The sequence below is a fragment of the Lolium rigidum genome, chromosome 5 (assembly GCF_022539505.1).
Source record: "Lolium rigidum isolate FL_2022 chromosome 5, APGP_CSIRO_Lrig_0.1, whole genome shotgun sequence".
Lineage (NCBI taxonomy): Eukaryota > Viridiplantae > Streptophyta > Magnoliopsida > Poales > Poaceae > Lolium > Lolium rigidum.
The window spans coordinates 141033576-141104339 of record NC_061512.1 but is presented as its reverse complement, the minus strand read 5'-3'; the positions used below and the strand labels follow the sequence as shown (position 1 = coordinate 141104339).

The following is a 70764-nucleotide window of genomic DNA, read 5'->3' as shown; positions in this document are numbered from 1 at the left end:
CTTATGAAGATTATATGCTTGCAAATTACGAGTTGGGAGTTAACACAACCATGCTTTCATGGGGAACGCTTTCAACATTGCACTTATTCATATTTAGTTGATGTCATGTTCTTGTTTATGGATGCCTAGCGGTGCAAAATAAAATGGAAACTTGTAAGTCCATGGAGTTTGTATATGTGTTAGAGAAACGTCTGGGCCGCTAATCTAAGCCATGCATCATTCATGGTGGAAATTTACAGCGAACCATAGTGAGCATTCTATGACGCATCTTCAATAAAATAGCTATGCCCATAGTAAACAAAAGGATTGTTGAGATGCTCATTATCTGTTTGTCTTGTCATTTTGGCATGGAATTGCTCCTATATCGGCATGAGTACTTCCATATCATGGGGAAGGAGGTACCTCATTGGCGTTCTCGATGATACATGTATACTTACAATGACAAGAACTTATTTGGGACCTAAGTTTAGTAGAATGAGGTTAAGGTACTCGTATTCAAGGGGCACAAGATTTTCAACTTTTTGTCAAGCATATAACTCATATTTTCCCTCACAGTAACTTTAACCATTCAAGATGCTTATGATAGGAGTAATGAGAGCTCAAAGCTAATGAGTACCATACTTTTTTGAAAGTTTATAAAACTTGTTAATCTTGCTTCCTTCTACGAAGGACCTTTCTTTTGCTTTTATGTTGAGTCTTCATCTTCTTGCTTTATGCACCAATTAAGAAAGCATTATTTTCATTTTGAGTATAATGTGCATAGTCCAAAAATTTATTATTGATTGAGTCATGATTATTATATTGCTTGTTCTTAAATTACTTCTATCTAGTCACCCTTTGAACTTTGAAGGTGTCCTGGAATTTATGTTTTGCTACTCCATAAAGGACAAGCTGAGTACCACTTTGCTATGTTTGCTCATAAACAAATAGTTGCTTTCAATGCAAAATTATTCATGATCCTTTGTTTGAGTTACTTCTCATGTTATAACATAGTTGCTAAGTTCTGTTGTTAGAATTATATCTATCATGTCTATGATTAGAGTACTTTGATCCCAACTCACAATGCTTTTACAATAACTTGATCAAGATTGTGTTGGTTGCATGTCACCTCAAAAATTATTTTTGTTATCACTTACCTACTCGAGGACGAGCAGGAGTTAAACTTGGGGATGCTGATACGTTGCAAACGTATCTATAATATATTTTTGATGCTGCAAGATTGTTTTACACCAATTTCTATATATTTTGTTTACACTTCGTGGCACTTGTATGCATTTTCCGGAACTAACCTATTGAAAAGATGTCACAGTGTCAGTTCCCTGTTTTCTGCTATTTTGTATTTCAGAAAAGTTGTACAGGAAATATTCTCAGAATTGGACGAAACAAAAGCCGAAGATCTTATTTTTCCATAACTAAGAAGAAGTCCAGAGGGGGACGAAGAAGCGCCACAGGGCGGCCAGACCAGGCCTAGGCGCGGCCCAGGCCCTAGCTGCACCTAGGGGTGGTCTGGGGCCACCTGGCCTCCACCGACCTCTCCCTTCCGCCTGTAAGAAGCCTCCCGATGCGTGAACCCGAAATCAACCAGCCTCCGTCCACGAAAAGTTCTGTAGCTCCGCCGCCGCTGAAGACAAGATCCGGGGGACAGAAGTCTCTGTTCTGGCACCCTGCCGAGACGGGGAATTGCCCCCGGAGCCATCTCCATCGACTCCACCGCCATCTCCATCGCTGTTGCTGCCTCCTATGATGAGGAGGGAGTAGTTCTCCCCCGAGGCTGGGGGCTTTACTGGTAGCTATGTGATCTATATATCTCTCCATGTATGATCTTTATGTGATCATGAGCTTTGTAATATAGTTGAATAGGTAGATGTTATTCTTCAACTATTGTGCTACTCAAGTGGTTTTATTATGTGATCTTCGGGGACACCTTGTCCAACGATGTGAAGGTGACACCGTGCACACCATGTTTGTTTCTTAAGGTTAATTTATAGAAATACTTATGAATTGTGGTGTCTAGTTAGTACCATCTTTGTATGCTCAAAGTGACAGCGTGGGGTCTCAAAGATTGGAAATGCGAACTTTAAGGAATGCTTATGCAGCCCTACACAGTGAATTTGTGTTTATTATCAAACCGGAGAGTGGTTCAGAGTAGCATAGTGAAGAAATAATATCTATGTATTCAATTATGGTATCATTTTTGAGAGTGTCCACTAGTGAAAGTTTCATCCCTAGGACTTGTTTTCAAGCATCGAAACACCATTTAGAGCCAGTTCTGCTACATGTTTGCCTGCTGCCATTTTTATTTCTGATTGCAATTACCACTCATAATCATCCATATTACTTGTATTTCACTATCTCTTCGCCGAACTAGTGCACCTATACACCTGACAAGTGTATTGGGTGTGTTGGGGACACAAGAGACTTCTTGTATCGTAATTGCGGGGTTGCTTGAGAGGGATATCTTTGACCTCTACCTCCCTGAGTTCGATAAACCTTGGGTGATCCACTTAAGGGAAACTTGTTGCTGTTCTACAAACCTCTGCACTTGGAGGTCCAACACTGTCTACAAGAATAGAAGCGTGCGTAGACATAAATAGGCGCCTTGCATCTTCTCCTTACCCATCTATCCCTTCGGCTAAATCTCTCTGTGGCGGTGCATCGTAAAATCAGAGGGGGCCTCCCTGGAATTCTCTGCTTTGATGAGCATCTCCTCAACGCCCTCCAAGTCGATGGTGCTACCAACCGTCGGCTGCGATGGTGCGAGCGTCAGGCATCACTACTGCGAGCAGCGAGCGGAGGTTCTCTCAGCGGAGGGCGTCGCTGCTACCATAGGCCGATGTTGTTGCTCACAACGGCCGGAGGTGCTCCCATCGGCAAGCGTTGTTGCTAAAACAGGTCGTTTGCGTTGCTTCCAGTGGAGGGCTTCCATGCTCCCAGCGGTGGGAACGCCATTGCTCCCATAGGCTACATGACGACGGTGTTGCTACCAGCGGAGGGCCGTGTTGCTTCCAGCGGCGAGTGTCGTTGCTCCCAGCAGTGTGTTGTGGAGACACAATAGGTGGGCGAGCGAGCTGCGACCGGTGGATTCTGGAGCTACATAGGGACGGTGGTGCTGGAGCTGCCATGGGAGATCGCTGGAGCTGCAAGAGTCCAGGAAAGGTGCTACACAGGGAGGTTGGTGTTGCTACCATGGAGGGCGGTGGAGCTGCAACCGAGCATGGGATGTGCTACAAAGGGAGGGTGGCATTGTTGCTATGGGAGTGAGCATGAGCAGCGAACGTGCTGCCATCTCAGGACGACGGTGCTTCACGAGGCCAAATGAAGTGCTACGAGCCAGAATGGACAAGGTGCTAGCCAGCGTCTCGGTGCTTCAATCAGAGAGGGTGGTATGCTGCGAGAGCCACCGATGGTGGTGCCAACTGGCAAAGGACTCTTCGTCGTAGTTCAGGGTTGTGGTAGTACCGGTTCGGGGCGTGTGCCCCTGCACCTGGGGCTAGGACAGATTTCTTCTCCATGAGAGGACGAAGGGGAAGACGAAGTGCGGGCGATGTTGCGGGAAGACCAAGTCCACCCACGTGCGAAGAGAAAATCGACCTCAGTAACTTTTCGATCCATCGGCTCCATAGGACGATTACAGAGCCGAGGATCACACTTTTTTTTGATAATCAATAACGCATATATTTATAGTAACAAATAGTACATGCTAGAGATACACGAGCTATCTCCAGCAATTACGAAATAAATTATAAAACATACTAGCAAATCTTCGAGGTCTTCAAACTCTTTCTTCTTTCATGACAGAATCTTATACTTTCTTGAAGACAACCAAATACAGATAACAAACAATAGATATGTAAATACCAATGAAGGTTCTCCCATAATTTTAGTTTGGACCGCAATGCCAAGGTTGCGTGCACGCATGCAACCATTAAAGTAGTCAATCAACATTGGCAAGAGTATCAACACCAGTATGTGAGGAAATAACAACCGACCAGCCTTGTCGACACCTTTGTAGAGCCGAGAGTACGAATCACCATTGTCGAGGACGTAGCAGCCGGGACAAAACCTGCGATGATAATACTACTCGTGGCAACCATGAGAAATCCAAAATCAACCTGTCAAAGCAAGATCTAAAGGCCCAAACCTAAAGAAGTGTAATCTTCCAACACCACTATTGACGTCAACAAGGAGATCTCGTCGTCGAACGAAAGACCGAAGATCACTTATTGCAAACGATGCCATCTCCAATGAGGGTAAACCAACAAGAAGAAGGCTACCGAAACTCTAACATAAACTACTCAAAACACTACTTTTATTGAAAACTCCACGCATAGATTGGGTTCCCCACTCCTCCTGATGCCGGCGAAGCTGGCCGGAGGAGTGGAAATCGATCTATGGAGGAGGCTGAAGTGGAGGCGGCTGGTGTTTTTCTCAGAACCGGCGGCTGAGTCTCTTCGGCCGAGTCCCGAGGATCACACGTTTTGATCCCCCGGGACACTGAGCAGTGCCCATAGAAAAATCCGGCAATGTGGCATGGTCTATGCGATGCGATGGATCTTGGGAGCTCCTCTATGCCGACCTGGTCGGCGGATCGACCGGACGCTCACATCCGCGCCGCCGTCGCTTAGTTGGGTCGTGGCCCAATAATAGCATGTATCTCCTCTTTCATTTTTTCATTTTTTTATTTTCTATTTTTTCGGCCCTTTCTGTTCTCTTTTGTGCGTTTTCAAAATTCCAAAAATAATCTAAACTATTTTGAATAATTCTATTTTTTAAAAAAGTTAAACACTTTCGAATTTGAACATATTTTAAATTTGAACTATTTCAAAATTTGATTTTTGTTTTCATGAACATTTCCCAATTTTTATTTTTTTTCGAATATGAACGACTTTTTTAACTCGAACAATTTTCAAAATTGAACGTTTTTTCTAATATGAAGAAATTTCAAATTTAAACATTTTTCGGATTTGAACAATTTTCAGATTTAAACATTTTTCAGATTTAAACAAAAAAGAAATATAAACAGAAAAAAGTAAAAGTAAAATGAAACAAAAATAAAAAAATAAAAAAAGAAACAGAAAATGAAAAGGAAAAGGAAAAAGGAAAAAAACCAAAATAAGAAAAAGAAAACAAAATACCGCGCGTGGGCGGGGTGGGGGGGTGTGCGTCGTGCAGTAACTGCCTAACTGGTCGGTGTATAGGAGTTGCCATGGATCACCACAGGCCCACCACAGGCCCAGCAAGCGTTGGAGAGCAGCCCAAGCCAAACTGAAGGTACGCGGGCTCGGAGTGGCTGCACGGACCGACGTATCCAGCGCAGTTGGCCCGCTAGCTTTGTTCAAATCACGTGTGCAGGCAACTTTTGTTGTCAGATGCTTCATAGAATGTTCTTTCCTTAACCCAGTCATTTGCATCTCAAGCTGCCTAGAAATCTGTGCCCTCGAGGGGTGATCCTCGTGACAACACGTTTCCTCTGTCAGTGTCACTACATAGGAAAGTTCCTGGCTAGCTTAGCTAGAGCAGTAAGGAAAGGCAGAGAGTTGTATATATGTGTTGCCTACAGCTAAAAGCTCAAAGTGCCAAGATGCAAGCTCAAAGTCACAGCTGCAGGGCATTGTTTATTTCTCTCGCGGAAGACCACTGCTAGCTACTGATGAAAAAGCATGGTCAGATTGATGAAGAAACCTTCTTCAGCTAGCCGCTGTGGATGCTGAACTGAATTTGACAGGTTGATGCTGAAAAGTAGTGGAGGACTGCTTCGTTGGGAACTCTGGTGTACATATTGAAAATAGTGCTACAAATTAATTACAGTTAGCACTGTGCCGATTCTTTCTTTGCCTTTTTTTTGTCCTTGTCTACTACAAAAAAAAATAGCCAACGTTTCTTTCCAAAAAAAAGTGTGAATCCATATGTTGCGTGCAGCAAAAGAGCACGTACTTGTGTTTCGAACATATTTCTCCTACAACTTGTGCACCATGGTGAGTCGTGATCTGTATCTGAATCCGGTCTACTAGACAGTGGTGAGTAAACTTTGAGGTCCCAGAAAGCTATAGAGGTCCTAGCTCTTTTCTTCCCACCTTCCCATCAACATGGTGCACACGATATTCAGTAAAGTATAGCAGACGAATATAGCAATCAACTAATCTACCCTCCTAGTGACAGTTGTCACCACACCTGCAAAATCCACGATGAGGATGGTCATGTCATCGTGGTCATGGTCGTGTGCCCTAGCCTGACAACGAAGCCCCCAGCCAGCTAAATCCGGTGGCATCACCAAACTAGAGAAACGAACAGAGGTTTTGTTGATCCAGTGGCAAAATGTCCGTGTTAGCCTACAAAATAAAATAAGTTGCCTCCTTGTGATCAAAGGTTTTGTTGATACGGCCAACTATGTTTAGGCTTTGATGAAATTTTATGTTTGACATGGAACTTAAACAGAGCCTGAGCTACACATAACACTTTATTTGCAAACACTCAAAATTCATATTTTAATTTTATTCTAGAGATAACTAATGATATACTACAATGGTGTAAAAAATTATTACAAACTACTTCATATATATTCTAGGCTACACAAAAATGACAAATTTTACAATGAATAGTGCATATTTCAAGACTATAAATTTTTGAGATTTTGTCACTTTCATGTAGCCTAGAATACAAACCAGTTTGCATTGCGATTTTATACCATTGTTTTAATTTTTTGAAACTTTGAAATACGAATTTTGAGTGCTTAAAAATAATAAAAAGCCTAGAAAACGGCACACTCGTTTGATATGTCCCTATCAAGTTCTTTTAGATGAAAGGGTTATATGTCCCTAACAAGTGCTACACTAGTAGAAAATCTCTCATCAATACCGGTTCCAGAGGGGCATTCGTACCGGTTGAGCAACCGGTATAAATTATCCGGCACTAAAGGCCCCCCCTTTCGTACCGATTGCTTACGAACCGGTATAAAAGGGGCCTCCACGTGGGCCACCAGGAGAGCTCAGGGCCAAGGAGCCTTGGTACCGGTTGGTAATACGAACCGGTACCAAAGGTTCCCACCCGCGGCAGGGAATTTGCCCGAATCTCTGCCGCGGCAGAGAATTGAAGTTTTAGGGTTTTTGGAGGGGTTTAGGGATATCGGTTTGTTTCATATCGCGTCGATGCACCGTAAACGCGTTTGGGTTTAGGTGGTACATGAAGATCAAGATGATGCATAGCAAGTTGGTGCATATAATATAACACACATGTAATTGCATAAGATCGCAAATTAAGTAGCACTATGCATGAAGATCGATCTTCATGCATAGTGGTACTCTCCGAGGCGTACTCTATATATGTCTATTACATGTAGCATAGTGGTACTCTTCGAGTCAACTATATATGTAACATGTACATCTTCATTCATAGTGGTACTCGCGAATGGTGGTATGACGTCCCGAAGGAAAAATCCCGCCAATTCCTCGCATATTGCTATGAAGCGGTCATCGATTGAGAGCTTGTTCCGCTTTCTTGCCAACTATAAAAGAATAAGATACAAATGAATACATGAAACAACTATTACTGAAACTCAGCACAACTTATGATAAGAAAACAAATTTGTGAATACTGTTTCCGTACCTCTTTATTTCTTTCATTATTCATTCTCTCGCTGACAATTCTGCGGATGTACTCGCAAACGAAGAATCCACAGAGATCAGTCCCTTCTGGTTGTTGCGGGCATTTCTTTACAAGAATATAATTCAATTAAACAATAGTCAAGTATGATAATTAAAGGTGTGTGGACCTAGGTAGTACTACTTACTTTCGCACGCCATCGCAGCTTCGGTGTCCATTCATGGGACTTATCTTCCTTGATGAAAGTTTCCCATACGCTGTCCGACAAAACAAAATGCATAAAAGAGTCATCAATTAGTTCATAGCAGGAAATTAACGAAACAAACCGATAAGAATTAAAATTACCTTCTGAGCATTAAATAACAAGACAAGTATAGTTCCGATTTTTTGCTTAGTGAGTCAAATACTTCAACTTCTCCAATTTCCATATTGATGACGAGAAGAATAAAGTGAAACCTACGCACGTTTAAATATGTAGTGTCATATATATAAGTCATTAGTTAAAATTTTGACATACGGTGAGCAAAATATAATGTGTTATAAGACAGTAAGACTCACTCGAAGTTGTAAGGCCAAATTATAAGCTTTTTATCACGTTGTCGCTTCAAAAACCTTAGCAAAGTCTCCGGTGTATCCTTGTTATAGAGGGGATCTTCTATGGTTTTAACATGCATTGTGTGCGGGTTAATGAACCCAATGTCTGTGATTTCGTCCCTTTTGCATTCGAGCATCTTCGATCTGCATAATATAGCGCACAAAAGATTATAATCTGCAGACAATGAACGAGCTGAGCTAAAGACTTCTCAAATTAAATAAATAAATCACTTACAGACAATAGCAACTGATGATTGATTTGTCGAGGGCCCGGAGATTGTATAACTGAAAGAGTTCGCCGAAGTCAACGTTGACACAGTATTCCTCGAAGTAGTGCTCTTCCCTAACTCGCACCATGATAGTCTCGATCCCTTCCTTTGAGGCATTAAGGTACCACGAATGCAAGTTAGCATACATGTTGGTACCTTCCTGAGATTCTCGACCAAATCTTTCCCTTGAACAAATTCATATGCTCGTTCAGCGAAGGCGTAATCAGTTGTGTCTTGTCGAGAACTTTGAACGGGCTTCCCGTCAAACACCTTGAGAGGGGCGACCGATTGAACGGGTTGTTGTCCGAGCTGGTAGACTTGGTGTATCCCTTTTATCTCCCTGATACCCGATTGAACGGGTTTTGTCGCCTCGATCATCTTGTCATACGACCTTTCAATAGAATGGCATAGTCAAATGGCGGCGATGGTACAGGGTCATATAGATTCTCAACGGTACGCACAACTTTCACCGGATCTAGTGTCTTCTCGAAAGGTATCTCTGGCACTTTCGGTGCAAAAAAAATTTTCACCCGGCCTCAACGGCTTCCCTGTTTTCCTCGACACTTTTTTCCCAAGGTAACTTCTCAATGGGCGGCTGTGATTTCTCCTTTCTAGATCTCTTCCTGGGCGGCGTACCGTTCCGCTTAACGGACGCTGTCTTACGCGGAGGATCTCGAGATGGTGGACTCACGCTGGGGTCCCTCTCAGGTAGGTGTGGACTTGGCTGCTCACGAGGACCGCCACCAGGAGGAGTCGATGGCATTTGCTGCTCATGTGTAGGAGTCGGTGGCCTTTGCAAAAGGACGACGTACTTCTTCGGCCATAGGGCGAAACCGTGCTTGACATCGGCCAGTGTCCTCTCATCTTCACCTCTAGGAATATCAAGCTCCACTGTTTCAAAACCCGGAACAACTTCATCCACCCCGCACGAACACAACCAGGTGGAATGGGCATATGATGGTGCATTGCTCCATCTTCACTTGGGTACACATAGCCGACCGCCACCTTAACGGACGCGGTCCTGAATAACATATGTAGCGCGCAATCTGTCTTCTCCGTGACATAATCCACGGGGTAGCTTCCTCTACATCCGTCAAGATGCGAGGAACCGACACCGCTTCTTCGCCGAGATGGGGCAGCATCGGCTTGTGGATCCCGTAGAAACAGCCGGCCGATCGGGTGCCCTCTCGATTTTTCTCAAGAGCCTCCACCCTATTTAACAATTCCGTTAATGTGTCGACGTCCTTCTTCTTCTTTCGCGAACGGCTTCTATAAGTGTCAGCGCTGTCCGGCCACGCTTCCTTCATGGTGAGACCTGGGCGAGCTCGTACCCGTCCAACGTGTTCGGGGTTCCCCGCAGCGAGTGTCGGCTCGTCATTCTCTCGATCGGGAATGTACTCTCCCTTTCCGACCTTTTCAATTGCATCTACAAGCTTCGGTACAATTGCCTCAATTTTTTCCTTCCATTTTCCCTTCGCAACGATCAGCCCTGTCTTTGGGTCCAACCCTGCCCCATGAGCGAACAACCAGAACTTGGACCGTTCGGGCCAGTCCCATGTCTGTGGAGTGATTCCTGTATTCATCAGTTTATTTTCAAACGTTGTCCACTTCGGAATGACACTCTTGTAGACACCTGACCCCAAATGATGCGGAAGTTTCTTCTTTGAAGCATTTTCGGTATTTTTCTTCGATCGGGACACAAAAGTAGACGATTGCTTATACCTCTTAAATGCGGGCCAGTGATCTTTTATCTTCACTAGATTATCATCGAATACTGGATCTTCATTCTTATATTTGTCCCATAAATTTTTCTTCCGAGTCCGGAATTGTATGGCCATCTTCTTCCATGTCCATTCCTTGACTTTATTCTTCTGGCCTTCCGTCATGTCTTCCGGTAGGCTGAACTTTGTCAGTAGCGTGTCCCAAAGAAAAATTTTCATCGTGTCGTTGACATAACTAGCACCACTCTCCACGTTCTTCGGCTTATGCCACTCTTGAATGCTGATCGGTACATGGTCCCTAACAACAACTCCAGCTTGACTTGTAAATTTGCGGCAAAACTCTTTGGGATGCTCTGGTTCACCATTAGCCTTGAATGCCGTGAGGGCTAACCTGCCCTCGCCCTTTAGCACCCGCGTCGGGCCTCGTTTTGTTCTAACAGACTTGCTCGATGATCCAGAAGGCTAAAAGAAAAAATTATTCGTTAATAAGTGCAATACAAATAACTGAATGCATCTAGGGATGAACATAGACTAATTGATACATAGATATACACCTCCCCGGAGTTTGTGATGGACACTTCATTGTCTCTTCTAATTTGTTCAGACTCAAGTCCCTCGCCGAAATCATTCAGAAAGTCTTGGAACTCGTTGTCATCTCCATCGGGTTCCGGACCACGGGCACTCTCATAGATCAATTTCTGCACCGCTTCTTCCCCCTCCTCATCTCGGACGAAGGTGTCGTCCTCCATACCTCAATGTCACTGCAAAATTAAGAAAGCAATTGTATTTCATTCATCATGTAATGATCATATACCAGATTAGAAGAGTGTGCGAGGGTTTCATACATAGCAAAATTAAGTGGGGTGTTCGAATATAGCAAGAAATAGTGGAACACCCTCACATAGCATTTAGTTCTTGTTACAATTTTAATTTGGCCGAACCAGAGATGATTTCAATGATGCATGGCATGATGATATTTGAAATCCTCATGTTTTTCTGATGCAATAAGATATAAAGTTTGTGCAAATTGGAGTTGTAGAAAGAGAGTTATGAATATAGCAAGTTTTATCATTTTAAGCCCAAATTAAAATGTTGTCCGATTTTTAGTTGTTCAAAAGTTTAAACAAACTTTATATATGGATAGATCATGTTTTTCTGATAGTCAAGGATATCAAGTTTGTAAAATTTGGAGTTGTAAAAGTGTAGTTTTAAATACTTTGAAAAGTATCCAGATTTCAAATTTTTAGAAACAACAAAAAGAAATAAAAAGGGTTTTGGTTTAAGCCGATGCGTGAGGGGGCAGGGTTGCATCCAGAGCATGTCGATGCGTGCTCTAGGCATGCCGGTCACGGCGAGGAGCGTCGCCAAGTTGCTCCCGGCGGCGCACAAGTAGGGGTGACGTCGGAAGGCGGCGTCGGATGGCGGCACGTCCCGCCCGATCGCCCATGCGTTGACGCGAGCACCATGGTGCCCACGGGCACGTCGTAGCCGAGGATGTGGCAGGGCTCTTGGCACTCTCGCAGAACGAGCAGCGGCACCTGATACGTCTCCGACGTATCGATAATTTCTTATGTTCCATGCCACATTATTGATGATATCTACATGTTTTATGCACACTTTATGTCATATTCGTGCATTTTCTGGAACTAACCTATTAACAAGATGCCGAAGAGCCGATTGTCTGTTTTCTCGCTGTTTTTGGTTTCAGAAATCCTAGTAACGAAATATTCTCGGAATTGGACGAAATCAACGCCCAGGGTCCTATTTTGCCACGAAGCTCCCAGAAGACCGAAGAGGAGTCAAAGTGGGGCCACGAGGCGCCGCCACCATAGGGCGGCGCGGCCCAGGCCCTGGCCGCGCCGACCTGTGGCGTGGGACCCTCATGTGGCCCCCCACGTTGCCCTTCCGCCTACTTAAAGCCTCCGTCGCGAAACCCCCGAGCACCGAGAGCCACGATACGGAAAACCTTCCGCAGACGCCGCCGCCGCCAATCCCATCTCGGGGGATTCCGGAGATCTCCTCCGGCACCCCGCCGGAGAGGGATTCATCTCCCGGAGGACTCTTCACCGCCATGGTCGCCTCCGGAGTGATGAGTGAGTAGTTCACCCCTGGACTATGGGTCCATAGCAGTAGCTAGATGGTTGTCTTCTCCTCATTGTGCTTCATTGTTGGATCTTGTGAGCTTCCTAACATGATCAAGATCATCTATCGGTAATGCTATATGTTGTGTTTGTCGGGATCCGATGGATAGAGAATACCATGTTATGTTAATTATCAAGTTATTACCTATGTGTTGTTTATGATCTTGCATGCTCTCCGTTATTAGTAGAGGCTCTGGCCAAGTTTTTGCTCTTAACTCCAAGAGGGAGTATTTATGCTCGATAGTGGGTTCATGCTTGCATTGATACCCGGGACAAGTGATGAAAGTTCTAAGGTTGTGTTGTGATGTTGCCACTAGGGATAAAACATTGATGCTATGTCTAAGGATGTAGTTGTTGATTACATTACGCACCATACTTAATGCAATTGTCTCGTTGTTTTACAACTTAATACCGGAAGGGGTTCGGATGATAACCTCGAAGGTGGACTTTTTAGGCATAGATGCAGCTTGGATGGCGGTCTATGTACTTTGTCGTAATGCCCAATTAAATCTCACTGTACTTATCATGACATGTATGTGCATTGTTATGCCCTCTCTATTTGTCAATTGCCCGACTGTAATTTATTCACCCAACATGCTTTTATCTTATGGGAGAGACACCTCTAGTGAACCGTGGACCCCGGTCCATTCTTTTATACTAAAATACAAATCTGCCGCAATACTTGTTCTTTACTCGTTTTCTTGCAAACAATCATCTTCCACACAATACGGTTAATCCTTTGTTACAGCAAGCCGGTGAGATTGACAACCTCACTCGTTTCGTTGGGGCAAAGTACTTTGGTTGTGTTGTGCGAGTTCCACATTGGCGCCGGAATCCCTGGTGTTGCGCCGCACTACATCCCGCCGCCATCAACCTTCAACGTGCTTCTTGGCTCCTCCTGGTTCGATAAACCTTGGTTTCTTTCTGAGGGAAAATTGCTGCTGTGCGCATCATACCTTCCTCTTGGGGTTCCCAACGAACCTGTGAGTTACACGCCATCAAGCTCTTTTTCTGGCGCCGTTGCCGGGGAGATCAAGACACGCTGCAAGGGGAGTCTCCACTTCCCAATCTCTTTACTTTGTTTTTGTCTTGCTTTATTTTATTTACTACTTTGTTTGCTGCATTATATCAAAACACAAAAAAAAATAGTTGCTAGCTTTACTTTATTTACTATCTTGTTTGCTATATCAAAAATACAAAAAAATTAGTTACTTGCATTTACTTTATCTAGTTTGCTTTATTTACTACTGCTAAAATGAGTAATCCCGAAGTTGAAGTTCGTTCATTTAAGCAACAAGGGGGAGAATGTTTAAAAGATGCTTGGTATAGAATTAGTGATGCCCATAATAGGTGCACTAAGAAACACTCCACCACTATCCTACTCAGGAATTTTTATGTTGGTATCTCTAGCTGGAATAGATATGTTCTTGATTGTCTCGCGGGAGGTAACTTCCTAGGCGCTCCCGCTTTAGAAGCTAGTTGCATTATTGAGAGTTTATTTGGAACACCACCTGTTAATGAAACTAAAATTGAACCCCCCCTTGAGGATGTTATGAAAAAATTGGAAACCATAGAGAAAAATTTTCCGAGTATTGAAACTAAGTTGGAAATGTTACTTGATAAAACTGATGAACTTGATAAATCCCTAGGAGGAATTGATGAAAGAATTAGTGTCCTAGGAACATGTGTTGACCATGATAATCAAATTGATAGGATTGGCGAACTTGAAAAAGCTATGGGAACCTTGGGTTCAACCTTTTCATCTTTACAGTTTAGAGAGAAAGCTTATGTGGGAAAGGAGCAAAAGTTTATGTATGTCTCTAAAGTGTCTAAACCAAAGAAATATTATTATAGGCCTAAAATTGACAAAGCCCCTAGTACCACTACAGATGGGGGAGCTTATGATGCTCCATCCCTCGATAACACTTGATACACACTTTCTGCGCCTAGCTGAAAGGCGTTAAAGAAAAGCGCTTATGGGAGACAACCCATGTTTTTACTACAGTATTTTTGTTTTATATTTGAGTCTTGGAAGTTGTTTACTACTGTAGCAACCTCTCCTTATCTTAGTTTTGAGTTTTGTTGTGCCAAGTAAAGTCTTTGATAGTAAAGTAAGTACTAGATTTGGATTACTGCGCAGAAACAGATTTCTTTGCTGTCACGAATCTGGGTCTAATTCTCTGTAGGTAACTCAGAAAATTAAGCCAATTTACGTGAGTGATCCTCAGATATGTACGCAACTTTCATTCAATTTGGGCATTTTCATTTGAGCAAGTCTGGTGCCTCAATTAAATCCATCTTTACGGACTGTTCTGTTTTGACAGATTCTGCCTTTTATTTCGCATTGCCTCTTTTGCTATGTTGGATGAATTTCTTTGATCCATTAATGTCCAAGTAGCTTTATGCAATGTCCAGAAGTGTTAAGAATGATTGTGTCACCTCTGAACATGTTAATTTTTATTGTGCACTAACCCGCTAATGAGTTGTTTCGAGTTTGGTGTGGAGGAAGTTTTCAAGGATCAAGAGAGGAGTATGATACAATATGATCAAGGAGAGTGAAAGCTCTAAGCTTGGGGATGCCCCGGTGGTTCACCCCTGCATATTTTAAGAAGACTCAAGCGTCTAAGCTTGGGGATGCCCAAGGCATCCCCTTCTTCATCGACAACATTATCGAGTTCCTCCCCCGAAACTATATTTTTATTCCGTCACATCTTATGCACTTTGCTTGGAGCGTTGGTTTGTTTTTGTTTTTGTTTTGTTTGAATAAAATGGATCCTAGCATTCACTTTGTGGGAGAGAGACACGCTCTGCTGTAACATATGGACAAGTATGTCCTTAGGCTTTACTCATAGTATTCATGGCGAAGTTTCTTCTTCGTTAAATTGTTATATGGTTGGAATTGGAAAATGCTACATGTAGTAACTCTAAAATGTCTTGGATAATTTGATACTTGGCAATTGTTGTGCTCATGTTTAAGCTCTTGCATCATATACTTTGCACCATTAATGAAGAAACACTTAGAGCTTGCTAATTTGGTTTGCATATTTGGTTTCTCTAGAGTCTAGATAATATCTAGTATTGAGTTTTGAACAACAAGGAAGACGGTGTAGAGTCTTATAATGTTTACAATATGTCTTTTATGTGAGTTTTGCTGCACCGTTCATCCTTGTGTTTGTTTCAAATAACCTTGCTAGCCTAAACCTTGTATCGAGAGGGAATACTTCTCATGCATCCAAAATCCTTGAGCCAACCACTATGCCATTTGTGTCCACCATACCTACCTACTACATGGTATTTATCCGCCATTCCAAAGTAAATTGCTTGAGTGCTACCTTAAAATTCCATCATTCACCTTTGCAATATATAGCTCATGGGACAAATAGCTTAAAAACTATTGTGGTATTGAATATGTACTATTGTGCTACCTTTAAAATTCCATCATTCACCGCCGCAGACCGTGGCTTGGCGTCGCCGGCGTGGGCGTCTGCGGCGGGGGCGTGGGCGTCTACAGCATCGGCGGGGGCGTGAGCGTGGCCGCGTGGCGACGCGGCATCGGCGGTGCCGGCGCCGGACACGGACTGCGGCAGGGCGTGTGAGCGGGGGAGGGAAGAAAGAAGGGGAGAAGCGGCGGACTAACCTGCAGAGCGCGGCGGACGGCGACGGTGACGGCGTGGCTGCGGACGGCGGCGCGGCGTGGCTCGGACGGCGGCGCGGCTTCTCTCTCTGTGCGTGTCGGGCGGCGTTTGATGTCGATTTGGGGATTTCCGTCCCGCGCGGCTAAGTGTAATACAGGAGAACCAACCGGTACCAAAGGGTTTTTTTTGTTTTTCTTTTTCTTTTCCTGTTTTCTTTTCTTTTGCTGTTTTCTTTTCTGTTTCTTTTTCTTTTCTTTTGCTGTTTTCTTTTCTTTTGCTGTTTTCTTTATCTTTTCTGTTTGTTTTCTTTTCTATTTCTTTTTTTCTATTTCTTTTCTATTTCTTTTATGTTTTCTTTTCTATTTCTTTTTTCTTTTCCGTTTCTTTTTCTTTTCTTTTTTTCTTTTCTTCTATGTTTCTTTTCTATTTCTATTTCTTTATCTTTTCTGTTTGTTTTCTTTTCTATTTCTTTTTTTCTATTTCTTCTTTTTTTTCTATTTCTTTTATGTTTTCTTTTCTATTTCTCTTTTCTTTTTTGTTTCTTTTTCTTTTCTTTTTTCTTTTCTTCTATGTTTCTTTTCTATTTCTATTTCTTTATCTTTTCTGTTTGTTTTCTTTTCTATTTCTTTTATGTTCTCTTTTCTATTTCTATTTCTTTTCTATTTCTTTTATGTTTTGTTTGCTGTTTCTTTTCTATTTCTTGTATGTTTCTTTTCTTTTTTCCTTTTTATGTTCCTTTTCTTTTGTTGTTTCTTTTCTATTTCTTTTTTCTATTCTATTTCCCGCCATGATGCCGCGCGTGGGAGAAAAAAGGCGGGGAAGAAAGAGCCGATTGAACTCGAATTAAAAGTACATAGCTTAACTGAAAATTAAGATACATGGCCAGATTCTACTGTTGGAGTCATTCAGTCATACTCGTGCCTAGCCCTGTAGTAGTCGCCACTGTAGTCGTCGTAGTCGCCGTCATCATTGTCGCTGGCATCGGGGTCGCGGTAGTCGAACGTCGGCGGGTGAGCACGCGTGGGCTGGGACTGAGGGTAGCGCAGGCGGGGGCCACGGTAGGCCATGACGCCCTGGAGAGTCCGGCCGCGCCACCACAGCCGACGGCGGGCCTCGTTGAAGTTCGAAGGAGGCGGGCCGCCCTCCTCGTGCATGGCAAGCGCCCTCTCACGCCTATTGATGAAGAAGCTTTCCCAAGTCGGGTTGTAGTCGGGATGCCACTGGGGATTCCTCCGCTGCTCTGGCGTGAGCTCGAAGTAGTAGTGGTTCGTGATGGCCATCTCGCGCGCCACACCTAGAGGGACTGGAGGGACCGGTACGCCTCCGACGCTTAGCAACCAGCCGGTCGGGACGCGGTAGCCCGGCGGGCAGGGTAGTTCGAGGCGCAAAGCGCCTCCGCCTCCCGGGGGGTTAGAGATACGATGGAAGCCATGGGAGAGAATGATGAGGTTTGCAGATATGAGTCTAGATGTGATATGTAAATGGAGGCCAAGCCTACATATATATAGTGAAAAAATGGCGGGGATGACGGAGGCGGGAACCGGTGGAAAGCGCGGGAAGAAAATAGGCGGGAACCGGTGGAAAGCGCGGGAAGATAATAGGCGGGAAACCTTTAGTACCGGCTGGTGGATGCAACCGGTACTAAAGGTGGTTTTCTGTCATGTAACAAAACTGTCGGTGGGATAAGGACGCGTGGGTAACCTTTAATACCGGCTGGTGGGTGCAACCGGTACTAAAGCTGTCGGCAGGATAAGGACGCCCTGCTCGATGAGATAAAGCATGTAGCGCACGACGCCCTGTCGGAGAAAGCGGCGCCGTGCCTAGCTATAAAAGGAGCATCGATACGCCATGGCAAGCAGCTCAACAAGCCAACATGGCCGGATGGAGAGTTTCATCACCATGGATGGGGAAAGGGTTGGGAAATCTCCCGTGGCGGAACTTGTCGAAGATGCCCTTGGTGCACACGCCCTATGGCATCTTCGGAAGTTCCGCCTCGGAAAAATTTCCCTGCAAGCCCGTGAAAGACTCCATCTCCTCTAACAATGTTGGGGAAAGGGTTGGGAAATCTCCCGTGGCGGAACTTGTCGAAGATGCCCTTGGTTCACACGCCCTATGGCATCTTCGGAAGTTCCTCCTCGGAAAAATTTCCCTGCAAGCCCGTGAAAGACTCCATCTCCTCTAACAATGTTGGGGAAAGGGTTGGGAAATCTCCCGTGGCGGAACTTGTCGAAGATGCCCTTGGTGCACACGCCCTATGGCATCTTCGGAAGTTCCGCCTGGAAAAATTTCCCTGCAAGCCCGTGAAAGACTCCATCTCCTCTAACAATGTCGGGGAAAGGGTTGGGAAATCTCCGTGGCGGAACTTCTCGAATATGCCCTTGGTGCACATGCCCTATATATGGCATATTCGGAAGTTCCGCCTGGAAAAATTTCCCCGCAAGCCCGTGAAAGCTACTTAACTAGTAAAACAAGCCAACCACCTCCATTGTTAATATCTTACATACAAGTAACATCATTACACGAAGTGATTTCCATATTGAGATACACAAGTTATGATCCCTATATCTAGCTAGTCTTCTAAGTTTTCTTCGTCTCGTTTCCCTTTCTTCTTATCGCGACGCAACCATGGACAATCTTCATTGTTTAAGATGATGCTTGGGTCAATTTTTACCTTGAAGGGTGGAATATCGTAAAACTTATTATAATCTTCTCGACACGTCCGTCTTGTCCTCTACTCCCACGATGTTTCTTTTTCCTGAAAGAACTATGTGCCGCTTTGGCTCATCGTATGATGTGTCCTCTTGCCTTTCTTTTCTTTTTTTCGGTTTGCTAGACATGTCCTTCACATAAAAAACATGCGCCACTTCACTGGCTAGGACGAATGGTTCGGTGTCATACCCTAGATTCTTGAAATCCACTGTAGTCATTCCGTACTGCGGGTCTACCTGTACCCCGTCTTTCAGGTTGAACCATTTGCACCGGAACAAAGGGATCTTGAAATTAGGTCCATAGTCAAGTTCCCATATCTCCTCTATGTACCCATAATATGTGACCTTGTTCCCATTGCCATCTTCTGCATCAAAGCGGACACCACTGTTTTGGTTGGTGCTCTTTTTGTCTTGGGCGAAAGTGTAAAATGTGTTCCCATTAATCTCGTACCCTTGAAAAGTCGATATAGTAGAAGATGGTTGCTTGGCCAACAAGTACAGCTGCTCGTCATCGGTGACATTCATGAGACGTGTTTGCAACCAACCGCCGAATGTCTTCATGTGTTCTCCATCAATCCAATCTTCACGTTGCTCCGGTATTTAGAGCGTAAGATATCCTTGTGTTCCTCTTTGTACGGAGCCACCAAGATGGAATTATGTAGAACTGTGTAGTGTGCTTGAGTGAAAGAATGTCCGTCCATACACGTTGTTGATTTCTTTCCTAGCGTGCCTTTTCCACGCAGTCTCCCCTCATAGCGCGATTCGAGAACACCGATCGGCTTAAGGTCGAGAATAAAGTCAACACAAAACTCAATGACCTCCTCTCGTTCCATAGCCCTTGGAGATGCTTCCTTCCGGCCTAGCACGGTTATGAACGTACTTATTTAAGACTCCCATGAATCTCTCAAAGGGGAACATGTTGTGTAGAAATACAGGACCGAGAACGCCAATCTCTTCGACCGGGTGAACTAGGAGATGTGTCATAATATTGAAGAAGGATGGTGGGAACACCAACTCGAAGCTGACTAGACATTGGACCACATCCTTCTGTAAATTTTGTAGAGTAAGTGGATTGATCACCTTCTCGAGAAATTGCATTGAGAAACGCACATAGCTTCACAATGGGTACTCGAACATTTTCCGGCGAAGCCCCCTCAATGCAACCGGAAGTAATTGTGTCATAATCACGTGGCAGTCATGAGACTTTAGGTTTTGAAACTTTTTCTCCGACATGTTTATTATTCCCTTTATATTCGACGAGAAGCCGGACGGGACCTTGATGCTACTCGGGACTTCAAAAAGATCTCCTTCTCCTCTTTGGTAAGAGCGTAGCCGGCGGGACCTTGATACTTCTCTCGGATTCAGGTTGTTTCCTTCGTGGATACTTTGCTGGTCCTGCCGTGCATCCGGTGTATCTTTTGTCTTCCCATACACGCCCAAGAAGTTTAGCAGAGTTCACGCAAAGATTTTTCGTCACATGCATCACGTCGATTGCAGAGTGAACCTCTAAGAATTTCCGATAGGGTAGCTCCCAAAATATCGACTTCTTCTTCCACATGGGTACGTGTCCGTCAACATCATGCGGAACAGATTGTCCGCCGAGACCCTTTCGAAAGATCACTTTTAAATCCTTGACCATATCATATATAACTTCCCCGAAGAGGGCGGGTAGGCTTCGTTCGGTTATCCGCCTCACCTCCGAAATGCTTTCCTCTCTTACCGACGTGATGTTGTTTTGGAAGAAATCGACGATGCCCCGTGTACACATTCTTGTTTCCCAAATAATTACTGTCGGTCTCACCTAAACAGTGTGTGCATGCATTGTATCCCTTGTTTGATCTGCCTTGAAATGTTACCAAGAGCGAGGCCAATCATTGATGGTTACAAATAACAACGCTCGTAGGTTAAATTCCTTTTGTTCGTGCTCATCCCACACGAGTACACCTTCGTCATGCCACAACTCTAAAAGTTCTTCAACCAATGGCCTCAGGTACACATCAATGTCGTTGCCGGGTTACTTCGGGCCCTGGATGAGCACTGGCATCATAATGAACTTCCGCTTCATGCACAACCAAGGAGGAAGGTTATAGATACATAGAGTCACTGGCCAGGTGCTATGACTGGAGCTCGCTCCCGAAAGGATTAAAGCCATCCGTACTTAGAACAAATCTTAAGTTCCTTGCGTCATCCGAAAATGACTTGAACTCTCTCGTCGATTTTTCTCCACCGCGACCCGTTAGCGGGGTGTCTCGAAGCATCACATCTTTCTTACGGTCCTCTTTGTGCCATCGCAACAACTTGGCATGCTCTTTGTTCCGGAACAAACGTTTCAATCGTGGTATTATAGGAGCATACCACATCACCTTCGCAGAACCCTCTTCCCGGGGGTGGACTCGCCCTCAACATCGCCAGTGGTCATCTCGCCTGATCTTATACCTCAATGCACTACATACCGGGCATGCATTCAAATTCTCGTACTCCCGCGGTAGAGGATGCGATCATTGATGCATGCATGTATCTTCCGCACCTCTAATCCTAGAGGGCAGACAACCTTCTTTGCTTCGTACGTGCTAGAGGGCAATACGTTCTCCCTCGAAAGCATCTTCTTTATTATTTTCAGCAACTTTTCAAATCCCTTGTCGAAGTACCATTCTCTGCCTTCCACTGCAGCAATTCCAGCGTGGTACCCAGCTTTTTCTGACCATTTTCGCAATTTGTGTACAACAATTTGTTGTGATCCTCTAACATTTTCTCCAACTTCAACCTCTCCTTTTCATTTCCGCAGTTCATCTTCGCATCAAGAATGACCTGACCCAAATCGTCATCCGGGTCATCAAAAATCGGCTCATCGAAAGTGGGCTCTTCTTCAGCTTCGTCTTCCCCCATTCTACTATCACCGTCTTCAGTGAATAAGGGATAGTTGTCACTATCCTCTTCTTCTTCGTTGTCTTCCAATATAACCCCTCTTTCTCCATGCTTGGTCCAACAATTATAGCTGGGCATGAAACCGTTGTCCAGCAGGTGGACGTGAAGGGTCTTTGAGGTAGAGTAATCCTTCATATTCTTACAGGAACTACATGGACAATGCATGAAACCATTCGACCGCCTGTTTGCCTCAGCCACGTTGAGAAAATAATGCATGCCATTAATGAACTCGGGATGGCACCAGTCACCGTACATCCATTGTCGACTCATCTGCATTTTATATGTATATCAAAAATCATTAAGTACACAACATCGTGGATATATGAGTGACCAACTTAATTAATTAATATTCAAGTTCATCACATAAAACTAATTGTTTTTATAAAAAAGAAGAGGGGCTCACCGAGGTGGTACCGTGCCGGCTAGGGGACGACGATGGCGATCGACGGCGGTGAGGACGGGGATGATACTAATTAAAACCTACAAAACATACCATAATTTCAGCTCAAATTGCATATAAAAAAATAAAATCCCTAACTTAGGCATTTCATCGAACACCTTGCTAGCACTAGAAAAATAGTACGAGTTAAAACTACCAAAGAAATGAGCTAAATTAGGAACGCCGGAAGGAAGGATGATATTGCTAACCCTTGGATAGATGTATGCCGTTAATCTTGTTAAAATGGTGGAGAAAAATGAAGATTATTGAAGTGTGAGAGGTGCAAAATATTTGGAAATGTGAGAGAGGATGAGAAGGAAATGAGATGCAGGGAGCTCGGGCGGGGCGGCGCGCGCTGATATAGCACATACCCTTTAGTACCGGTTCCTTATATGAACCGGTACTAAAGGTGCAGCCCTGGCCCCACCTCCGCCTGGAAAATGGGCTCAAACCCTTTCATACCGGTTCGTAACACGAACCGGGTATAAAAGAGTCTTAACGAACCGGTATTGATGTCCCACGCATGGAACCGGTATTAATGCCGCCTTTAGTACCGGTTCGTAAGGGAACCGGTACTAAAGGCTTAGATGGATGCTCCATTTTCTACTAGTGCTACAATCTGAGCAGTATGGCTAGTAAGCTGTCATGTCGCCATAACAAGTTGATCAATCTTTTCGGTTTGAGAAAATAATAAAATAGAGTACAAGATGTCAAAATGTCACAACTAAATGAGAAAATATGCCAATATTTTCTTCAATTGTGAGAGAAGTATTCCGTTTAGAAATTTATGTTCGATATGTCCCTGACAAGCTGTCATGACAATCACACCATGCCCATCTTATATTACTTAATTATTCAGACAATGACCTGAAGTCCCTTTTTTTGTCTGAATCACGTGGAAGCCGTGGCGTTATTGCGGTCCAAGTAGAAGAAAAAAACAGTAGCGTTGTTACGAAATAATAAAATTGGTGACGTGAGCAACAAAGATGACGCTAGTGTGAACAACCTAGACTTGGTTATGAACTTATGATTACAACTGAAGCATTAAAAATTCGTTCCGACCACCAAGTGCATGCGTGCACGTGTAATTACAGTCCCGAGTCAAGGTCGTTCAGATTCTGCCACCCCTAGTGGGTCTGCGTATCCGAATCGATTCTATCTGATTGGATTGGTTGAAGATGATCTTACATAATTACCACGCTAATTACTAAGTCTCCGTCTGTGATCGAAGAATAAAAATGCATGCCAAGTCTGCTTTAGTTTGGTCCTGCGTGTTGTCTTGCTGGAGGGCACGTTCATAAAATTTGTTTTGGTCTTGATTAAGAGTGATTGTATTTTTGTATATCTTCTCCATTTTTTAAGAATCATAGAGTCAATTAGGCTGGTCTTGAGTACTCCCTCCGTTAGCTATCATAGGATGTTTTAGTTATTTTAATATGGACACACGAAAATGCGTCTAGATAAATACATTTTTGAGAAAAAATAACATAAAATGACTTGTAGTACTAAATGGGAAGAGTAAAAAAGGTTTCACGGTACAAAGAACACACCAAAGTAACTAGCTGCAAGGCATTTGTACAAAGTGTACAAACGAAAGTCATAGCTGCAAGGCATCCCAATATCCTATCTTATCATGACCTTCAACCATCCACCTTCTGGAAAGATGTGATGTGGGCTTCTAGGACAGTTAAGATGTGGTATAAGTGGCATGCTGGAAATGGAAAATACATAAATTTCTGGGAGGATATTTGGTTTGGAAATTTCCCTTTAGCTACTCAATATTAGGATATTTATTTTATTTCTAACCAACAAACTCAAACCTAGCTGAGTTGTGGGATGGGAATGAGATTAGAGGTAACTTTAGAAGAACTTTTACTAGTGATATGATGAGTGAGTGGTAAGAAATCCTTAAAATAGCTAGAACTATTACCTTTTATGATGAAAATGATTAGTTGATCTGTCAATACAATCCTTATGGGGTTTATTCTTCTATCTCTTTATATGTTGTCATTAACTTTCTAGGGATAAAACCAATTTACTTTCCATCTATTTGGAAACTAAAAAATCCACCTAGAATTCAAGTTTTTATGGTTTTTTTCTCAAAATAAAATAATGACTAGGAATAATCTCAGGGCTAGAGGTATTCCTAAACCAATGGAGTGTGAAATGTGTGGTGAATTTGAAACAGTTAGGCATATTTTGTTTGAATGCATTTTTGCTAGAGCCCTTTGGGGTGAGGTTGATACTATCTTTGATATTTATGTTATAAATTTTAAATCAGTTGCTACTAGACGGCTCTGCAATTAAAGATTTGCACATTTCAATATAGTTTCTTCTGCTATCCTTTGGGGTTTATGGATAAATAGATTTTTTTTTAAATCTTGTCTTTAACAAGGTTACTTGGATTAATATAAAACAGGTCTGGAGCCTGGTTCACTCCCTTCTCTGAGACTGGAAGAAGCCTTTCAAAGAATTGGAAGAAGGCATGATCGCTCAATTCATGGACCATCTCCTTATCTAGCTAAAAGATCCCCTATGCCTCCCATCGGGGTGACTTGCACCTCCTTCGATTGGGACTCGTCCTAGAACTCAAGTTATGGCGGAAGTGCATCGTTTAAGTATCTCCTGGAGCACCCTGGTGTTGTTGCCCACTTCCTACGTGTGCTTCGAAAGTGGGGGCAAGCTTGGAGGATGGTAGCGAGAGAGCTTTCTTTAGATCTTTTTGTTGTTAGTAGTGTTGTTCCTTTACTATGGAGGGTTTTGAGTTGGTTTGTGACCCAACTTGGATTATAGTTGTTGTTTCTAGCCGATCGTGCTCTGTTTTGAGCTCTTTAAAAACTTTGTTTGGATCGAAGCCTGTAGTTTTTTCTTTCCTTTTCAGAGACTAGAATTATGTAAGGCTTCTTTTCTTATGAAATGGAGCTAGGAAGAGATCCCTTTTCATCTAAAATAATAGCTGCAAGGCACTTGTACGTTAGTCCTGTAGAATAGTATCTTGGTGATGATATGCCTTGTTGATTGGTGGTCGAAGATGCCTTGAGAGGTTGAGAGAAGCTGCTCTACAAATAGGTGCTCCATTGGTTGAGTGGGTTTTTACCTTCTTCTTTCGAGACAGTGTGGAAGAGTACTTGCATTAAAGGTAGAATCTTGTCTGGTTTTCGGTTTTCTAAAGGAATCATCTATATTAAGGAAAGAACTTGTTTGGGAAGGATTAATACTACCATTTGTTTACTGTCAATTATTCTGTTTCGAAATGACACGTGACACTTTACAAGGCGTCAGGTTCTAGCTCTAACTAGTCTTTTTGTATGATTTAAAATATATTGTTAGGATGAAATTTGTATCACTAGATTTGTGTGACGTTTTCCTCATAGATGACTTCATTTTGGCCACTAAACCATGTTTTATTGGTGGAATGACATCCTTTAAACGGACGGAGTAATAATATTTCGATGGGTCTGTCTATACTACGTTTCAAATAGTAAAACTTTACGGAACTAAACCTCACTGAAAAATTTGTCTTCTTTTTTTAATGTTGCAGTCAAATGAATATGTTACATATTTGATGTTGTAGGATTCGACGGAAGCTAAGAGCATCTCCAGTCGCGTCCCCCAAACCGTCCCCCAAAGCGATTTGGGGCGCGCCGGACAAAAAAGCGTTCCAGCCGCGTCCCCCAAAGCCCTTTTTTGTCCGGCGCGCCCCGATACGGTGTCCGGCGCCCCGAGCCCGTCCCCGTCCCACAGGGGACGCACCGGGGACGCCGGACACAACGAAAAGCGAGGCGGGCTCCCACATGTCGGCGACTATTTGCATAAACCGTTGGTTCGCGCCTCTTTCTCGTCGCTCCTTCCTTCCCGCGCCTCCCACCCCACCGCCGCCGCCGGATTTCCCGGCCGTTTGGGCGTCCGATCCGTGCTGCGAGTCAGCACCGTTGTCGCGGCCGGGGCTCCCGCCGGTCGTGCCGCCGCCGCCGCGTCGCCGGCGCCTCCCGAACGCGCCGTCAAATCCGCCCCGCCTCCGCGCACGTAAGGTGCTCGACGACTTGCCGGGTAGGCGCGATTGGTCGCCGTTTGTTGCGTCGTCCGCCTCGGCGCAATTTTAACCATTGTTTTTGCTTTAGCCATGGACAGCGACGATGAGATGGTTGCCCCGCTGGCCGGAGGACGAGCAAGCGTTCGACGACGACCTGCGGGAGCATTTGCCGATCATCGCCTCCCTCCAGGACATGCTTGACGCCGAGGCGGAGAAGAGGAAGAGGCCGCGCCGCGGAGGATCAAGGCCGGGAAGAAGGAAGTCGAAGCCCCGGCGAGAGGATGGAGGGGCATGCCATGCTGCACAACGACTACTTCGCCGACGGGGCAACACATGCCGACAATTTTCGGCGCCGGTACAGGATGAGCAAGGGCCTGTTCATGAATATCCTCCACGGCGTTCGAGAGTTCGACCCCTACTTCAAGCTCAAGCTCGACGCCGTAGGCGTTCTCGGGTTCTCATCCATTCGAAGTGCACCGCCGCCATGAGGATGCTTGCATACGGAGCACCTGCCGATACACGGGACGACTACCTTCGCATGAGTGAGTCTACTGCCATTGAGTGCATGTACAAGTTTTGCCGAGCTGTGGTGGGAAAGTTTGGCAAATACTACTTGAGAGGGCCAACCGAGGAAGAGACCGCAAGGATCATGGCACAAAATGCTGCCGGAGGATTTCCCGGAATGCTTGGAAGCATCGATTGCATGCACTCGGGCATGGAAGAACTGCCCGTTTGCTTGGCAAGGTATATACAAAGGGCGTCATGGATATTGCGAGTGTGGTGCTTGAAGCCGTGGCAGATTATGACCTGTGGATTTGACATTCTTTCTTTGGCATGGCGGGATCACACAATGACATCAACGTGTTGCGACGGTCTCCGGTGTTCGGCAGACTAGTGGAAGGGCATGCTCCACCATGCAACTATGAGATCAATGGCCACCAATATACCAAAGGCTATTATCTAGCCGATGGTATATATCCAAAATGGGCCACTTTTGTCAAAACAATCTCGAATCCATCGAGTCCGAAGAATTCTCACTTTGCTACACGACAGGAGGCTTGCGGGAAGGATGTCGAGCGGGCATTTGGTGTGCTTCAAGCACAATTTGCCATTGTCCGGTACCCTGCTCTAAGCTGGTCTCACGACCAAATGTGGGAGGTGATGCAGGCTTGTGTGATCATGCACAACATGATCATCGAGGATGACCGCAAGAATCATGTTAGGTCACATGTTGGTCCCTATGAGTGTCAAGGACCTCTCGCGGAGGTTGATCATGAGGTGCCCGCAGATTTTGCCGATTTTGTGGTCATGCACGCAGAGATCCGTGACGAGCAATGTGCATGAGCAACTTCAAGCTGATCTCGTTGAGCATTTGTGGAAGATCAAAGGAAATACCGTGGCACCTTGATGTATCATCTAGCCCTTTTTATTATATTTGATTACTTGTTTTATTGTTTGTTGTAATTTAATTTGAAAACAATCCTCGAAAACATTTTTTTTCATATGCTACATTTGATATAAATGGTTTATGTGTTAAAAAAATTATTTTAAATGTTTGGGGGCGGCGTTTGGGGGACGCGGCTGGGGAGCGACGTCCCCCAAACGCGGCACGAACAAAACACGTCCCCCAAACGCTCAATCCGGCGCGCTTTAGGGGACGGTTTGGGGGACGCGACTGGAGATGCTCTAACATCGAGTGAGTGCGAGAGAGAATATATCTTTGCGGTAATGAACATGAGCTCAATACCAATATGTTCGTTGGACAGAAAAGACAGACGGACAGCCTTTGAACAGCATGCATGCCAGCCGGGCCGCAACTTTGTGGAGCAGCAATCAGCAATGTACGGGACGGTACGCTTCTTTTCCTACCCTTTAGGCATCCATGGACCATTGTACTCTTCAAACAAAAATAGAGGAGCAAACGCTTTTAGCTGTATGTATCAGTGTATGGTTGCAAGTATGCAACCAATCGTCAGACAAGATATATATGCCAGCCTACACACGCTTCTGAATTTATTCTTAGTGGAGTACAACTGCACGACGGTTCACTGTCCAGAAGCAACCCAAATTTCAGAGTTCGCCGCTGACCCTAATTGATAATTGCATTTGGATTTCTTCTCTTGTAAAAAGAATACAGTATATTTTGATTTAACAAAAGCGCAAGTAGTAGGTAAATTAAACAGGATCGCCGGGGTTGGTGTATCCGATCTGTTGATTGAAGTACTAAGACAGGTGACCATATGTTCATATTAAAGTATCACGTGTTATACATCTCATTGGCAGCTCGAGTCAAGAAATCATACATTGTATGCGTTCCCTCTCTCCAACTAATCCTTGGTTGTTTCTATCAAACCAAAGAAAAAGAAATTCAAAAAAGTCTTTGCTTTTGCCTTGCTTGCTTCAAGGCGATTGGTTTATGCTAGTAACGTCAAATAACATTAATGTTTTGTTTATTTTACATGACTTGGCTTCGATCGCGTCTTCTTCTCTAATAATACTCCAGTCCACTCTTTGGCTTGGAGCTGGAGTAGCTGCCTAGGAGGAGAGTTCCCTCCTCACCCCCTTCCCACTTGTTTGTCTAATCGTGATGCAAGTCTCGGTCAATTCGACTATCTGCTCATATAATCTCGTTTGGCAAAAACATCCTCTCATTTGCCACAATTTACAACACCTCTTTGTCTATTCTATTCATGCAAGTCTTGGTCAACTCGAGTATATATTTTGTCTGTCCAAGATTACAAGGTCAAACCTGTACACACACCCAACAGACAGATACGCACGTCTGTTACAGTATATTGGACTGGAAATTGTTGATCCTATAACTTTTTAAAGATGAATAATTAATATTGTAATTTGGTATCTAGCTAGAGCAAGCTAGGAACTTGCATATGATGTGTCCTCAAGGAAGCCCGAGGAGACAACACACGTTTCATCTTAATAAATAGCCATACTAATATGACCGATGTGTCATAAAGGGCAGAGAGAGTTGCGTCTTGCGCAACGGGAGGAAAGCTTAGGGCATCTCCAACCGCGCGACCCAAACGGACGCGCTGGGCCGTCCGTTTTGGGCCGTTTGCGTGGCCGAACGGACACCCGGACAGCGGCCCGCGTTCGCGTGTCCGTTTGGATCGCACGCTGCGCCCAACGCGCGGACGCAGCGCATTGGTAATAAAATAAAACAGAAATGAAAATAAAAAAGGAAAAGAACAAAACATAAATTTAAACTAGTTGGTCATTAAACTTAGCCCTATTTTGGGCAAATTTTACACAAAAGAAAGCCATATATGGCTTTAAACTAAAAAAAGCAAACCCTAGCCAGGGTTTGCGAGCTCGCGGTGGCCGCCGGCGATGACTACCCCCGGTAGTACTCGTCATCGTCGGCGTCGATGACGACGACGCCGCCCGGCGGCGACGCGCCGTTCCGGCTCGACACGCCGGAGGGCACCGGGACTCCGGCCGGGGGTCCCATCGCGCCCTTTCCCGGGCGGAGTGCGCGTTCGGCGGGCTCGCCGGCCGCGCGGCCCGTGCCCTCCGCGCGGACTCCTGTCGGAGCTGCTCCTCCGCCTCGCGTGGCCGGGCGCTCCTCCTCCGCCGGGCGCGCGGCCGGCGCTCCTCCTCCCGGAGCGCCGCCCGACGCGTAGCGGCCTCCTCCCCGACGGCGCGCCGGCTGGAGGAAGGCCCACGCGTCCGCCCGGGCGTCCTCCCGGGCCTTCTCGGCCGCCTCCTCCCGGCGCGGAGGTGCGCGGCGTCTCGGCGAGGAGCGGCCATTTGGCCGGCTCGTCGAGGTCCCGGCTGCTCGCGGGACGCCGCGAGCGCCGCCGCGGCTCCGGGTCGTTCTCCTCCTCCCGGGGCTGCGGCTGCGGCCGCGGGCCGGGGCCGGGGCCGGGGCGCGGGCTCGTTGATGTAGAGGCCGCCGGGCGGCGGCCGGCCCGCCTAGCAGGCCGTGCTCGGTCGCGCGCGAGGCCGCGCCGTCGCGGATGTGAAGCACGTGCGCCGCCGCGCATCGTGCTCCACCTCGAACCACAAGTCCCGCTTGGGACTTGCGTCGCCGTACGCGGGGTCCTGCCGGAGGTCCGCCGGCAGCTCGAGCGCGGCGCCTCCGGATCTCGGCGTAGCGGGCGCGGCCCGACGCCGGGATGGGCGGCACCGGAACCCGATCCGGGCTCAGGTGCCGGCCGTGGGGAGGTGCACGTCCCCCACGGCATTGGGACGCCGGCGTCCCCGAACATCCGCGCCACCGCTACGGTGACGTAGATCCGGTCGCGTCCGGGCGTCGCCGGCGGCCCCATGGCGAACGGCGCCGGTGCGGCCGGCCGGCTGCTGCCGGCCTCGTGGTCGTTGGCGGATGGCGAGAACTCGCGCTTCGGGGCCATGGCGGCGCGGAAGCTTCGAGCTCGCGCGTGCGGCCGGAGTGGAAAGTGGGGACTCGGATAGGGACAGGTCCACTTCCCCGATCCACATTTAATAGGACCGGGGCACCGACAGTGGGCCAGCCACGCGGACGGGGCGGACACGCGAGGACGCCGCGTGCCATCCGCGGCCACGCAAACCCGGCCCGGATTTGGGCCGGGTTTGCGTCGTTCCGGACGCCGCGGCCGTCCGCTTTTGCGGTGCGTCCCCGCGTTGGGCCGGGTTTTTGTCCGGCTGGACCCATCCGGACGCGCGGGCGCGGGATGGGTCGCCCCGTTGGAGATGCCCTTAAAACTGCAAAGATACTTACCAACCATGCAAAGAGACCTAATTAAACCCATACCTGGTGGCGCACTAACACAAAATCCGCAAGGCATTTGTCATGTGGAATAAGTAAGCAACTGAACTAAAGCAGCAAGCTAGCTAAGAAGCAGCAAGCTAGCTATAGCTATAGCTTAGCTTGTTGAGGTGCGAATATTGAATATAAGTTCATGTAAAATAATGAAGCTTTACTTTTGATCTATGGATAAATATGACTAAGTGAAAAGATAAAGATATTCATCAATATCTAGTTTTCAAAGAAAGTACCAATCGTCTTTTCTTCGTTCTCATTCAATCATAGTCAAGAAAGAACAATGTACGAGTTTTTTTTTTTGTGAAATTGGGAATTTCAAAAAAAACCCGTAGAAAGACCATTTCTTCTCATCACTGAGCGAACTCTTAAAGCAAAAAAATAGATCATGCACTTTAAGAGAACACAAAATCCCACGGATGCATAGTTCCTCTTTCACGGGAGGATTTTTTGAGCCCTCCATAATTCTTACTGACATATCCTCCCATCCAAAGAGGAACCTCACTTTCCATCGATGATTTCAACATTGTGTTCTGAATGGGCTAATTATAGGATAACCAATGGATAGGGGGGGGGGGTGCTTACACCCGCACCGCGGATCAAACTCCAAATTTAACACCACCAATATCTTGTTAAAGCAGATCATCATTTCGATGAAAGGCGGCATTCTCATCCATAGCTGGCGACAATGGTAGCTTGTTAATTTTGAAACTCGTAGCTTAGGTACGCGATGGTGTTGCGTCTACATTTTTTCCAGTGCTTCTCACCAAGAAATATCAACTAGTACCTCGCAATATTTGGAAGAATAAGTGGTTGACTATATATATTTATGAAAAATAAGTACTCTCCCCATCTCATCAAGATTGTCTTAGATTTGTTAAGATTTAGATGTAACTATACACTATCTGGTGTGTGAATACATCCAAATTTAGACAAAATCTAAGAGATCTTGATGGGAGGGATGGAGTAGAAAGGGTAGATAAATAGGCAGAGGATAAATATTTGGAAAAAAGAGGGCTGTACGCAAAAAAAATCACCCCCACTACCTTTTGAAACTCCGTCGCGTCGCATGGCATCTTGCCATCTTCTTCCCCACTTCTTCCATCTCGGCCGTGACTCACCATCAAGAGTCACTCAGTCAGTCGCCTCCTCTCCCCTCGTCCTAAAAAAACAAGTTCTTTGTCTTCTCCTCTCCCCCACGCGAACAAACGCAGACGCGCAAGCGGAGCTCACGCGGAGAAGACGAGCGAGGAATGGCGGCAGTTCCCACGCGCCACTAATACAGTTGCTGAGAGCAGAGCAGAGGCATCTCATTCTCCTCAGCTCCCCGAATCCCACCTAGTCCAGGCCGGGAGGAGAAGATTCGGAGCTTTCTTCCTCGACCTCGACCAAGAAAATGGGCAGCTACGCCTACAGGTACTGCATGTGCTTCACCCGCAAGTTCCGATCCCCGGACGCGCACCCGCCGCCCGACGTCCGCGCCGCCCACGCCGCCGCGGCCCAAGGCGACGACGGCCTGCGCCGCTTCCTCGACGACGTGCAGCGGGAGCGCCCCTCCGACGCCGACCGCATCCTCGCCGTGCTCTCCGGCGGCGGCGCCGCCGGCGGGATCGCCCGCTTCGTCGGCAGGTCCCCCGCCCACGCCGTGCCCTCGCTCGACGACTTCTTCGGCTTCCTCTTCTCCCCGGACCTCAACCCGCCCATCGACAGCAAGGTTCGCTGCTCGACCTCCCTTTGCTTCATCCATTGCTACGGCCTACAAGAAGTCAAATTGATTGCTCCCCGATCTAGTTGGATTGAACTGTTGCCGATTCCGCTCGGCTTCGATGACCTCCATCTGCTCTGTCTCGCCGTGCAATGCTAGCGGTCAACGGGCTTGATTCAGCTCGTCCCTCTTTTGGGATGGGAAATGGATGAAAAGAACAGGCGATGTTGACTTAACATCGGCAGTGGGTTGACCATCGCTTTCACATTACAATCCGCCAGAAAACACATGAAAAGGGGGGCTATTTTTAGGTGCTACAAAACTACGTACCTCTTCTCACCAGAGAAAGCTTTGATTTTGTTTCCTCCCCAACAAGGCAACAACAGACCAACTAGCAGCTTGCTCTTTCAGGACAGTCATCTATTACTTGAAGTGAAAAAAAAATACAAATATGCCCCACAAATGAAATTCAGAAGGATTTGAGATAAATCAATTTGCATTTCATACCATCCTTTTGCCTTAGTGATCCTCATCTGCCAGTCAGACCTGAAGTTTTATGTAAAAATTTTTTACCAAAAAGTTAGACCTGAAGTCTCACAAAAGTAGGGCGGTGTTCCACTTATGCAATAATCTAGGCTGTTGCACAAAATGTGCACCTGTTCTTTCCTATTTCCGTCAGCTTCTATTTCTCGGTTGCTCTATATTACATTATGTCACATTCTTATTCCAATTATCTGCTCAGGTTCACCAGGACATGTCAGCCCCGATTTCTCATTATTACGTCTTCACTGGCCATAATTCCTACTTAACCGGGAACCAGCTCAACAGTGACTCCAGTGACATTCCAATCATAGAAGCATTGGAGAGAGGCGTGAGAGTGATTGAACTCGACATGTGGCCAAACTCTGCAAAGAACCGTGTTGAGATTCTGCATGGAGGGTACGAATTCTACTTCCTCAACAAACAATTTTGCTTTTATGAAATATATTTACTGTATTTATATTGCAGCACGACATTCAGCATAGTTGCATGTAATTTTGGCCACAAAATAAATATCACTTATCATTGATACCCCTTTTACAAATGTCAATCTGAGCTTAGCTCTGTTCCTTGGGTAGATAAGTTGACACTGGTGACTGCTCTTCTGAGGAAGGTAAACTATTACATGGTCCGTTTCAGAAGCATCATAGTAGTTGGTCCTGTTGTACTGCACAGTACTGATACATTTTCACCTAGAGCCTGTGAGTGTATTTGACTGCCCTTAGTGTTGAATAGTGTACACGTCCATGCTTTAAGGATATTGAGAATCGAAAGTGTTGCTACGTGATAAAGCGAATATGCCAGTGAAAAAAAATAGTGCTCTATTGATAAGGTAGAATGTAAGATTACAGGATAGATAGTTTCTCTCAGTGGAAAAAAAAAGATGATGATGTGCTTAGTATTGAACATTGTACAATGTACATGCTTCAGGATTTGGAACTTGTAGAGCCAATTAGGTAGAGTTATGGGATAACAGAAATTTTTACTTGTAAAATAATGACAGGGAAGTAACTTTGTCCCTAAACATGTCTCTATACAGGATTTGTCAAATCACCTGACCTTACCTTTTTCTTTATTAGCTTCTCAATTCAATTTTTGTTTTTTCTGTTGGTCTTCTCAAATTTGCAACCATCCTAATTTTGTGTTTCCTAACTCTTACTTTTTGTGCCATTTGAAAGGACATTGACTGCACCTGTAGATATCATGAGATGTTTAAAGTCCATTAAAGAACACGCCTTCACCGCTTCGACGTATCCTCTTGTAATTACTCTTGAAGATCACCTCACTGCAGATCTCCAGGCCAAAGTAGCTGAGGTAAAATTTACCTTTATATCTTCCTCTGCATGTGTTATGTGTAGATCCTCAATTCTGACTCCAAATTATTTTAGATGATCAGGGAAACATTTGGGGACCTCCTTTACGTCCCTAGTTCAGACACACTAAATGAGTTTCCTTCTCCAGAAGCTCTAATGAAAAGGATTATCATCTCAACTAAGCCACCAGAAGAATTCAAGGAATTTCTTAAAGCTCAGGGTAATCAGAATGAAAGTGAGAAGGCAGCTAAACTGGCTGAGGAAGTAAGCTTGAAAAGAGCAGATTCAAATGCTGACGATTCTGATGGCAAGGTCTGCAATACTTGTTCCATTTGGAGGCACGCACTCATTAGCAAAAGTAAAAAGGTCATCAAGTAATGAAATTATATCTTTTTATTGTCATGAACAGGATGAGCTGGATGAAGAAGATGACGACATTTCAGAGGAAGAGGATCCCAAATTCCAGCCAGATACTGCATGTGAGTATAGGAAACTCATAACCATCCACGCTGGCAAACCAAAAGGCCATTTGAGGGATGCGCTTAAGGTTGACCCCAACAAATGCAGACGCCTTTCTTTAAGCGAGACACAGTTGTCTAAAGCAACAATTTCTCATGGTGCTGATATCATAAGGTAATTTAAATACACCAGTAGTTGATTATATTGGATATTCAGTGCACATGAAACAATGGAAGTTTTAGGGCCAAATAACTGAAATATGACAGGTGCACTTGGGTTTATGAACGTAGGCACATCCAGTTATTCCATTATGTTGAAGTTATGCTTTATAGTTTTTAATACGAGAATAAACTGTTGGCAACAAAAATGTAATGCTAGACCAGCCATGCTGCTACCCTTACATGATATCATGAATTAAATGTTCCTAAAACACTGCGGCTACTTATGGAAAATAGCAATTGTTAAATTCTCACAGTTTCAATTGGTCACACCATACTAATCTCAAGTGAATTTGATGTCAGATACCCTGGTTGAATATTTGAAAATGGTTTATGTTCCTATTTGTGGCATTCCGATACAACTTTTCTGGGTGTGAACATTACTTTCATCAATTTATTGTCTGCTTTTTGTCCGTCAATATTCTTACCAAAAGGGAAGCTGATGCTGGACCTTGGACAGTTAAAGATCTAATTTAGCTTGCAACTAAAAGTTTGCATTGCTCCTTGAACTTGTGATAAATGTTTATCTGAATGTATTACTCTGATTTAGGTTCACTGAGAAAAATATACTGAGGATTTATCCCAAGGGTACAAGGATTAATTCTTCTAACTATGATCCAGTAAATGCCTGGAGTCATGGTGCTCAGATGGTTGCATTCAACATGCAGGTTGGTTTACGATTCTTAACTGATTCATGAATCATGGTTTCCCTGTTTTTGCTTGTTTTAATCCTCACATAGTTCAAGTTTGAGCATCACATAGTTCCTATTTGTTGCCCAATCAAAAAATAATAATCAGGATCGACAATGACTTGAGAGGATTTATATGGAGTTTCGACCAATCCTAATACAGTTATACAACGTCTCTACCAAACGTCACCTACTCAGTCGGAAAAAACTTCCCCATTTTATTCGCATAGCTAGGCAGCAGAACAATTTATAAGTTGGAAACTAATATACACCACCACCCAGATCTACCCTGAAAGTGGTATGTCACACCCGAAGTATATTGTATAAATCATCAGCCTAGCTTTCTAGGCGAAGTTAAATGTTCTGAGAGATCCTGAATCTGAGTTGCATATCTGGTTGTCTCTTAACTTACAATAGTTGACAACACATAATCATTAGACTTTGCTAATTTTGATTGGACTTCCTTTTCAGGGGCATGACAAATCACTAAGATTAATGCAAGGATTTTTTAGAGCCAATGGGGGCTGCGGATATGTTAAGAAGCCAGACTTCTTGCTAAAGGCAGACCAAAAAGGTGAAGTATTTGACCCTAAAGCAATAATGCCGGTGAAGAATACTCTGAAGGTTCGTACTATATATTTTGAAACTGAAAGACGGTACCGCAGGCTGCAGCCTAACCAAGGACACATGCTTAAGCAGGTCAAAGTATATATGGGAGACGGGTGGCGCATGGACTTCAGTAAAACTCATTTCGACGCCTTTTCTCCGCCTGATTTCTACGCTAGGGTACGTATAGTCTGGTTTGAATCTCTGGTCCACCAAATCATCCATGTAGTGGCTGATGAACAAGCTTCCACTGTGCAAAGCTGACGGGTAACGTTGAATGTTCAATGGCAATTAAACAGGTAGGGATAGCGGGAGTGCCTGCGGACTGCATGATGAAGAAGACTCGGACGGTTGAGGACCAGTGGGTGCCGGTGTGGGACGAGGAGTTCTCGTTCCCGCTGACGGTCCCGGAGCTGGCCCTGCTGCGTGTGGAGGTCCATGAGTACGACATGTCGGAGAAGCATGACTTTGGTGGGCAGACGTGCCTGCCGGTGATGGAGCTGAAGCAAGGGATCCGCGCCGTGTCCCTCCACGACCGCAAGGGGAACAAATACAAGTCTGTGAGGCTCCTGATGCGTTTCGAGCTCGTGTGAGGCTCTGCGATCGTCCTATGGTGGCAATTCATTTTAGCTTGTAACTATGAGAAGGAAATGAATGGGATCGCATTGTGGGTTGTGCTTCAGTCTGGCTGGTGTTATATGTAGGAGTAGTGAATATTATCTGAATAATAAGGGTAATACTAGCAATGGAAGCAGCAAACAGGGTTGTTTTGTTTTTCTTGTTCTTGTGTAGACAGGGAGTTTCTGTTGATGTCAATATATGCTAGAGCAGTGAGTGAAATTTTGTGCTGGAACTTTTTTTGTTGGTTTGTTTGACATGAATAAATGGCCTTTCATTTTGCAACTGATAAAATTTTAGTTTTTCTGGGATAGTTTGGGACAACTTGGTTGGTTGGTTGGTTGGGGTGGCAGATCTCAAGATGTGACACGTCAGAGGCTGTTGTTGTTATTCCTCTCCTTTTTCTTATCATCAGTCTTATCCATTTTGCTGATACACCATTGGCGGGCCCAGCATAACAGAAGGGGCAGTTGGATTGGTGGTCACCCTTTCCATTCCTTGGCATGCGAAATGAGATATCTGCTGCTGCCAAATTCTCTCCCGTAGATTGAAGAACTCTTCCGACAAAACTTCACGAGATCTATAACAAGATCACTGCTTTGTGCATAGAACAGTGATAGGGTGCGCAGTAGTTACTGCAGCACGTCAAAAAACATGAGATTTGCAGTGAATGTTCAGCAAATTTTGCATGAGGATTCAGAGGGGAGCCAGTGGCCACACGAGCAGCAGCGTTAGACGAATGAATCTGGGCGGAAAAAACAGGGCCATCGCATTTCATTTCCAAGGAAAGATTGGATTTTTTGTTCCATTAAAGAATAAAAATGATTTCTTTTTTTCTCTGTCGTTTTGGGTTCTTGCTCGCGGCTCGCCGCTTCTCCACCTCCCGTCTCCCCTCCTCCTCCCGGCCACCTCTCCCTCCTCTCTCGCCTCATCGAAACAAACGGCACAGGCTCATCCTCCGCCGCCGCCGCCTCTCGCCGGAAGGTACGGACCACCACCATTCGTGAGAGAGAGGCCCGCCGCTGGTTAACCGGTATGCGGCCGCTCGCCGGGATCCACCGCGCCACCTAGCGTCCCCACCGCAGCCGCGGCCGCGTGCCTCGTCGCGATGGCGTCCGACCAGCACCCCATCGACTCCTTCCTCGCCGCCGCCCGCGGCGCCCTCGCCCACCTCCACCTCCCCATCCACATCCCCGGATCCGACCCCACCAAGCAGAGGCAGCAGCAGCAGCAGCGCCAGCCTGACTGCCTCCTCCACCTCCACGTCGTCCTCACCAACTTCCTCCACAAGCCCCTCAGGTCATTCTCGAGATGCTTCGGCAACGACGACAAGCCCAAGCGGGGCCGGAACAAACAGTTGCCGCCCGTGGACACGGGAAAAAAGCACCAGCAGCAGCAGCAGCTGGAGCTGCTGCTCTGCATTGCGTTCGACGCCTTGGCGCACAACCTGCAGGTGCTGGAGGGCGCCTGCAAGCAAAAGGGCGAGGAATTCGGCAGCGCCGCCCTGCAGATGGATCAGTTTCAGGTTGTCAGGAAGGTTATCGTCGGTAAGAAGGCTGATTTCGATGGCTTCATTTCCAACCTGGGGTTTGCCAGGGTGGGGGCGCCACCGGCAAGCTTTGTCGATGACTCGCCGGTCTCAGCGCCGCCGGCTGCTGGCCAGGAGGGACCTGCAAGTGTAACTGGGGACAGGGAGGGGGTTGACAGTGGTGGTTATTCTGCACAACAACCACCACAAAAGTTTGCTGGTCGGTTGCTCAACATCCCGCTGTCGAATGTGGAGCGGCTGCGGTCAACCCTGTCCACGGTTTCGCTCACGGAGCTGATTGAGTTAGTTCCGCAGTTGGTTGGCAGATTGTCGACTTCTGGGGATAGCCATCCAGACAAGAAGAAGCTTTTCTCCGTGCAGGACTTCTTCCGGTACACTGAATTTGAAGGTATAGTAGCGCACCGTTTTGGTGTTTTCCGATGGGAGGTGTTCATCGTATGATACTTTACTTTTTTGTCATATAGGTTGATGATTTTGCAGTAGTTTGAAACTTACCGTTTGTAAAGTAGCATCATCTATTATGGCCGCAAACAGATGACTGCTAAATGAAACAACTATAGGATAAATGTTGAAATGTGCAAGTATTTTGATTCCTAATATGTAGACCAATCGTACCTAAATAGTTGCCTTATTCAAATAGATGACCTTCCAATATGCAGATTTAGGATCTGTGATAATCATGTAATTATGTTCATCTGATGTGTTGATATTCTTCTATTCTGCTTACCTTGAACATTTATATTAGGCTTGTGATCTTTACTTGTGCATCAGCAAGCAGTCCCATTAAACACGCGAGAACCTGGTAGTACTGTCATCCTATTCCCAGGTTTAACAAATCTAATTGGACTACTGTAATCCACCAGACACTTCTCTAATAGTAATCTAATGGTTGTGAGGGTATCAACTTATCTACAGTCAATACATCTAGAACTCCAGAGTTCAGAGATTTGCTTGATGTGGTTATTCCTAAGCTTTATTGCGTACGTGTGTTGCTGCAGGAAAGCGATTTTTTGAGGAATTGGACAGAGATGGTGATGGCCAAGTCACCCTGGAAGATCTTGAAGTTGCAATGAGAAAGAGGCGATTGCCGAGGAGGTATGCTCGGGATTTGTTACGGCGTACCAGAAGTAACTTCTTTTCAAAATCGATTGGGTGGAAACAATTTCTATCCTTGATGGAGCAGAAGGAGGCAACAATACTACGGGCATACACCACATTATGTTTGAGCAAGTCCGGCACACTTCAGAAAAATCAAATCCTTGAATCGTTAAAAGGTGCAGGCCTTCCGGCCAATGAAGATCATGCTTCTGCCATGTTGCGCTATCTAAATGCAGATTCGGAGGGATCAATCTCATATAGCCATTTTCGCAGCTTCATGCTTCTACTTCCTTCAGAGCGCCTTGAAGATGATCCTCGGTATGTCTGGTGTATCATCTTGTTCTATTAAATATTACATCTGAGTTGATTTTAGTGAACGTCCAACTAGACATGGCGATACTCTTTTCTAGCAGTGTCCATACTAAGATTGCCATTGACTTGTCTCTTCAACTTACAAATGCATTCAGGAACATTTGGTTTGAAGCTGCAACTTTGGTTGCTATTCCCCCACCTGTAGAAATATCCACCGGAAATGTGTTGAAGTCAGCTTTAGCTGGAGGCCTTGCTAGTGCACTTTCTACCTCTATGTTGCATCCTATTGATACAATGAAGGTATAGCATGCTTCAGTTTACCTTTCAGTTCAAACAAATTTGATCTCCAAGCATTTGTTTTATCAATACCTTGCGTTGACATTCAGCTCTACTAGAAAAGGATATCCTAATGACCTGAGTGACTGAGGCCAAATAGATAATATTATGTTCCACTTTATTACATATAATGTGGAACAACATCTGCGTCTTGCAGGACCATTGTCAGAACATTACAGTACAGCCTTAAAGTTGAACTCTTAGGACGTTTGACCATATGCAAATAAATAAAAGCTGACACAGATAGCATAGGTAGATCAGTCTCAATCATTCATTGTGTAGTTTAATTGACAAGGCATATTGTGCTTTGAGGTTGCTTGTCCTCTGTTTTAGTCTAGGCCAGTTCAAGTTTAATAATCTTGTTGGGAGATTTTGCAGTCCCATGGAGATTTCTCATACAAGTTCATGTCTTCTCGTATTCTCAGACACGTGTTCAAGCATCTACGCTCTCATTTCCAGAGCTCATTTCAAAGCTTCCACAAATTGGGATTCAAGGACTGTATCGAGGTTCTATCCCTGCAATTCTAGGACAGTTTTCAAGGTTTGTTCTTTTTCACGGTTTTACAAGCATTTGTCAGGAGGCTGCATATTCACATCATGCCATTTGCAGCCATGGTTTGAGGACAGGAATCTTTGAAGCAAGTAAGCTCATATTAGTAAGAGTGGCTCCAACACTTCCTGAGATTCAGGTACGCTTTATAAATTTCTACCAACACCAAATTTACCTTAGCTATATGGTGTTAAAATTTGGTACAATCCACTCTGCATCTCATTGGCATTGGGTCTGAACCTGCCTTGTCAGCTTCACAACAGAAATTTTTAAAGTTTGTCACCATAGCATGAACTCTCTAGCTTGTCTCTTACCTCCCAACCTAATCAGAAACTTGATCTGCCTAAAGCCATTAAGTACACAACCATTTTTTTTCCCTTGTCAGCATTCTGATAGTTAAGCGGAAGTTTTTCTGCATTCCTTGCATCAGAACAAGGATATTTGGCCAAAAAAAGAGTACTCTAATAATCGCTTTGCCTCATGAGCTGCTCCTTTTGCAGGTGCAATCATTGGCTTCCTTCTGCAGCACAATCCTGGGAACCGTCGTCCGTATTCCTTGTGAGGTTCTTAAGCAACGTTTACAGGCTGGAATCTTTGACAATGTGGGGGAGGCCATTGTTGGTACCATGCAAAAAGATGGCATAAGGGGCTTCTTCCGTGGCACTGGAGCCACTCTTTGTCGTGAGGTTCCTTTCTATGTCGCTGGAATGTGCCTTTATGGTGAAGCTAAAAAGGTATCCCTAATTCTATCTATTCTATATATTTTTTCACCATGCCTTGAAATTGGCATTTGGCGACCTGTTTTATGTGAACTTATGTGCCTACCTTGAGTTTCCTTCAGTTCAATATATATGGAGCTTATTATCGGCTCTGTACAGTAGATTGGAAAACTTTCATACTCCCTCCGTCCTAACTTGTCATGGATTGTCAAAATTTGGATGTATCCACCCACTAGATAGTGTCTGGATACATCCAAATTTTGACAAATCTAAGACAACTTTCATGGGACGGAGGGAGTACATCTGAAAGTGATTCTGAAATGGCAACTCGATGGAAATATGTTCCATGCATCAATGAATAAATGACTGGCCTAGACTATTTTGTGTCTTTTATGTTCTTCAAAGATGTCAGTAGTAAGGTCGATTCCAACTAGGCCATAGTTTAAGGGGTAGAACCAGTTACTTTCTTAGTCAATTCACTGTTAGTTGTCCAAAGTTGAAATGTAATTTACATCAGCTCTAAAACTTTTTTTGCTTAATGCTCTGTAATTTAGGCATATCTTGTTTCATTTGCAATCTCTTATTAATTTTCCAAAACTAAATGTATCTAACTAATGATCATGCCCTTGGTTTTGCAGGCGGCACAGCATGTCTTGAGCAGAGACTTGGAACCATGGGAAACCATAGCAGTTGGAGCACTGTCTGGAGGTCTTGCAGCGGTTGTCACCACCCCCTTCGACGTGATGAAGACCCGGATGATGACTGCCCCTCCAGGCACGCCAGTCTCCATGCAGTTGATAGTCCTCTCCATCCTACGGAATGAGGGCCCTCTCGGGCTCTTCAAGGGTGCGATCCCGCGCTTCTTCTGGATTGCTCCTCTCGGAGCAATGAACTTTGCAGGGTATGAGCTCGCCAAGAAGGCGATGATCGAAGCCGAGAGCGAGCCCACCGACTCCCTACATGAGAAGAAAACCATGGTGGGTGCAAGAGGATGACTGGTCCATCCACCCGGCTTGGCTGGTTACGTCTGTGGTGTAAACAGAGAACTAGAACCATGCAACAGAAGTTTTTGTGCCCTTGTTGCAAAAGAAACAGGACGTTTTTTTTCACAATCCTTCTTACCAAATGTTAGGTTCTTGGGTCCTTTCCCATTTGAGGATATCTTTTTCTATCTATATATAGGCCTTTTGCTCCCTTTACACCCCTGTATGTATAATAGATGACTGGAACTACAAGAGTTGGCATGCCACTCTTTCTTCCTGCGGAGCTTACTTTCACTTGTTATATTACTTACATAGCCTTTTCTTCTGATATGAGCTTTTGTAGGGTTATTTCTTCTTTCTTTCTCCCTTTCATGATTAATCGGCTGAGATTATGATGTGTTTCTTGTTTGAGAAATGGGATGAAGTCACAAGGTAAAAACACAGAAATTTATCAGATACAGAAAGCATGCGCTGAGCCAAAATGCAAGCATTTCTCCTATCTATTCTCTTCACAGAGTATCCTTGCCGCCCGAGGTGCTACCAATCAAAAGGATTGCCTCACTGTCCAGTCAGGCTCCATGGAAGGCCTATGAGCGTGCACTCGTTCACTTCGGTGGATGATTGGCGGCTCCATGGAAGGAGAGTATTCAACCTCGTCGCTTTTAGTCTTGCTTCCAAGGACATAAACTGTCAGGTTATATATAGAGGGGCGGGGACGCGTGGATTATTTCTCCATTTTCTAATAGAAAAGGCAGCGCTACTGCCAGGTTCCTAAAAAAAGAAAACTGGAGCAAAGTCTACCATGAGAAGCAGATGTGGTGTAAGCTTACCCTAGAGCACATCACAATGCAAATATCAATCACTGCTAATATCATATCAAGAACATAGAATATAAACTAAAAACACGTTCATCCATCATACTTCGCCTTCCCTAATTTCATATGGCAGTTACATACGAAAACCAAATAGTATGTCGTGCTTACGGACCAAGGACTAGTTGTTGTAGTTGTAGAAAACCCGAGCCCCTCCACCACCACCCTGATGACGACCGGGATTGTTGTTGCCGTAAATTTGGGCTCCTCCACCACCCTGATGATGACCAGGATTGTTGTTGCGATAAATTTGGGCCCCTCCACCACCTTGATGACGAGCGGGATTGTTGTTGCCATAGAAATTTTGGGCTCCTACACCATGATGATGAACATTAGCCCGGCCGTAGTAATGGCCTTGTCCAGCATAGTACTCATCATCATCATCCTCAGAATCGTAGTCATCGTCGTCGTCCTCCTCCTCATCCATGTCATCACGGATAATATTATGTTCATCCCACAGTGCGCAGGTGCAGGTCGCTTTCTTGTCCTTCCATTCTTTCCCACAGGTGTAGCAGAATTCATAGCCGCACCTGAAAGAATTAAGCAAGAATAAGATGCATCAAAAGGTTAAACAGGAAAAGAATTGGAGGCTTTGAGCATTAGGTAAATCCTTAACATCGGTAAAGATAGATATGAAAATGGCACAGCCAGAAATAGATAATTAGTTACTTACACGCAAGTCATATGGTAGCAGCCCTCTGCGAGTTCAATCATGTGCTTGCATTTGATGCACTGGCGCCACAGCTGCTGCCGTGCAAGGTTCTGTAACTTCGCATCCTCTGGACGAGCTTGGGGGTACCTTATCTTGTAGTCGTAGCAAGTCATCCTATCATGCCACGGGACCTTGCAGTTGATGCAGAATGAGCGATAGCACTTGCCACACTTTCTCAATGTAGCAGCATCAGCAACGGTGTGCCTTGAGGAAGATTCTTGCATTGGCTGTTTCATTTCACTTAAGGACATTAAGAATGAGCACTTGGGGTACGGGCAATAAATCTTTTGGGTAGGATGGATCTGTCCTTCCCTGATGTGCTGCACCATGATATCTAATAGTCTAGGCGATAGGAATATCTTTGAACCCTCCAAGGTCAGCTTTGTAGTGCAACCTTCTTGTGGACAAGCTGGGAGTGTTCCATCGAGTAGCTTAACTTTCACATGCTCCTTCATGCAGCAGAAGCAAAAGCGATGTGCGCAACCTTCAACTGCGTGAATCTTAGAAACATCAGTGTCTTCCAAGCAGATGGCGCAGGTCTCTCTTTTCTCCTTGCTAGCAGTGACAGCAACAGCTTTTGCAATCTGAGAGATCAGCGACTCTCTTGCTAATTTCATCACATAATCAATTGTGCCTCGTTCCACAAGTGAGATTTCACATTGCTTGAATTTCTTCTGTACTGACTCAACTTGATCTATCATGTCTACGAGCTTCTTCTGTTGTGGGCGCCAAATTCCAAGCATCTGCAATCCCAAAGATTAGGAAGTAAGCATAAGAGGGTATCATGCATATTTTTTCAAGCCTGTGTAGGACATCATAATAAGACCACTGATAAAGAATTCAATCACGTGCCCGCTGCAAGCACATCTTATTTTAGTCCTGACCCTGAACTGCAATGTTTTTTAGTTCTGATACTGCCACAGCACACTCTAAGCAGTCAAACATATATTGGGATTCGTGTCTAAATATGACATCTGAAAACTCAGTACAGTCTTCTGAGACCAACTACATTCGTCTGGACGGAACCTTTAACTCAATGAGTTAAAGGACGCTTTTTTTTGCATCAAGCATGAACACAAGGTACTAATATTTTTAAGCTGAAACTGGTACCATTATAATTAATAGAGAAACTCCTCTTGTGCTTTTCTCAAAGTATAATAAGCAAATGCAGCATATAATGAAACCCAAATCTGTAAACAAATAATATGGAACATCCAATCCAAACAGAGCTAAAAATTTAGGTTTACATTTAGCTAAAGAAGGGGATCTTCTTTTGGTGTACTAGAGTCTAACTGTATAGCCATGCAATAAGAACACTACATATCAGTTCTGCTATGATATAATGGAAATGGATTACGGCCCCAGTTCTTAAAAATTAGCTAAAGATAGGATTATCCAATTATGAGATGGTAGAATCATTAGATTATGGATTATGGTTCCTCCAGACGTTTCTTCTGAACATTGTATGTAACCTCCAAAATCTCAATCCATTAGTACAACAATACAGTTAGACAGCCACTGAAACTGTCCATTATCCTAAACAGCATCGGCAAAATGTATACTACAATGAGATCGATTTTTCAATGTGACAAGAACATCCTGCATTAACCAGCATACACAAATCTGAGCCCTTCAAGTAACTGCTAAGGAACAGTAAAACAGACGACACATGTAAAGATTTAGAGGTGGGTTAGTAGCTGTAGTGAAAGAGATGATAAATGCAAAGATTCAGAGGGGGTTTGCATCATGGCGTACATACATGGTTGTGCAGCGCCCTGTAATCGGTGACGATAGTGAGGCTTTGGATCCCCAACCCGACCGCTGCCTGGAGGCCCTCCGTGAGCGCCATGAGCTCGAGCATCATGCGGCCGCCGGCGAAGCCTTCCACGGGCTTCTGTATCCTGAGCACCACCTCCCCCCGCGAGTCGCAGAGCGCCACGGCGAGCACCGCGAGGCCGGGGTCCCGGTCCCGCGGCTTCACCACCTCCTTGCTGGTCATGCCCTTGAAGAGGACGCGGAAGAGGGGCTTGGTCGCGCGGAGGTCGAGGGGCCGCTCGATGTTGTCGCCGTCGTGGGCCCACCGGTCCTCCGGGACCCGGGCGAGCTCCCGCGCGAAGGCGGCGTCGTGGGCGGCGACGCAGGCGGAGGCGGCTGCCCGGGCGTGGTAGACGCGGCAGGCGTTGGCGAAGCGGTGGTCCTCCTCGGCCCGCGCGAGGTCGGCGGCGTGGACCGCCAGGGCGATCGAGGCGTCCGAGGGCTGCGGCGGCGCGGGGGCGGGCGCGGGCTGAGACGACGAGGAGGCGGCGGAGGAAGAGGCGATGGGGGCTTTGCCTTTGGAGGAGGAGGAGGGATTGCTGGAGCCGGCATCGAGGAGGAGGGATGCTTGGATGGCCTCGGCGAGCTGGAGCTGGTATGCGAAGTCGAGGTCGGAGACGGAGGCGGCGGCGGCGGAGGCGAGGGCGGTCTGCTCGCGGAGGGCGGCGAGGTCGTCGTTGCCGGCCATCATCGCCGGTCGGCGGCGGTGCGACACGGGCAAGGTGGGGGAGTGGAGTTTGGAAACTGAACGAGAGTACGTATTTTAAGCCGATATTTTAGACAGCTTCCAACGGAAGACACCTCTGTCATGATTTTGAATTAAACCACCTTAGTACCTTACCTTACTATATTTAAAAATTATATATATATATATATATCTATTTTTTAGCAATTATTTATAACCGGAGTGAGTAGTACGAACTACTGAGTGCATTTTCAGCAAAAGTAAGGGTATGTTTAGTTTTAGGCCAGATTTAGCTTGCCAAAAGTCTTATTATTTTCTATTTGCACATGAGTTGACCTACAATGGGAAGAAAAAATGAACTGAACTTGGTAGAAGTCATAGGCATGCCAAAATATTGGTAACAATCCAAACAAAGACCAAATTTTGATCATAACAAATAAATTGATAGGTTGGGTTCCGGCTACCATCCAAGCATATGATACTAGTTGCGATTTTTATGTGCAATTAAATGGAAGATGCATACACACACATACAAAACACAAGTCCACTACATAAGGCATGTTCAACACGAAAATACGTTGGTGAACCTAGGAGTAACCGCACCCTATATTAAAAAAATTAGTAATTTAGAAAAAGGTCAAAAAAATTTAAATCTTTTTGGGAATCAAAGATGATCATGTATTGTACTCGTATACGAAAGATTCACCATGGAATAACTTCTCTTGTTTACTGGGTGAAAAAAACAGACTTGAAGGTCCTATATTAAAATACTATTCACGATATATTTGTCATAGTTTTTTTTTTCCGAAGTCAATGTGAATCATTTCTTGGCCAAACAATTTGATACGAGTACAATACTAGATTATCTTTGATTCTGTTATCACCAGAATTTGACCGAGTCAGAGGTGGGCCGCGATCAAGATGGACGTGAAGAAATATATATAGAAGGAATACGTGAATCGGCCTTTTATACCAAGTTGGGCCTAATTGCCCGTGTATCTGTAACATATTAGATCGCATCTTAGATTAGAGATAGAATCTTACTCGTGCACGGTTTAGTGCACGCCCACATTAGAAAGTCCGCTGGACTACAAATATGTACCTAGGGTTTATGGAATAAACAACAACCAACGTTCAACCACAAACAAATCTCGGCGCATCGCCAACTCCTTCGTCTCGAGGGTTTCTACCGGTAAGCATCATGCTGCCTAGATCGCATCTTGCGATCTAGGCAGCACAAGCCTGCCTACGTTGTTCATGCGTTGCTCGTATCGAAGCCTTTTTGATGGCGAGCAACGTAGTTATCTTAGACATGTTAGGGTTAGCATTGTTCTTCATGCTGCATGCTTTCGTAGTGCAACCCTTGCATGTCTAGCCGCCCTTACGCCTATCTTAGGCGTAGGGGCGGCACCCCGCTGATCATAGTTTAGTAGATCTGATCCGTTACGGTTGCATCCTTGTTCTACAAGGATTAGTTTAATATCTGCAATAGTTAGGCCTTACAAAGGGGGAGGATCCAGCGGCACGTAGGGTGTCGTTCGTTGGCCCTAAGCAGGATGTTCCGAGGATCAACCTCGTGTTGGTTTTTAGGCCTTGTTTAGGATCGGCTTACGATCACCGTGCGTGGCCGCGAGGCCCAACCTGGAGTAGGATGATCCGATTATGCGGTGAAAACCCCACATCGTCGTAGATCTCATTAGCTTTACCTTGATCAAGCAGGACCACCATATATTCGGACACCCCGTCCGAATCATGGGTGGATCGGCTCTTTGAGCCGATTCACAGGATAACCTCGAGAGCCGATCGAGGCTCGTATTTAACGTTTACGTGTGTGCACCTGCAGGAAACTAAGCGAGGCATCATCCACACCTTCCTGACCGGGTATAGGTCAGGTGGCACGCCCTTGTGATAAACATCGGTGCGTGCGACCAGGAGGCTTTGCGGGCCGTCGCTCAGAGGGACTAGGGCCAGCCGCAGCCCTAGTTGTTCCCGGCTCTACGGTGTTGCCCGTCTCTGCCCGCCAGTGGGTTTCTGACGTCAACACATTCTGGCACGCCCGGTGGGACCGTCGACGACATCCACGACATCGCCATCTACATCCGAGATGGCGGAAGATACTCCGGTCACATACGCGGATCTGCTCGATGAGCTCAAGAAGAAGCATGACGAGATCAAGGCAACCCTCGAAGCCGAACTCATCGGCTCCTTCCACCGAACCCGCTCCCATGGCGTCGGGTGGAAGGGTTTCACACCTGAAGGCGCGCTCGATGGAGTAGACCTGTCCGCTCCGTCGGAAAGAACGCACCCGAGTCGCTGCGGCAGGAGATCAACTACACGGTGGCTCATTCGCCGCACCGCTACTCTGAGAGCCTGGTGAACACCTTGGAGCGTGTCGCTCTGCGCGTCGTCCAGGAAATCATGAGTCACCGGTACTCCCCGTCGGGACCGGCTCTGGGGACTTTCAAAGGAGAGATGCCGCTCCAGCCCCAGCCGTTCGCGTGGGTAGCACCGGAACTGCCGAACTCATCGGCATACGTCATCCACAAGATTGGTGGTGATCCTAGTGACTACCAATTCCTGCCTGAGCCACCTAAGGAGGTCCCGCACGGATACGCGTGCGCATACGTGCCGGACGGCAACGCCTGGGCACTCTCGAACCAGGCTGCAATAACGGCGGCCTCCGGAACGGCGGGAGGAACGTCGAGAGCCGATCCCGAGAAGCGATCGTGGCCGGCTAAGTACGCCGCCCCGACAAACCTCCAAAGCCCAGCTCCTGCAGCTTGGCTTAGAACCGGAAAAGCAAGCATGGCTGGTTAAGTATGCCACCCCGGCGAATCTTCGGGGTTCGACACCTTCAGCCATCACAGCGGATCAGATTTGTACAATTCGAAAGATCGGTTCGGTATGATGCCAAAAAGGAAGGCGTTCGGCTACACCAAGCCGTACCCCAACAGCTACGAACCGATCCCGCCGCCACCCAAATATCGGCTCCCGGACTTCACAAAGTTCAGTGGGTCAGAGGGGTCCAGCTCCATCGAGCATGTGAGCCGATATTTGGCACAGCTGGGCACGATCTCAGCGTCAGATGAGTTGCGCGTGAGGTTCTTCTCACAGTCCCTCACAGGATCGGCTTTCGGGTGGTACACATCGCTACCACCGAACTCCATCCAAACTTGGAAGCAGTTGGAAGAGCAATTCCATGAGCAGTATCATTCAGAAGCTTCCGAGTCTAGCATTGCCGATCTAGCACAGCTACGTCAGAAGCGCGGAGAAACTGTGACAGAATACATCCAACGCTTCAGGAATCTTAGGAACCGATGCTATTCGGTTCGTATAAGCAGTCGAGTTGGCAGTAGCAGGCCTTGCAACACAGCTCAAGGACATGGCCTCCCAAGCAGATTATCCCTCGCTAGCGCACGTGGTTCAGAAACTTTCAGCATATGAACAGCGCCACCCGGACCTGTACCAAGACAAGTTCAAGCGTGCAGTAGCCATGTACCTCCTACTCAAGGAAAAGCAGTTGAAGATACCTGAAGGTCTCAAATTCCCCACGGCGCAAGAGCTGAATGGAAAGCCATACTGCAAATGGCATAACTCGCTCTCCCATGCCACCAACGACTACAGGGTGTGGCGTCAGCACATCCAAGCGGCGATAGAAAACGGACGGTTGATTTTCAACCAATACGCCATGAAGGTCGACACACACCCCTTTCCCGCCGTAAACATGGTGGAGTATGCTTGCCATGCAGGGTGCCAGCCGGGTTTCATGTGCAATATCAACATGGTAGATCTCGGACACCACACTGGCAAGGATGGAGATGAGGGCAGCTGCTCTCATAGCAAAGAAACAGAGGAAGCCGCTCCACGCGATCGGCTCCGCCAAGACGGCAAGCGCTACGTAACAGAGGGAGAAGTGAAGAACATAAGATATCAACGACCTCTCTCTGATCACCTCCTCAACAAGTATGTGAGTCAGTACGACCAACGCCGACGGTCCAGCGATGATGATGAAAGAGATCGTCTGGCTAGAGAAGCCAGAAGACATCGTCGGCATAATCGCGATGAGGAGGAGCACGAGCGTTGTGCCAAGGGAAAGGCAAAGGAGCGAGACGACGAGGACAGAGCATCGGGATTGTCCTTTCTTCGAGCACTCGCTGGGATTCGGGAATGAGCCGATTGCCAACAATCGGCAATTGCCCGTAATGCAACCGGAAGAAGAAGGAGGCAGCCAACGTGTCCGTGTTCGAGCGCTTAGGACCTCTCCCGCCACGCAGCAAACGAGCTGAGTCCCCTCGGTCGGAAGATCTCGAAGATTCGAAGACGAGGGAGAAGAAGAAGACAGTACCACCGGCCAAGGTGGTGCCCCGACGGACTCAGCCGTTCCCAGAAACGCAGGGTTCAACGATTGCGCGGCCTGGAAGAAGCCGAGAGGTTATACTTGCATACTTTGAGGAAGGAAAGGCCTGATCTGGCTGCAAAGGTTCAGCGAACCCTGGATGAAGAGGGTCGTCCACGGAAAATGGAGTGGCGCCCCAAGCAAAGGAAAGCCGATGATGAAACATCGGCTGGCACAAACATGGTGCTCGTTCTTCCGACGAAGTTTAGTGCTCCACGATTACACGATGCATTCAAGGTGGACAACAGCAAGCACACCAACATGATAAAGTCAGAGATTGGGCTGGTTCTGTCTACCGGCCTGGACGAGTAACAAGAACACGTTAATGAGCAAACATGGCGAGGCTGATCCTTGTGATCGGCCCCAAAAATTTATGAAGGGACATTACAAACCTTTCATCGAACAAGCAACATGGAGGCCGATTCCAGCAATCGGCCAAAATTATCCTCACCCACCATTCTGCCTGAGTTCGACATGTTATCCAACAGAGCCGATACCATCAATTCTCTTGACAGAATCGGCTCGGGGGGGCACCCAGGTGGATAAAATACGAGGATGTGCAACGGAAGCATCTCATCTTTTGATGATGGGTACCGGAATATGGGGGCCGATGCACAGGTCGGCCGTAAAAAAATAAATTCGAAAATTTTCGAGCACAGCCGATGCAGCAGACATCGACTTAAGAGGAGTAACTGTTACGATCAGAGCGTCAAGGGAGCACTAATGGAAGAGCTCCTCAATGGAGTAGTCTAAGGGCTTAGATCCTCTCTTCAAGAACAATGCCGGGAGCAGCTCGGACGTGCGGATCAGGTCATCAGATCCACCAAAGGAAAGGAGCCGATCTGGCCGGCAAGAACTGAAGAAGGCTCGGGGGGCAGCTCACCTTGAAGGCTCTCTGCTTTGAGAAGCCGATTTATGTGCAAATCGGCTGGCTCTGCATAAGAAGCTCCCTCAGACATGATCAAGCCCAGGTCCATACAGCTAATTTGCGTATCCTTGTCTCTGTTTTGCTTTGGCTGAGACTCGGGGGGCAACAGGCCTGGTAGATGCTCTATTGAGGAACCGATTGGGGTACCATCGGCTGATCTCCGTTGCAACCTTCTTCACAAGATGATGAGCGCTCGCTAAGAAGGGTCGCTGAAACTGCTGGGAGAAATTTAAGGGCTCTCTTGGAAGTCCCACAGTAATCATCAGTTGAAGAATGGAAGGGTAAATGTCTAAGGACCGATGCGTTGCTATCGGCTCGTTACGCATTGGCAAAGGGGACGAATCGGCAAGGTCAGTATGAGGGGGGAATCGGCTAAATTAAGTTCAAAGGAAATCAGCAAAATCAAATTGGGGAAAAGTTCTTCATTAATAGGCGGGATTTCTTACATCAAAGAGCTGATTGCTCTCAGAAGGAAATACTAGGGGGTACATTGCCCCATCTACTACTACTGGACCTATGCTAGAGGTCCTATCTACGGGCCGTCACTTCCCTCGTCGTCGCCGTCGTCGCCGCTGTCGGCGCTGCTCCCGGCGGGATCGTCATCGCTCCAATGGCCGCCGACCGGGCCCTCGTTGTCCTCGTCTTCTTCATCAGCGTCATCCTCATCGTTGTCGAAGTCGCTAAGGTTGCCCGGCCAGGGGCAGAACCGCTTGGCCGGCGGCTCGTCGGAGGGGCTGTCGTCGTCCTCCTCCTCCTCCTCTTCCTCCTCCTCCACCCCCTCGGAGGAGGTGAAGTCATCCCAGGAGAAGCGATCGTCATCGCTCTCCTCCTCCGATTCCCCGTCGGCGAGGAAGCGGAGGTCGCTCTCCCCGTCCGTCGAGGACTGGTCGTCCTCGGACCAGATGGAGAAGTCATGGTCTGACTCCTCCCCGGCCGCGATGGCACGACGAGTGTTGGCCGCATGGACCTCCGCCGGGTTGTACTCCGGCGTCGGCTCACGGGACGTGGAGGACTGGCTGGAAGGATCCGATGGAGCAGAGGAGGAAGAAGACATGGTGGCGCGAGAGGGCTTTTGGACTGCTAATGCGAAGGAGATGCAGAGCAGAACTGTTCATAGCGGTTAAATAAAAGGGGATATAGTGGAAATTCAATGCCACAGCAGTTTCCGAGGAAGTGGTGCCTAAAAAAAAACTGCCAGGTCACGCGGAGAAGTTGAGAAAGCAGGGCATCATGATGAAGGATACTGCAACGGTTTTGCCACGACATGACCCGATGAAAGAAAGGCATAATGATTTTGGAAATGTCATTTCCAAAACCAGGGGGGCATGTGTTATCACCGGAATTTGACCGAGTCGAGAGGTGGGCCGCGATCAAGATGGACGTGAAGAAATATATATAGAAGGAATACGTGAATCGGCCTTTTATACCAAGTTGGGCCTAATTGCCCGTGTATCTGTAACATATTAGATCGCATCTTAGATTAGAGATAGAATCTTACTCGTGCACGGTTTAGTGCACGCCCACATTAGAAAGTCCGCTGGACTATAAATATGTACCTAGGGTTTATGGAATAAACAACAACCAACGTTCAACCACAAACAAATCTCGGCGCATCGCCAACTCCTTCGTCTCGAGGGTTTCTACCGGTAAGCATCATGCTGCCTAGATCGCATCTTGCGATCTAGGCAGCACAAGCCTGCCTACGTTGTTCATGCGTTGCTCGTATCGAAGCCTTTTTTATGGCGAGCAACGTAGTTATCTTAGACATGTTAGGGTTAGCATTGTTCTTCATGCTGCATGCTTTCGTAGTGCAACCCTTGCATGTCTAGCCGCCCTTACGCCTATCTTAGGCGTAGGGGCGGCACCCCGCTTGATCATAGTTTAGTAGATCTGATCCGTTACGGTTGCATCCTTGTTCTACAAGGATTAGTTTAATATCTGCAATAGTTAGGCCTTACAAAGGGGGGGGAGGATCCAGCGGCACGTAGGGTGTCGTTCGTTGGCCCTAAGCAGGATGTTCCGAGGATCAACCTCGTGTTGGTTTTTAGGCCTTGTTTAGGATCGGCTTACGATCACCGTGCGTGGCCGCGAGGCCCAACCTGGAGTAGGATGATCCGATTATGCGGTGAAAACCCCACATCGTCGTAGATCTCATTAGCTTTACCTTGATCAAGCAGGACCACCATATATTCGGACACCCCGTCCGAATCATGGGTGGATCGGCTCTTTGAGCCGATTCACGGGATAACCCGAGAGCCGATCGAGGCTCGTATTTAACGTTTACGCGTGTGCCCCGCAGGAAACTAAGCGAGGCATCATCCACACCTTCCTGACCAGGTACAGGTCAGGTGGCACGCCCTTGTGATAAACATCGGTGCGTGCGACCAGGAGGCTTTGCGGGCCGTCGCTCAGAGGGACTAGGGCCAGCCGCAGCCCTAGTTGTTCCCGGCTCTACGGTGTTGCCCGTCTCTGCCCGCCAGTGGGTTTCTGACGTCAACAGATTCCTAAAAGGATTTAATTTTTTTACTTTATTTGAAATTACTACATTTTTTTGGAGTATATAAGGTGCGTCTGCACCTGAGAGCACAAAGTGTGGGTACATCTTTTGTTGTGATTTCAATGAATTACGATCAAGCAATGGCGTCGACAGCTCTTGAATCGTGATTAAGCAAATGTCGTTGATAGCAATAGATGTCAATCAACAAGCCTATGAATATGGTGCCGTATGAAAGAATGTTTACGCTTCCTGCGATTCACATGGTAGGGAAAACAAAGCAATAGGAAATAGGTAGGATTGGTTTTCCATGTCTTGTAAAATTCTATGGGCATAGAAAATCTCACAAATGATTGTTTGATGCAGTGAAGGAAGACCACAGGAAGCCATCAACATTGAAGAGTTCCTCCATCATATTTCCATGAGGTCGGACCTCATGGTAGTTTTCATGTGAAAATGCACTATGGAGCTCCTACGGGAATAGTTCCTGCAAGATGCAATTCCGTGGATCAAATACCATTCAAAGAAAAGTTTCCACTCAAGTTGTGGTCGTAGTGGAGGCCTCCGTGTTTACAAAAAGAAAACGCTAAAATGCAACATCTGGCTCACGAAGCAAGTAAAGCTTGGCAGGTAAGCTTGTTGACCAAGAATTCTAGGTAAATCAAGATTGCCCTATAAATAGCATGTCTTGTTTGGCACTAATGTCTTTGTAGGACTCCTTAAAGATTGGGTGAATCCCATGTCTTACTCAATCTGAACAAATGTCTAAGGATCATTAAGATCATGGGACCCTGCCGTGGTCAGGGCTTTTTTTGATGAGGACACTGCGACCAAGATCCTTCAAATTCCCATTAGCCGTTTTGGTGGTAACGATTTTGCTTCATGGCCCCATGCTAGGTATGGAGTATACACTGTCCGCTCGGCTTATAATCTAGCTAGAACTGGCAGCTTCTTTAGTCACCAAAGCAAAAGGGGCGCTGGACACTGGATATTGTGAAGCAGAGAAGTCGTAGAAAATACTGTGGAATATCAAGGCACCAGGCAAGATGAAGATCACTGTGTGGCGCATGGCACACGACTGTCTCCCCACGGGGCACTAACTCTGTGTACGCCATATCCCAGCCTCCAATGCTTGTGTGTTCTGTAGTCGGGAGGAGCGTGTGGAGCACACGTTTCTTTTCTGTCAATATGCCTCGGAAGTCTAGAAACAGGTAGAGGCTAGTTTCCCAGTCCCGCTACGCCGCGGCGAATTTACTACGGTGAAGGCGTGGACACTGGATATCTTAGCACGATTGAACGATCCTGAAGCTGTTACCGTTGCTGTGACGATATGGCATCTTTGGGAGCATCGTAATGCAGTTCGTAATGATGAACAATTGAAGCATCCTCACAGTTTAGCTGAACAGATCAAGCCATATATTGAGATTATTTTGCGGCATCTTTTCAAACAGCCGGCCATCCATAGTCGTGAACTCGTGATCCCATCACCCCAGTGCCTCGCTGGGTTCCGCCACCGGAAGGTACGGTCTTCGTTAATGTCGATGCAACATTGTTCTCTTCTTCTTCACGGATGGGGGTCGGCATTGTGATCAGGGACCACAACAGCAAATGTCTGATTGCTTGCAATCAGTGAATTGATGAGGTCACTGTGCCAGAGTTAGCAGAAGCACTAGCCATTCGATGTGCAGTTACCCTTGCTCAAGAGGAAGGTTTCAATAACATCATCATCGCCTCTGATTGTCTTTCTGTGGTCCAGCGGATTACCTCCTCTACTCGAGACCGGTCGAGGGTCGGCGTCGTCGTGGAGGACATTAAAACCCTGGCCACTGAGTTGTCGTATGTGACTTTCAGTCATATTAATAGTTTGCTTAATACCTCCGCACAGATTTTATCTCGTAGAGTTGAACTTTTTGATTTAGTTTCTTTCGTGACGCTGCTGCGGATTGTATCCGAGCTGAGCTTTGTAATTTTGATGAATGGTCAATAAAGTGCTGAGATCTCAAAAAACAAATGTCTAAGGATCGAGGGGTAGTGTATTGGATCTTAGAGAAAATACAGTATAATTTAGAAGGTTCACAAAAAGAAGGTGGGGGCTAAAACCAACCCAATACACTAGAGCCAATATGATTTTTGGAGATACATGAGGATTTGAGATTAGACAGGGATATTCCCATCAATTTCTAAAAAATACACTAGTACAAGACAACGCTTTAGAGGGGGGGGGGGGTTAGATATAGAGAGACAGCCTGAAATTGTCTAGCTCATTTGGTCTTCTATAAGGCAGCACCGTACTAAAGAAGAGCTCATAAGTTTCTTTCCTTAAATCTGATATATTCATTACCAATGTGTTCATTATTCGCCATTGTTCGTGATTGTGCTTGTGATTGTGTGATCAAGTTTTTCCTTTTGCGAAAACATATATCGATCTATTAATAATCATCGGCAAGTATAAAGAGTTCCACACATTATAAAAATTATAAATATGTCATTATACCACATAGCGATGACTACGGGCACTGGCATGCCACGAACACGAAGGTGTACCACCATCCTCGCTCCACTATCACCGTAGACGGGCAAAGCTTATTGTAGTAAAGCTAGTTGCACTAAATAAATAGAAAGTCGTCATGCAAAGGTCTCAAAGAACACACACACACACCATAGCAGGAACCATTGCCAGTATATTCACGGGATACACAACTCCATGCGCCATCTGCTAGTGCTAGGCACATCACTGGAGTGAGGATATGACTCGGAGGACATTATTCTGACTTTGGAATGTCGCAAATGCCTCACCATGCCAAAAAAAGACAACCAAAAAAATCTAAAACAAGAAATGAAAACCCTTCCACCAGCGAGAAAAAAGGGTCCGCTACGCCTCCAAAGCCTAATGGCTATTGGAGGCAGGGCACACCGACGGCGGCGCTAGCAGAGGGGACAGAAACCTGGAGGCTTGGGATCAACTTTTTTTTTCCTCTGTCCTCTCCTCTCATACATGTTCATGTACTTGATTGCGTGATGCAATTGATTGACTTGATTGAGTGATGCAGTTGATTGAAGCTGTGATTATCAAGTGTGATCGAACAACTTCGGTTTCACAACTAGCTTCACAGCATCAAGAATAAAAGTAGTTCCACAACATAAACAATTCTTGCTTCAGAGGTGACTAGACTACTGTCAGAAGCCTCCTTTATATAGTTGACTTGTTAAAGAAAGAAAAATGCCGAAGAAGAATACCAACGCTGGCTGGATCTGTACCCAGTAGAACTGTGGGCATTGTACAGGAACACCAAATTTCAGTACTTAAACCTAACATAATATTTATCAACTTTACCACAGTGCATAAATCCATGTCTGCCACAAACGAAACAAAGCACCGATACGATAGCAAGGTTAGACTTAGATACTAACAGCAAACGAGATCCTGCATATGGACATAGCTGACAGCGTACACTTAGCTGCAAAAGAACCTGATACTGAAATTCTGGACAGTGGATTAGTGAAGCTAACGCTAGAAACAGTCATGTTGACAGGCCACCTCCATCACCGAAATCCCTGGTTATAGTGAAGACCTTCTTGAACATAGTAGTCGTCCTCCTCATCGTAGTCATCTTCATCTTCATCAACATCAATATTGCCCCTAACATCATCACGGACGACATTGCCCCTGATATCATTACGGATTAGATTGCGCTCATCCCACAGCAGGCAGGAGCAGGTCTGTTTCTTGTTCTTCCATTCTTTCCCACATGTGTAGCAGAATTCATAGCCACACCTGCAACAACCAAGTGTAAGATGCATAAAAGGTTAACATGATAGCACACCAAGGATGCACAGATTGACACGAAAAAAATACTTAGCATAGTCTTGACACTAACACTATTAAAGAAAAATACCAAGACAGAGTAAGCACTTACACGCAAGTCATATGGTAGCAACCCTCTGCAAGTTCAATAATGTGCTTGCATTTGGTACACTTGCGCCACCGCCGGTGCTCTGCAAGGCTCTCTAACTTAGCATCTCCTGAATGAGCATGGGGGTGCATCCTGTTGTAGTCCAAGCAAGTCATCCTGTCATGCCATGGGACCTTACAGCTGATGCAGAACGAGCCTCTGCATTTCACACACTTCCTCAATGTGGCGGCATCAGCAACAGTGTGCTTTGAGGATGATTCTTGCATCGGGTGTATCACTTCACTTAACGCCATCAACGCTGAGCACTTGGGGTACGGGCAATAAATCTTTTGAGCAGGCGGGATTTGTCCTTCCCTGATACGTTGCACCATGATGCCTAAGAGTCGCGGTGATAGGAATACCTTTGAACCCTCTACAGTCAGCTGTTTAGTGCAACCATCTTGGGGGCAGGCTGGAAGCATTCCATGGAGCAGCTTAACTTTCACGTGCTCCTTCATGCAGGAGAAGCAAAAGCGATGTGCACAACCTTCAACAGCATGAATTTTAGAAACATCGGTGTCTTCAAGGCAGATTGCACAATTCTCTCTCATATCCATGCCAGCATTCACAGTAATAGCTTTGGCAAGCTGAGACTCTACCGATTCTCTGGCTAGTTTCATCACATAGTCAAGTTGCCTTGGTTCAACAAGTAAGATTTCACATTGCTCGAATTTCTTCCTTAAGGACAGGACCTGATCTACCATATCCGCAAGCTTCTTCTGTGTCGGACGCCACATTCCAAGCAACTGCAATCCAAATGATCAGCAAGTAAACATAAGTCTAGTACTCGACTGTGTAGATTTTCACAATTATGTAAATAGGACACCATCATAAGACCAGTGCTAAAGAATTCAACCATTTATCCATCGAATTTACACATATAATAAGTAACTCTACATGTAAATAGTGGAAAAGCAAATATGTCCGCAAAGAACTGACAACAAAGGCCAGCACTAAAGGAGACATGCCACTATACTGAAATTTGAAGTTCGGTTCGTACAGATGTTCAATTTCAACTTCACTGAATACTACTGTAATACTAGTCTCTGCAGGCATCTGACTGAGGTAGTAGAACATTACGAGACCAACCAGAAGTTCGAACTTTGCTTTAAGAGTAAAAAAAAAATCTGCATCGAACATGAACTCTACAGAACTAGAGTTTCAGCTGAAACTACAGAGGATCTCCACTATCAAATATGCAAAAGTCAAAAGCTCAAACTTTGCTCGAAGAGTTAAAACCATTTCTGTATTGAACATAAACTAGTACTAGTACAATTGTTTCACTGAGCTATCAAATATCCAAAAGGTGAATCGATTCAAAAAAAAATCTCCACTAGCAATCGGGAGTACTATCGAAAAAATGATGGATTATTTAAGTGTTTTTCTCTCATATTACCATAATCCAGTAAAGCACATAGCGAATTTATACAACAAATAATGAGGAGCATTGAAATAGTATAATAACTCTAGCAGTCTAATGTTTCTTGAACATTCTATCCAAACTCCAAAATATCCACATCCACGAATCATCTGCCATGTTCCGCTATCGTCTTAGATGTTTCCACTAAGATATCACAACTGGACAGACACTAACAATGTAGTATCCTAAACATGAGAAGTGAAAACACCATATAACGAAATCAATTTAAGAAGATTATCTGTTGACCCAGTCATGCAACTCAAAGCCCTTGCCTCCTGTCTAGTTCCACAAAGGATACCACCAGCATTTAGGTAAGCATTACTTATTACCTATGCATTAGTAGAGCAGAAGATGATAACGAAAGATTTAGAAGCTGTATCATGGCATACATGGTTGTGAAGCACCCTGTAATCGGTGACAATCTTGACGCTCTGGATCCCCAGCCCGAGCGCCGCCTGCAGGCCTTCGGTGAGCGCCATGACCTCGAGCGTCATGCGCCCGCCAACGGACGCTTCCACGGGCTTCTGTACCCTGAGCACCACATCTCCCTGGTGATTGCACAAGGCCACGGCGAGCGCCGCCACGCCAGGGTCCCGGTCACGAGGCCCCACGACCCCCCTGCTCGACAGGCCCTTGAAGAGGACGCGGAAGAGAGGCCGGCTCGGGTCCAGCGGCCGCTCGAAGTTGTCGCCGTCGCGGGCCCACTGGTCCTCCGGGATGGCGGCGAGCTCGCGGGCGAAGACCGCGTCGTGGGCGGCCACGCGGACAGCGGCCGCCGCCTGGGCGTGGGCGGCGCAGCAGCCCTGCGCGTCGCGGCGGTCCTCCTCCGCGCGCGCCAGGTCCGCGGCGTGGACGGCTAGCGCGTACGCGACGTCCGAAGACTCCAGCGCAGGGGCCGGCTGGAATGAGGGGGAGATGCCGGCGGCGGCGGCGGCGGTACTGGACGAGGGGTTATTGTTGTTGGCGCGGAGGGATGCTTCGATGGCCTCCGAGACCTGGAGTTGGAAGGCCAGGTCAAGGTCCGAGGCGGAGACGGCGGCGGACGACGCGAGGGCGACCTGCTCGTGGAGGGCCGCGAGCTCGTAGTCGTCGGCCATGGCCGGTGGGTGGCGGCGGGACAAAGGCGAGGGTTTGGGGTTTGCTGCGACAGTGAATTGGATCTGGAATTGAATTAGATTGAGAATTCCAAATCAAAGATGAAAATGAATTGGTTTTTAATTCAAATTCTGTCGTTTGGGTGGGTTTGGAATTTTTTGTTGGAATCAAAGGGTGTACCCAATTCTAATTCATGTTTGGATGTACAATCCATGGAATTTGATGTTTTTTGAGTTTGGTCAATATAGACTTGGCGTATATGTGAAAATAATAGCATGTATATATTATTTTGCACATATATTAAAACAATAAAATAAAACAAAAAGGGGGAAAAACAACACGACATGGCACAAAATAGTCGTCAAGTACCAACAATACTTAAACATGAAACTGAGACATGATTTGATTCTTGTTTGTCTAAGTGGCCTCAGCTGCTAGCACTTGATACCGAATGAAACCTGCATTTAAAAAAGAATCTAGATCATGTTACAACCGAATGAAACCTGCATTTAAAAAAGAATCTAGATCGTGTTACAGCACGCCATGACTACTCGGCCAGAAAACAGATCATGTATACTAGTCCATTGCGAGACCCGTCCAGAAACTAGGCACAAACCGGCCAAAAACCACCTCTGCCCATCCCCTACTGTCTCCACTGCTCCCGACTGCTGCAGTTCCACGTACAGCCGCCGCCGGCCAGAAACTAGGGCTTGGGGTGGAGACGGACCAGAGACAGGTGGGGGTCAGCGAGCTGACACTCGGGATTGGAAGAGGACGGCCGGCCGGGAAGAGGGAGAGGGAGACGAGGGCGGGAGGGTACGTAGCGTCGCCCGCAGGGCCTGGTCGCCGGAGTCAGCACGCAAGATCGAAGGAAACGGAGTCGAGCAAGTTTCTATCGCACGCCTGCTCGTAAGCGAAGGGGTATCTGAGGAGAGGCAATTCCACGCCAATACGGAGGGTCGACCCTCCGAATCATCCCTTCAAGAAAAACGCTTCGGGGTGGGGTGGGCTGGAATTTGGATCAGTTTCCAGGCACTAATTCCACACGCATCCAAACGGTAGAATTATAGGCCCCAATTCCAATTCTCCAATTCGGAACCCAATTCAGTACATCCAAACACTACGGAAGTCGATTTTTTTCCCCTTGTGCAGATATTCTGGAAAATTTACGAGCTTGAAGAGCAACTCTAGGCTGGTAACAGATTTCCTAAATTTTCATTCCTTAGCGTTACCTCTGAGATTATTAGATCCTGTAAATCCTGACCCTTTAAACCATATAATTTAGGGAAAAAAATTGCTACAGTACACCGTTATTTTCTGGCGTTTGCCAAGACACACTGCTCGATTGTGTCTTTGCCAGGTACCATTACAATTTCGTGACACATTTGTTAGAACACACCACCTAGCCGAAAACGGAAAGTTCTGCACTTTTACATGAGATGACTGGTTTTGAAGACAAAATGCATAACTTTCCGTTTTCGGCCAGGTGGTGTGTTCTGGCAAATGTGCCACAGAATTGTAATGGTACCTGGCAAAGACACAATCGAGTGGTGTGTTTTGGCAAACGCCAGAAAATAACGGTGTCCTGTAGCAAATTTTCCCTATAATTTAAGGGCTAAAAATGTGCGGCGCAGAGCAAATCCCGTAAAAAGAAACCATAAAACAGCATATTAAAAAATATACCCAAAACGACCCACATGTTTTTTTTTCTAGTTCCCCCTTTACCCCTTGGGCGGATATTTTGGACAAACTTTGCAGAGCAAACTCTAGGCTGGTAACAAATTCCCTAAACTTCCATTCTTTAGTATACCAGAAGCCGAATTGAATTTCTGTTTACTAATTATAAAAAGAGTATGACTAATTTTTAAGTCGACTAAAAATTAACTTAGCTGTCGCCAGCGTCGGGAGGGATTGGAAGTCTATGGTAGAGTTTTCATTTTCATTAAAGTGGAGTTTTTCATAGATTAGTTTAGGGTTTTTGCCTCCACATCGATGAAGATGGTACCGTCTACAATAAGTAATCTTCATCCTTTCGTTCGATGACGAGATCTTATTCTCGATGTTAATGGTGGTGTTGGAAAGTTAATTTTCTCTAGGTATGATTCTTCAGATCTTGTTTAACATGCTCGATTTTGGACTATTTTAAATAACTGGTTTGAAAAAAAATTCATGGATGCTGTGAAGAGGATTTTCCTCACAATATTTGTTCAGGCTTTCATGATCTTGACAATGACGATTCGTATTCTCGATACCCATCGACAACAATCGTTCGCCTACTTTTCTCTAAAACTGGTGTTGGTACCCTTGTTGGTGTTGATGATTCAGCGTGTGCAACATTGTAGCTTAAATTAAAATTATGGGAGAATCATCGTGGGTATTTACAGGTCTCTGGTTTGGCATTTATGTCATTTTTCTACGAAAAGTATAAGATTATGTCTTGGAATAACAAAGAGTTTGAACACCTCGAAGAATTGCTCGTTTCCTTTAGGATTTATTTTGTAATCGATGATCTCGTGTATTTCTACCATGTACTTTTTGCTACTTCAAAAATATAGTATTGATGGTAAAAAAAATTTAGTTCTCACTCAAGTTATGTAATTCTCATAACTGGTTTGCAATTTAAAGATCTTAATTGCAACTCGATTTGCAACTGAAAAAACCTGAGTTGCAACTCGACTTTCAACCGGAAAATCCCGGTTGCAAAACCCACATGCAACTAAAAAATCTTAGTTACAACCCCAATTACAACTTAAAATCACATTTGCAACTCCTCTTGCAGCTCATATAACGCACAAATCACGATGCAAATCTGTCAGTTTTGGATTTAACTGGCAATAAGATAGTTCTCAGCTAGCTCAGAACTAGCAATTCGGTTGTAGATAATCCATTCTAAAGTTGGAACATCTAAAGAAGATAAATGCTATTTGAAAAAAGGTGGAACATCTTCTTTGAAACGGAGTAAATACCATTCTAAAGAAGATAAAATATCGTTCATGTGGGCCACCCGGGGGCCGGAATCGACCATATCGATGGCATACCTATGAAGTATACCCATACCACAATGATAGTTTCTGGAGAAGATGGCTCGAATGACTAGGAAGACCCATAGCCGTCATATGGCCACCTCCCAAGAAGCCCTTGCAGGAGGAAACTTACGCTGGCTCACTCATTAGCATGTCGGTTCAGGATGGAGTCCAAGACCAAGACATCAAAGGAGACTTGTCATAAAAGATAAATAGTTATAGTTCGTCTCGTATATATAGGGATGGCGTGCGTTATAGGTCAACTCGTATAAAAGACATGGAGCGACCCATCTTGTTCAAGAAAATATTAAATTCAGAATATTAAGATGTTAAAATATATTGTAAAATATAACCTTGACAGAGGACGATGGCTGCAAGTATCATACCTTGATGGCATATATGGTATATTTTAAAGGGTACAAGTAGTATCAAAAAATATAAAGCAGTAGGCGTGTAGACAGATGGTTCTATCTAGAATTATATGTACACTATTAGTCATTGGCTAAATTACGCTGAAAAGATAAAGAACCTGTTCACTGAAAGAAAACACACTAGATGATATTAAATAGTTGAATTTGCATATAGATAGCTCCATTCAAATTAACATGAAAATTTATATTACACAAAGGATTTAGATCTAGAAAATATAATAAGTTTGACTCCTGACAAACACATAACATGAAATTAGTAGATCAACATAACTTTGTTTTCTAGTTCTTCCCAAAATGTCCCATCCTTGTAATTTTCTACATAGATACAAACGAAGAGTCAAACAGACATTGTAGTTTATAAAAAAAAACATTCTTCAAATTGCTGCCGGAAGCTTCATATAATGTATCAACTATTGATACCTCTTAACTATTTTTTTTTGGTGAATTAGTGGCACAATAGGTCATCCTGTAGATGTCAAATTTATAGTAGTCAACAAACGCAAAAATGCTTATGAGCTACTTTCTATGCACTTGAATATTTAAGTTGATAACTCTATGTGACTATGTCTCAAACTAATTGAACAACAAATAATTGTTACAAAGCTCACTAAAATATTCCTATTGTAAAAAGAATATGCTCAGTCTATTCCATCAAAATATAAATGTTGTTATCTTATAGAATTGGAGAAAAGAATGTCCTGAATTTGCAAATAGAAGTATCTCATAGATAAACTTCCATACCTTCTACACCTAACTTTTAGATAAACCTATCTAACTTTGATTAATTGTGCACATATGTGACATAGGCATCCCGAATGGGCCTGCCGAATAAGGTACCCGAGGTTATTTGGAGGCCCACGACCTGAAGCTTTCAAGGCTCAAAATCCCAACAAACGTTGATATGGAAGATAGAGTTATATCAGGAATCGAGAGTCATGTAAATATACGGGAAAGACTTAGATAGTCTCCCGGAATCTGTAACTTGTACGACAAGAAGATCCCTCGGCTCTCCCTCCTATATAAAGGGGAGCTGAGGGGTGAAGAATCATCGAATCTATTGTCAACATAATCCTAGTTTTTTACTTAGTCGAGCACCTTTTTGGCTGAACCTTTGAGATCTACTTGCCCTCTACTTTCTACGAAACCCTAAGTCTACAATACGTAGGAATTGACAAGTTAATCCCTTGTCAATTGGCGCCGACTGTGGGGATTGGAGGCTGCAATGAGGTGATCTCGACAACATCATCAGCATCATCCACGGCAAGCAACGCGATGAACGGAGGTAAATGTATGCTAATAGGTGTAAAGTTGTGTGCAATAGATGCCAACAAGAGTTCAATCTCCATCGCGCAGTAGGACACATCCCCTTGGTGAGGCACCACATGATGCATGTTAAGAGGGATGAGCAACCGGCAATGTAGTTTAGATTTTTAGAGTGGGTGTACTCTTTTTTTCTATTCTCAGGATGTCAGAGTTTTTAATGAGTCAACAAATAATAAATCTCTTTTTTATGCCATATAAAATCTTTGCATAATATTACTATTTTCTGGATTTTTTCAAAATTTTCCAATATGTTTGGACAGTATCTACGCTGGAAACAGAAAACAGGAAAACAGGCCTTTTTCAGCCCCGCAAGCCAAACGGGCCGACGTGCCGGCCATGATCGTCCCGTCCCCATGGCTGGACGGGCCTGTCCTGTAACCACCACGGCCTGCCACCGCACCCCTCATCCCTGCCGCTCGCCATGGCCAGAGCCTCGCCGGTCGAACCACCGCAACGCCGCTAGCTAGCAGCCGTTCCCAGCCGCCGCCGCCGCCGGCATCGCACGTGCTTCGCCCGGCGACTCTCTGATCGATCCTACCATACACGGAGGTAAGCTTTTCATACCTCAGATTCCAGAGCCGGTCTGCACCAGAAAGTGGGGGTGGCGGATCTTCAGGGATCAGGCCATCAGGGGCGGGGCGGCGGAGAAACTGCGAGCTCGGGTTCGTCCTCGCCACGCGCGTGGGCGCACCGGGGGTTCAGTGAGTTGGGGATGGGAGAATCGACCGGCTAATGCCAAGCCCTAGATTAGTTTCGCGATCATGGAGTAGTAAGAGCTAACGCGGCGGGAATAAAGGATGCCCAAGTTTAAAGTTGCGTTCCTATACATGTTCGATTTTAAATTCATTGAGTACCTCCGTGATAATATCGGCCTCACAGGAGTAGCAAGCATATAACAAGATCAATCGAAAGTTCAAAGTTCGCTTTAAGAGTTGAAAAATATTCTGCATCGAACGTGAACTCAAGAGTATTATAGTTTCAGCTAAAACTACAAGAAATCTGCAGTAGCAAATATCAGAAACGGGATGATAACCGATTCCTAAAATGTTCCACTAGCAATCTGCATTTCCAGATGGTGCAGCTCATAGAAAGCAGTTAGACCAAAACTAACAGCCCCACACAGTGGGTCGGCAGCAACATTCAGCAAATACAGCAGTTTAGGAATGCTGCAGTTTGTTCAGGACTCAAGCAGGCTCAGGGACATAGTATATAGTTAACTAATTGCTGAATATCATCATATTTCAGCTTCTTGCCTCCCTTCCTCAGGTGAAAAGGAAGTAGGGTTTGCTAGCGGTTACGGCGGCGAGGACAACAGAACTTGCCGATCTCTGGTGATATGGAGATGGAAATGGAGGAGGCGGGGAGAAAGAGAGAACGTCTGGCTGAGGCCGATGGGGCGGGGAAAAAGCAGGCAAGGGAAGAGAAAGTGTCGGGGAAGATTTCAGCGGCTTCACAGGCGGTGTCATTTCACGGGCAAGCCAGAGATCCTTTGTCGAAGCTGGTCGAAGATTTAAGGCTGGAGCAAGCGGTGGCGAGGCGGAACAAGGAGAACCCCGGCGGGGATCCGATTGTGGCGGAGGATCTCACGGAACAGGAGCGTACGGAGCTGCTGCTAGAAGCGAAGGCGAGGGAGATGAGGGCGGAGCGCGAGCTTTCGGAGCGGTTGTACGCCGAGTTACTAGCGGCGGAAGCAGAGTTGGCGCGGGCGCCGCCGCCGGATCCGAACCAAGAAGACCGGTCTGAACTGGATTACAGCGACTACCGCCGGAACTGGAACGATAAATGGTCCAGTCAGTACGGCTCTTTCGAGGACACCAGTAAGTAATATCTTCGGTACTCAATATCTTCTTTACTCTACTCCTATGTTGATCACTTGATCGACTTTATCTGTCTTGGGAACTTTTGAAGATGTTAAACTCAAAGCTTAATGTACCTTTTCTTATTGAAATTATTATATACTCCTCTGGTCAAATATATGTAAGAATACACTGGTTCAGTTGTACTCCCGTGTTGATTAATAACGACCGGAGGGAGTACTATCTTTCCTCTTGATAGTTTTTCAGGAATCGATTTACTTACAAGAGTTTCACATGATGAAGGGTATTTTTTCGCAACAATTGCAGGATTGGCTAAGCACTATAAACTAATTAACTACTTTTGTTGTTCTATATACTATTTCTAAATATCGTGTCTGCGTACATATACTCTCTTATACTTAATAAAAATTGGAGTGGGAAACTCTCCCACTGTTTACCCTCAAAAAACCTATGTCGATCAATTGATGTTCCTACAAGTTGGGTTTCACCATTATCTAGACATATAGATGTACAGTTGTAGTATTGTAAAACTGATAACAATTGTAGATTGGATTATATCGGTTCATGCATATGTTATATTTTTACTGAATCTAAATCTCATGTACACACAGCTCCTATCCCCTGCATGCGTTTCACGGACAACCCAATGCCTCACCTCACTTGCAACCCGAGTACCGTACAGATCTTCTCAGTCAAGATTGCGGAAATAGCTGGTGGTTTACAGTGTCCCCTTGATGTGTTTGGCACGATCGCTATGCGTGACAGCCTGGATCATAATCGCAATATAATCTTTTGCCGGACAAGGGACAACTGCCAATCCCTCACCCAACAGGTTCTTTATTTGTTTCTTGCTGTGCCGTCTAATGCAATCTTTACTGTTAATAATGTCCCGCTGCAGCTTATGTTTGACCACTGAACACATCCACCTTGTAGCAGATTGAAAACATGTCAAAGAACATATTGAAAATATTTGATTAAGAAAAGTTCAATATGGAAAGTACACAACACAGATTTTTTTTGAGGAATACAACACAGGTTTTTGGTTTAGGAAAATTCACTGGACATGTTACTATCTAAATTCTAAGAGGCTGCATGTGAACAAGTGTGTACATGAACTGTGTTGCATTCCACCTAGTTTTTTGTATGTTGACTTAAGTTGGTCCTTCCATGAACTGTTTGCGCCGTGTACTTGCTGGTGGATGAGTTTGAAATATGCTTTGGATGTCAACTTTGTCATGCTCATATCTTCTTGCAACATATCAGAAAACAGGGGTGATCAATAGTTAGGTACCTGGGTCAGGTGTAAGCAAACACTAACTTGGGAGCAGATGGGCCTAGTTTTATTTTCTGTATGGCGCATTGCTCAGGTCCCTCAATCTGTTTTTAGATCAATCTTTTATTTTCTTATGTTTGATAGTTTAGGTGTTCCCTTCTGAAGTGTGACTTGCCACAGTGATGTTTTGAAGATTGTGCTGTCCACTATTTACCTAGTTTTTGGACTTCAGTTTACTTATCATTTATCGAAAGGGGTTCCTTCAGTTTGAAGGCCTGGTTTAAATATCATTGATGATGCAACTTAGTGTATTTGCTCTTGGCAAATTGCCCTCCCCAACCTAAGTCGTTTTTCCTGTCATTAGCCTCCCACATATTTTCAGTTCGAATCACTATAATTAAGTTCAACTTGATGAACAGATTAGATAACCATCGACACTTTCATTTCTTTAAAATAAATGTTTCCCGTAGGAATGCTTGAAGCACTACTTGATCAATGGTATTGTATGCAGGATCGGAATTTAGTCCTGACAGGTCCCGTCCGTGCTGTTGTGCACGAGTATGGATCTGTGTACATTGACGCTGTGTTGAAAGTGAAGGGCAGTTCGGAATCCGAGGACAAGGATCTAAGCCTCCTAATCAAGCGTTGCAATCGCTATGAACCACTCGAATCGATTGTGAGCAGCAGAAGCTACAGCAGCAAGCTCAGCACTCTGGAGCTGGCATACGGTATCATCGTCTCTTCTGTCGAGGCCACTATAACAGTCCAGGTCATCGAGGGATCATGGCCAGCTGGGTTCCGCGGCCAGTTCACCGCAGGTACTGCCAGTCTGCCTCAGATGGAAGTCTTGCTGCTCGATTCAGGCGAGGAGAAGGTGGCTGCTGCCGATGGCATGGTGGAACTCTCACGTCGTGTTGTATCTGTCGAGAGGCTTGGGCAGCTGATGGTTTCTGCCTTGTTGCTTCGAGGTGGTGACAAGGTTGCTGAGGCTAAGACCTTCTTTAAACCGTTGGAGGCTGGTAGAAGTCCGGGTGAGCTTGATGTTGGCTTATGCAAGATGCAAGTCACGGTGGCCTGGTCGCCATATCTGAAAGGCTATCCAATGCGTGGGTTTTCTCCAGCGATGGAATGATCTTCCAGCGAGGCTGTTGTTAGCTAGCGCCTAGCGGGAGTTATCTCAGGTTGCCTGACAGTGCTATGTTAAGTATATATCTGAAACTATGGAGTGTAACCGTGTACTCATCACTTGAATTCTAGTAGTATACTGTTTAATATTAATGTCCTGTTATCTGGTTAAATTTGTGGAACCATGACTGCAAGGAATAACTACTATACAAAAGCTTAACAACTTCGTTTTTTTCTTAGATTTTTGGTTTAATTTTCTGCCTTTTGCCATTTGCTGACACGTGTGATGTTGTGCATCCATCTGGTTTCTTGTGTACTTGTGGGAACGCCTTGCTTTTCCTTTTTGTTTCACCTCTACCTGGTTCCTCATTTCTTCCTTTCTTCCGTGTGACACTAATCTGTTCTCATGTCTCTGCCCATATGCGGTGGAGCGGCGCGGCATGTTTCTACCGATGTTCCGTGCTGGGTCCACGCCATATGCGGTGGAGCAGTGCTGTGCTACCGCATGGTCTCTTCCAAAGATTTCATATTTTTTCCTTTGTTGAGTTAGTTTCCATTCCTGTTTTTCTCTTTCGTCCCCTTCCTTTCTTTCGTTTTTCTTTCTTTCCGCCGCTGGATCTTATGAGAACCGGAACTTAACTTTTCGACCCTCTTGTGTTACTCGTCAATCTTAAAATCAATGTTGATGACACATCGAAATATATATCATTATAGATTTGAATACCCACGTAGTGTAACATTCATTACAATCAGAAAGAACAGTGGATAAACGCGAAGTGACTCCATCTCAGTTGATGTAGTCCACAAGGCCTCACTCTTCAATCCCGTTGCAGTTTTTCTAGCCTTCCTTGTCTTTATAGTATTCTGAATATCAACAAAAA

At 45.6% G+C, this 70764-nt stretch overlaps 5 protein-coding genes across 5 annotated transcripts; 3 read left to right on the top strand and 2 right to left on the bottom strand.

The window, feature by feature from the left end:
* Window positions 1–31970: 31970 nt before the first annotated feature.
* On the top strand, window positions 31971–36949 carry LOC124651279 (phosphoinositide phospholipase C 2-like). The gene is made up of 9 exons (XM_047190388.1): window positions 31971–32540; window positions 33274–33470; window positions 34250–34385; window positions 34460–34696; window positions 34794–35017; window positions 35612–35729; window positions 36222–36374; window positions 36450–36536; window positions 36656–36949. The coding sequence occupies exons 1-9, from the start codon at window positions 32223–32225 to the stop codon at window positions 36947–36949; spliced, it is 1764 nt and encodes a 587-aa protein (XP_047046344.1). The 5' UTR covers window positions 31971–32222.
* An 885-nt stretch (window positions 36950–37834) lies between these two features.
* LOC124651278 (mitochondrial substrate carrier family protein C-like) lies at window positions 37835–42823 on the top strand. The gene is made up of 7 exons (XM_047190387.1): window positions 37835–38911; window positions 39522–39939; window positions 40089–40233; window positions 40695–40810; window positions 40880–40958; window positions 41320–41553; window positions 42177–42823. The coding sequence occupies exons 1-7, from the start codon at window positions 38083–38085 to the stop codon at window positions 42531–42533; spliced, it is 2178 nt and encodes a 725-aa protein (XP_047046343.1). The 5' UTR covers window positions 37835–38082; the 3' UTR covers window positions 42534–42823.
* A 691-nt stretch (window positions 42824–43514) lies between these two features.
* LOC124656480 (E3 ubiquitin-protein ligase RSL1-like) lies at window positions 43515–46608 on the bottom strand. The gene is made up of 3 exons (XM_047195216.1): window positions 45865–46608; window positions 44067–44848; window positions 43515–43923 (listed from the first exon to the last, which is right to left on the bottom strand). The coding sequence occupies exons 1-3, from the start codon at window positions 46606–46608 to the stop codon at window positions 43515–43517; spliced, it is 1935 nt and encodes a 644-aa protein (XP_047051172.1).
* Window positions 46609–57786: 11178 nt separating this feature from the next.
* On the bottom strand, window positions 57787–60893 carry LOC124657885 (E3 ubiquitin-protein ligase RSL1-like). Its single transcript, XM_047196361.1, has 3 exons — window positions 60186–60893; window positions 58341–59122; window positions 57787–58198 (listed from the first exon to the last, which is right to left on the bottom strand). The coding sequence occupies exons 1-3, from the start codon at window positions 60891–60893 to the stop codon at window positions 57967–57969; spliced, it is 1722 nt and encodes a 573-aa protein (XP_047052317.1). The 3' UTR covers window positions 57787–57966.
* Window positions 60894–66955: 6062 nt separating this feature from the next.
* On the top strand, window positions 66956–69995 carry LOC124654410. The gene is made up of 3 exons (XM_047193416.1): window positions 66956–67485; window positions 68097–68317; window positions 69270–69995. The coding sequence occupies exons 1-3, from the start codon at window positions 67005–67007 to the stop codon at window positions 69888–69890; spliced, it is 1323 nt and encodes a 440-aa protein (XP_047049372.1). The 5' UTR covers window positions 66956–67004; the 3' UTR covers window positions 69891–69995.
* The last annotated feature ends 769 nt before the right edge of the window (window positions 69996–70764 follow it).

Coding starts and splice junctions, on each gene's coding strand:
- LOC124651279 (XM_047190388.1), top strand. CDS start 32,223: ATGGGCAGCTACGCCTACAGGTACTGCATGTGCTTCACCCGCAAGTTC. Junction 32,541..33,273: donor ACCCGCCCATCGACAGCAAG/GTTCGCTGCTCG, acceptor TTATCTGCTCAG/GTTCACCAGGACATGTCAGC. Junction 34,697..34,793: donor CTGACGATTCTGATGGCAAG/GTCTGCAATACT, acceptor TGTCATGAACAG/GATGAGCTGGATGAAGAAGA.
- LOC124651278 (XM_047190387.1), top strand. CDS start 38,083: ATGGCGTCCGACCAGCACCCCATCGACTCCTTCCTCGCCGCCGCCCGC. Junction 40,811..40,879: donor ATTCTAGGACAGTTTTCAAG/GTTTGTTCTTTT, acceptor TGCCATTTGCAG/CCATGGTTTGAGGACAGGAA. Junction 40,959..41,319: donor CAACACTTCCTGAGATTCAG/GTACGCTTTATA, acceptor CTCCTTTTGCAG/GTGCAATCATTGGCTTCCTT.
- LOC124656480 (XM_047195216.1), bottom strand. CDS start 46,608: ATGGCCGGCAACGACGACCTCGCCGCCCTCCGCGAGCAGACCGCCCTC. Junction 44,849..45,864: donor ACAGGGCGCTGCACAACCAT/GTATGTACGCCA, acceptor TTGGGATTGCAG/ATGCTTGGAATTTGGCGCCC. Junction 43,924..44,066: donor TGCTACCATATGACTTGCGT/GTAAGTAACTAA, acceptor TAATTCTTTCAG/GTGCGGCTATGAATTCTGCT.
- LOC124657885 (XM_047196361.1), bottom strand. CDS start 60,893: ATGGCCGACGACTACGAGCTCGCGGCCCTCCACGAGCAGGTCGCCCTC. Junction 59,123..60,185: donor ACAGGGTGCTTCACAACCAT/GTATGCCATGAT, acceptor TTTGGATTGCAG/TTGCTTGGAATGTGGCGTCC. Junction 58,199..58,340: donor TGCTACCATATGACTTGCGT/GTAAGTGCTTAC, acceptor TGGTTGTTGCAG/GTGTGGCTATGAATTCTGCT.
- LOC124654410 (XM_047193416.1), top strand. CDS start 67,005: ATGGAGATGGAAATGGAGGAGGCGGGGAGAAAGAGAGAACGTCTGGCT. Junction 67,486..68,096: donor CGGCTCTTTCGAGGACACCA/GTAAGTAATATC, acceptor ATGTACACACAG/CTCCTATCCCCTGCATGCGT. Junction 68,318..69,269: donor GCCAATCCCTCACCCAACAG/GTTCTTTATTTG, acceptor TATTGTATGCAG/GATCGGAATTTAGTCCTGAC.